The sequence below is a fragment of the Chanos chanos genome, chromosome 9 (genome assembly GCF_902362185.1).
Source record: "Chanos chanos chromosome 9, fChaCha1.1, whole genome shotgun sequence".
NCBI lineage: Eukaryota > Metazoa > Chordata > Actinopteri > Gonorynchiformes > Chanidae > Chanos > Chanos chanos.
The window spans coordinates 35,397,550-35,469,638 of record NC_044503.1 but is presented as its reverse complement, the minus strand read 5'-3'; the positions used below and the strand labels follow the sequence as shown (position 1 = coordinate 35,469,638).

The following is a 72,089-nucleotide window of genomic DNA, read 5'->3' as shown; positions in this document are numbered from 1 at the left end:
CTTGGCAGTTATCAAGAATGACTCGTCTGTGATAAAGTGTCAGTTCAGTGTGTCCTACAGACTTATCACTATCACTTCATTTTGTTCCATTACATACCCGTCATCACATCATTTATATTTATGGTTAATCACCTTTTGATTTTCTGAAACCTTTACCACTCAACAAAACTAATGTCATTGCACCACTTTGCCAGACAAACCCGTAACATAAGCTTTCATTGATGTAAGAAGCATTCTTTTCTTTTTCCGTCCCCGATATTGTCTCGTATTAAGCGTAATACCTGTTTTTAGTAGAGGAGGTCTGGACAAAAAACAGTGAAGTTGTGATGTTTTCCGAGTGGATTAGCGATTCACTTGAACACCAGCGGACAAAACCGAGACGCTACGCTGAGCTACGTTGTGTAGTGACCGGCCTGGGTGCTCCAGTGTCGGATATACTTTGGCGGTCTTCCTCTGGAAAGAACCGAACTGGTCAGATTTTGAAATCAATAAAAACAAACAATGGGTAAGTGGGAAAAAGTTAAAGCTCTGTTTTTCATCGTCATAGCTTATGCTGACTTGTAAAATGACTGGGTGAGTGATTAGTAGAAATTAAAAAAAATCATGCCAAGAAACAACTGAATTTCGAGAGTTTTCGTGGGTAGTTTTTCACACATCTCAAGTGAATATCATTCGATCTTACCGCAAAATAAGGTGATTAAAATTTCTAATGAAGCAGCTCTCGCGAACTGGTTACTCAAGTTACTCAAATTTTGAAGTAGTCAGTTGGTTTTCTAACGTAGTCCAGTGTGCTCGAATGAACTGCACGCTTTTCTAACACATCATGGCGGCAGATAAGGGTAAAGATGCTCCGTTGCTATACTTTTGTCCCATTTTAACATCTATTTAAATCGCAGTTAAGATCTTTCAAATCCAGAGCAACACATTCTCAAGCCACTGCAACCATCTTCTGAATGTTGTGCTTGACTTGTGTGCCAGTCTTTGACCATTTTATTCCTTTCTCAAAAAGGTTCGAAGTGATGAGTCAGCAACAAGTCCCAGTTCCCACCAGTTATCAGTTCTACTACGATAGCTGGGACCCTGATCATGACAGAGACTCCTATTACTACAAATCCAACAACTCTGTCCAACACGAGGAAAGCGATAAAGACCTGCAGGAAGAAGAATGGTGGTGTGAAGTTCGTGCAGGGGACAATAAAATTTATAAAAGTAATACGTTCCCATTAAACAAGAGAAACGAGAAAAAATCAGGTGAAACGCACACACACACGAAAAATTAGTGATTTGTTCATTTACTTGTGTAAACAGTTGTGTGGAAAATGTAATTCCACTTTCTGTGTTCTGTCAGTGTCTTGCATAACTTTCAGTACCTACCCCATACTTATTTTGAAGGATGTTTTATGACATAAAAATTGCTATCCAATCAGAATCAGATTCTGATTCTGGATCTGACGGAAAATATTGCAATCCAACTAACTAAACATTTATAAATAATAAAATATGATAAGACAACAACAACAACAAATAACAACAACAACAACAACAATAATAATAATACATGATGACAAACTTGAAAAAAAAATCTTACAGTTTAAAAACTGGTCACTGACAAAAACTGTTCACAGTGCAAAAATTTCACTTCAAGTTGAATTTATATACCTAAATTCAATTTAAATACATATTTAATCTTTCAATGGATTTATTGAGTACTATATCAAATAGCTTAATAGTGATCTTTTGTCTTATATTATTGTAATGCAGTTCTGTATTTTCTGTAGTTTCAGAGTGGTGTGCTGCACTGTTCTTTGCAGCCTTAGTACTTGGTACAGTGTGTGTGATTTTCCTGTTTATACTCACCTCTCATTGAGTGCGCCAGATCCGCACAGGTGGGTTACTCCGTAAAGACATCTATCTATCTATCTATCTATCTATCTATCTATCTATCTATCTATCTATCTATCTATGTTTGTGTTTGTGTGTGTGTGCTCATACATATGTAATTACAAGTAAAGAAAAAAAGCAAAACAAAACAAAAAACAGCATAATAATAGAAACTTAATCAAAATGTGAGATAGTGCCACTGTAAGATTGGATTCATTCCCTGCAGTCAGATCCTGTTAATCAGAAGTCATGAGAAATCACATTCAGGAGCTTACAATACAGGGCTCAGCACATTTCTCCCTCTATCATGTTAACTAAAAATGTCATCACACGTCAAACAATGACAACCAGACTGTTACTTTTATCTAGATATCAGATAAGGTACTTGAAGTGTATGTATGCATGTGTGTGTGTGTGTGTGTGTGTGTGTGTGTGCGTGTGTTTGTTTCTGTGTGTTTCAGTATATAAAGATTTCAGACTGTGTTTAAATTTGCCTTTCCACAGGAGGATATCTACACAGCTGTAAAATACATTATTCAGGACTTCAAATGACTTGTCAGTTCTGGAGGAAGACAAAGAGACAGTGACACAGACAGACAAGCAGTCTGGTTCTCACCACAGTGACATTCAGTTACAACAGAAAGTAGTCAACTGTCATCACTGTAACACAGTAAGACTGATGAAGCCAGACCGTCTGGTGTGATCATGGCTGTTTGAAAGCTTGGCTCATAGAATTAATTCAGCCTCATTTGAATGATGTGATGATGTGAAAGGCATATGCGAATTTAAACAGTCTCTTCTAGATGTGTGTGAGTGTGTGTGTGTGTGTGTGTGTGTGTGTGTGTGTGTGTGTGTGTGTGTCTGTGTGTGTCTGTGTGTGTGTGTGTGTGTGTTTCAATGCTGTACTTGATACATGAAAAAATACTTCTGTAACTTAAGGTTACCATTGTAACAAGGTTCTAGAAACAATAGCAGAAAAATCAACAATGAAGTATATTGGTAGACTCAACCTCGATGCATTTTAAACCCCCTCTTTCTGACTGACATTTGAAGGATCAATATTCATTCAATAAAAGTGATCAAATGAAATATAGCTTTGTACGTGAGTTCTTTGAACATCAGTGTCATTATGGTATTATTGTGTCATTATTCCCACGTGTCTCCAAACGGACAGCTTTGCTTTAATAAACAGAATTATTGCTCAGGATAATTTATAGAGTCCATAAACTTTCAGATCTCATAAAAGGACTCCATAAACTAAAAAATCGGAAAGGTTACTTTATCTAAATACTTTGTGCAAATGCTTTAGCTGGACTCGATGGCGTGGGTCTGATCGTCACTCAGTAGTGCGTTCTGACCCCTGGTGGTGAAGTCTAAATATTACAGTTCTGAGTGCCAATCTGTTTTCAGCCTCCTCATCATGAACCTTAAGCACTCAGAAAACACTTTGAAATCTCTGGCTATGTATTACACCTGAAGACTTTTCAGTGCAGTCTCTTGCTATGCCTTAAAGTATGATAATATTCTTCAGATCAATTTATCTATCTGGAGAAAATGCAGAAGAGCTTGTGCCCTAGTTCACAATCTGTTCCTCCAGGCCTCTGTCCAGCATATCTGCTTTAAGCTCTGAGACAGAGTGAAATCTATACTGTGGAGAAAAACTGACAGAAACGAGACGTAAGAGGAATTTTTAAGCGCCGTTACGAATGCAGTTTCACCAGCCTCCCCTGTTCACAAAGAAAAATCAATACATTTTGGATTAAAAATGTAAAATGTTCAAACTAAGCAGGTTCAAACAAAGAAAAACAAAGAAATAAACAAACAAACCAAAAAAACAAACAAACAAACAAAAATTTCTAAAGGCAGCGATTAAAGCAACCAAATGCTGAATCAGCGTTGAATACATTGCTGCTAAGCAAATTAGTCATCTGTACACACACACACACACACACACTCATACTCACATGCAGGGCAGGCTTTAGGGGCTCAAGCACCTCCCCGTTTTCCCCCCGATGGCCGTGGTGCCCTCATGGAGAAGCAAGATGTATCCATTCTGTTAATGGTAAATGTCTGCTATTCATGTAATTTAACTAAGCTGCCTGAGCCTGATGTTGATGTGGCACCGTTCACTACCTTACACATAAACTGCACATATCTGTACTTTACTCCCGACACAGTCACACTGCTGTTTTTGCCTTCTCTTATATATTTAGGGGCCAAGCAGAGAAGTTGCTGGAGTCCTATTGTAATTGTCAATATTCTTCACTATTACTATTATACTTTGTGCCATGGTAGTCTAAGGTAGCCCATAGAACCGTACGGTAAAAAGCTCTGAAATCTGGTGTTGATATAGGACAGTCCAAGGTATCCACGCACCAAATTTGGGGTCAATCCATCCATCCCTGGAGTGCCACCAACAGGTCAAATTTCAAGGTACATTTTTGGTTATAATTTTCGAAACCTTTGTCCTAGAGCTGTGTTTTTTCTTCCCCCCACTTAACCCTTGGGTCTTGACGAGTCGAATGTGCTCACTGACATCGAATTCTGCCGTATTGAATTTTGCGCAATTTTGAATTTTTCAAAAGAACTACTTTTGCAAACTAGTTTTACAGCGTTGATCGTATCATCACCAAATTTGGTATGTGTCATCTACAGATGCTTGGATATAGATGCTTTGCTTGGATTGATGCTGAACTTAATACAACTCATTCCCACAGGGAATACTGGGGACCCACCTAGTTGCATGTAATTTGGTCACAAGGGGGGCGCTATACCAGAAAAACACAAAAAAGTATTTAAAAAAAAAAAACAAACACAAAAAAAAATATAAAAAAAACCAAAACAAAACAAAACAAAACAAAAAAAAACAAAAAAAAAACACACAACTTCAGGACAAAAGCAGGTGTTTGAACCAAACCTCTTCTGTGTCAACACAGTAATGAACCCTAACTGGGATGTTATAAACCCTAGTTATTGGCCAATTTTTTTTCCAGCCATATTGTTATTAGCAATATTAAATGGTTCTTGATGGCAGCCCATAGAAGCCCTACATGTATCCGGATGAAACTTGGCACACTCATAGCGCACAACCAAGGGTATCTAGACCAAAAATTTGGTGTCATCCCATGATTACCTCCAGCGCCACCAACAGGCCAAAGTGCAGAGTACATTTTTGCTTATAACTTTTGAACCATTTGCCCTAGAGTTGCAGAATGATATGGCCACTCACATCCAATGAATTTGATGGTGAAGACTCCAAAACAGGAAGTGAGCCAAATCCGAGCAATGTTTAGTTGGATTTATGCCAAACTTGTTACACTTCATTTCCAGTGGGAATACTGGGTATCCACCAAGTTTCAGGAAATTTGGCCACATGGGGGAGCTATACCAGAAATATGCATAAAATTGTTAAAATACCATTGCTTCAAGATGAAAGCACATGTTTCAAACAAACTTTTTATGCATCATCCCAGTAAAAGATCCTTGCCAGAAAATTATGGACCCTCTGTGTCGGGCATTTTGTGGTTCAGCCATCTAGGTATTGTTTTTTTTTTTTCAGTGGCTTTCTATGGCAGGCCATAGAAGTTCTACATAGAATTTCATGGAATCTCAAAAAGCTGTGTGTCAGAGAGGGCGTCAATGTGTCTGTTCACCCTGTGATGGACAAGTGTCTTGTCCAGGACGTTGCTCTGATTGCTTGTCTACCTGCTGGTCCTGAAGTGCTTGGCCCCTTCATTGCTGCTTGCAGCTGTATTTTATACGGTATTTTTAAATTAGTCCAAATATTATATTCTTAATATTCTGTTTACGTTCTGTTTATGATCTGTTTATTCTGTTCATTTATATTCTTTTTTAGCCTTTACCTCTGTCTTGCTCTTTTGTCATTCGGACAGTCAGAATAAACATTTCACCGCACGTCGTCCTGTGTATGGTTGTGTGTGTGACAAATAAAATTTGAATTTTAGTTCAAAGTCGCCAGTAGCCGTGGGTTTGTCACGTTATCTGTTTGCCCCGCCCCTCCCTCTTGGAATGAATGGTCCATTAGCCAATAGAAATTAAGCATACTGCCACCGGCCTGCGTGTATTCATGAGTTTCAAGAAGCAGCAGTCAGTGACACTGGCAAATTGGAAGGCAAGAAATCTCTTGTTCTCCATGAGTGCCAATTTAAATTGAAATCTGAACCATTATAATGTCTCATGTGACACAACAAGTGAGCTACTCGTGCACTTCATACGAAGACTTCTCCTCCGCGACGCTGAGAGATGGCAAGTTTAATCTGTGCTTCAAATCTGTCTGGTCGTCCCTCACCTGTTTGCTTGTTGTCACGTTATATTTTTAGGCCTGTAATACTACACTTCATCAGGAAATCGCGCAGTAGGTTATCGGCATATTCTGAAGGTCACATTTTAGGCTAGTTAGTTCTCTGATCGTTTTGCTAGTTTGGACAGTATGTGTTTAGTGATAAAATGCCATAATGTTGGTTTTGGAATATCTTTCAGCTTTTTTTCCGTATATTTTTGCATTTGAAAGAAATAACTATTTCAAGAAACTAAACACAGAAGTGTTTAAGTGTTTATGTATCATGAGAACCATCTTTTTCTTGTTAATGGAATAAAGCTAGATTGTGTCTTCTTCCATAATTCACCTTGTAAGTTACAGTTTTAACTGTGAAAGTCTTATTGCTTTGTGTATTTTATTTATTTTTGTTAGTTAGTTTGTTTGTTTGTTTGTTTTTAAATTTATCATGATATTAAATATACATCTAGCTAGAAATGATCATTCTTTTGTATTTGCTTCATTATATATTACATATACAGTGCACATTAATAACTGAACTGCCTCACACATTCCCAGCCTTACCTAACTTATGTGGGACTGCTCTGTGAACATCAGACCTTTCTGGTTTACATTCTTGTCTGCCCACAACCCCACCAAACACTGTTTAAAAACGGGTAGGCCTATAGCAGCTGATCATGTCCTCTAATAGCATGACAATAGCCTGCAACTGAGTAATTTTCAAATAGTAATTGCAATAAATAAGCGATAATGTACAGCGAGCCCGTCATTATAGCGAAATACACCGCCTCATCCTGCATCACCCTGAAGGGGTTTATTTCGCTATAATGACCGGGTCGCTGTATATTATCCCGCTTATCAGACGGCTACTTACTAAAGAAATCAATAGTTTGACACAAAATATTGATTTAATAGCAATTCTATTTGTTTTTAAAAATGATTTTATTGCTTTCGCTAAAAAAAAAAGTTACATAGCAACAGACTCTTATATATAGCAGCTGTCTGCTATACAGAAATAACAGACAGTGGAATGCCGTAATTGACCAATTAGATTCGAATATTCAAGAAAGCTGTGCAATTATACATTTTGATGAATGCCAAATTCCTCTAAGGTGTAATCATAAATCATAAAGTATGATGTGGTTAGCTGAAAGATTCCATTTTACATTCCCTTTCAATGTGGCTTGCTATAGTTCGGCAGGTTACGCTGTAGATGGCGTTCTAACATCTTGATCCTGTTTTTTAAATTTGAGCACCTGCCCCTCTAAAGGTCCATACACGGCCCTGCACACACGCACACACACACACAGAGAGAGAGAGAGAGAGAGAGAGAGAGAGAGAGAGAGAGAGAGAGAGAGAGAGAGAGAGAGAGAGAGAGAGAGGACTGCTTTTGTCACAGCGTACTGTTCCCGCCGAAATAGGCCTGTCATGAATGTGATTTTTTTGCTGTCATACTTAGGGAGAAGCATAAAAAAGTCTAACTTTGCTTCACGCTACTGTTTCGTTCTCTTTACCTTTTCCTATTCTTCTTCTTATCATAACTAGGAAATTCATTACAGTAATTCTTAATATTATATTTGATATTGCTATAAACAATACTGTTTTCCAAAACAAAGAAAGATTTCGCATGCAGCCACTGAGAAACACATAGCACAACACAAACACAACATGATCAGACTAATACAGGCCCCATGCACAAACCACCGTTCTGCAAAAGGTATTGAATTCTTCCGCATAAAAAGTCCTATCTTAAGACTGAGGTCTTCGTTTGCTAGTTTGTACACCTGCTTTCTGCTATATTTCGACAGAACGGAGCGAGAGCTCCACTTCACCTGTTTCATTTTCGAAGAAGGTGAAAGCGATATCATTTTCAACAGTTGAGTCAATCAGTAGGCTACTCACGTATTTCTCATATCTGTGCGAGACCGACGAGGAAAAAAATCCAACTCTTTGCACAATCCCCCCCGTCATATGGACAAAAACACTACTGGTCACTACTGTTAAAATTTAAGTTGGCCATGTACCCAACGTTGCCAGTGAGTGAAAGCGGTGAGTCCTGTCCCCTTCTGTATGGCCATTCGAAGATTTTCATAATTTTAGCTGGAAACGGGCTACCAATCACCCAAAAGAATCATACCCCCCCATGTGATACTGAATCATCTCTGTCCCCTTTAATATCGATAAAATGTGCCTCTTCCTCCTCACATTTGTGATGGGCTACAGTTAAACTCAATTGCATTCATTTCTATTGGTCAGTTACAAGCGAGAATCTAAGAATAGCCTCAGTTTGCTGTTGCAAAGTTTTGATGAAGTGGCGGAAACTGAAGAGCTGCAGCAAAACTACAATGCAAAACCCTGCACGTAAGCCCCCCTTGACCCCCCCGCCGCGTCTTCAACCATCTTGTCTGCCCTATCACAAGCCATTTGCGCCTTATATGGGCATAGATGGTTCAATTTATCACACAACTGATTTTAATCATATAAAGACCAGTTTTAATTAGTGTATGTGATGTTTATACTATTCTGTGTAAACATTGCATACATTCGCATTAATTCTTTTCCTGAATGCACTGATGTATTCATTGCTTTAATAATGTAACATGGTCGTTAACTTTTCCGTGTATCCGTGTATCTGTCTATGTATCTATAAATGTGTGTCTGTCGGTCTGTTTGTTTTCTGTCTGTCTGCATCGTTCTGTCTAACCACCTAACCCTTTTTCTTTTTCTGTGTTTAATATGTTTACTTGAATACCTGTATTTGACCACACACACACACACTTAAATCTGACAAGGGCATCATTTTGTGTGTGTGTTTATAAATCCCATCTGTGTATCAATTAAAGTTAAAAAATTGGTTGTTGATGATCCTGGATCTGAAAAACAGAGTCACTGTGTGTAAGATCCTCGTCACTACTGCTGATCTTTTAAGTGAGACATGACAGTTACTCACATTTAAACCGACTGTAAAGTGAGGCGTCTTCCTGTGTTTTTGACATGTTGGTGTCGTCTACCAGACTTATATTTTGATGTCTGTTTGAAATGAAGGTCTCTGTACGTTACTTCTGGCTATATACGTGTGTGTATGTATATATGTTTTTTTTCCCCTGCATGATTCGTAAATATTGCCATGAGTTTAAACAATCCTCAGCATAAGTTTATTTTTATCGATATTTTGCTGTGAAATGTCTGTTAACTCTCTCATTGCACTCAAAGACAGTTTTCTTGGTGAGAAAAACAAGATGGAAAAACCGTCTATCTTTTTCACCTTGAAGATCTCACACCACATCTTTGTTCTTTCACTGTGGTCAGGGGTGAAAGTTTCCACTGATCAAAACAACAGACAACTTTCCACTTCTCAGACCAGGTTAATGCAGTGGTGGTTTGTTGACAGGATATATAATCACATTCTGCTTTGCGTCTGTCACTGCCCATTACTCTCTTCAGAGTGTGACCAGCATAAACATCTTATACATCATATTTTCACCAAGAGGGAACCACAATGCACTACATTACACCTTTCTCCAAATACTCCTCTTTAATACAAATTTAACTGAGGCATGCTTGGCATGGTATTTGCAAGATCATTTAAAATAGCATTACGCTCGAACAAGTGTGGACTGTTAAGCCATGTGAGACTGAACTTTCTTGGAATATCCGAAGCTTTTCATGATTTGAGAAAAGAAGACCAATAACATCAATAAATGTGAATACTGAGTAACGATACATAATTAATCTGACCACAAACATATATAGTGCATGAACGCTGCTTTTGTTTCGTTGAAAAAAAAATCCTGAGACAAAACCCTCTCTGACAAAATCGCTGGCCGAGTCTACTTTGGTTTAGAGAAAAGAAGACAATAAAGACTGAAAGAGGTTGTTGTTTCTTGAAGGACACGTTTTTTTTGTGTTTTTTTTTCTTGTAAACAAGCCTGGTGAGTTTTCTCTTGCCTTGAACACATCTCTAAAAATAGAAAAAAACATGTAGTTAAACAGTTCAAACTGCTTGTCAGGTCAATAGTCTTGTACGTAAAAGGCGAATTGTGAGTTCATGAGAATCTTGTCCAGTCGAAGCATCAGGCACGTTGTTGACTGCGGTTTCTGTACACATCAGAGAATCGTTGGATTTAGTTTTTGTGTTTATGCCAGGTTCCGTTTGAAATTAGCAGCAGAATTTATAGCGCGTGCAGAAGCGCGCCAGAGTAGAGATGAAACTGGGGGATCTTTTCTGCACTTTCTTTTCACAGTTGCTATTTCAGATGAGAGAGAATCTGCTTCTAAATGACATGGCTCGATTTTTAATTCTTTCTCTGTCTATTTTCCACGTGGGTAAGTCCGTCCATTTTCCTGGCCGATTCAGTTAATATATAGATATGAGTTGGTTCTACTTTTAGTTGTATGTTAGATGGGTCGTGTCAGATGTTTAATGTAAGTAAAGCCAATGAGTAAAGCCAATATTTAGTTATTTGTTTGTTTGTTTGTTTATTTATTTGTTCGTTCGTTCGTTTATTTATTTATTTGTTTGTTTGTTCGTTCATTCATTCGTGAGTTTAATTTTGTTTGTTCTCCCCACAGACGCCGGCTCGTTCATTATTTCCAAACCAGGCAGTAATGTCTCCATAATCTGCCCTTGTGTGAAAACAGCTGTCTGTAATGGTGAATATATGGGCTGGGCTCGATTCGACACTAACGGAACAGTGGAGGTGATTAACACAGACTGTCAGAAAGCACCGTGTCGATTTTCCAGTACAAAATTAAATGATTTTGAAATACAGTTAACGATTTTGCTGGTTGAAGAGCAAGACTCTGGGCGCTATTATTGCGGAGAAAAGTTCAGCGTACGCATTGACTTTAAGGCTGGAGGCACACTGCTGCATGTCGGAGGTTAGTGAAAATAGTAACTTTTCTGATGAACTGCTTTCTGAAACATTGCGAGAGGTCAAAATGTGAAAAATAACGAAATACTTTACTCTAATAACAAAAACACCGGAAAGTACATTTCAGCTCTGGAAAGTACATGAAACTCTGATCATATCTGCTTGTAAAAAGAAAATTTATAAAGGAACACTGCTATTTGCTGTTTTGCTGTATGTCCAACACATAAAATTTCTATCATCATCATCATCATCATCATCATCGTCATCAAATAAAAAAAAAAGAAAAAAAGATGATTTTAAAGAGCAACCTGTCCTCAATAACGTGTCCACTCAGAGTGTGATACAGAGATATGGAAAAATGCAATTAAAGAGTTAGACTGAATTAACTTGGAAATAATGTTGATAGGGCAATTAAATTAGAGTCGATATATAGTTGTACATTTACATGTACAGGTGAAAAGGTTGTTCACACAAAGAAATGCATCCTGAACAGAAAAGCGAGAAGAATCGAAACCGGATTTACATTGGTCGGTAAAGAAATTGAATACACTTTGCACTGAATGTCGATGATCAAGGTCAAAAGAATTAAATCCATCATTTAAATGTTCATTTTCAGAATAATGAACAGCAGTGAATGTTGCTTTCCTGTCACAGACTAAAAGTTGGTGCTCAGTTCATGAAGTCTTTTTCACTTCCCATTTGTTCCATTTTATGCCCGTTTTTACATCGTATTTGTGATTTGTTACCATTCGATTTTCTGAAACCTTTGCCAGTCAGCCAACTAATGTCAGTGAGGCACGTTGCCAAACAGACCGGTAACATAAACTGTCCTAAGCGTCAGTAACTTCATCTTTTTTTTCCAGTCCCCTCTGTGGATTTTGTGTTGGATTAATCATAACATATATTTTTAAAGGACAGAAACCCCCCAAACAAACAGTGAATTCGTACTGTCTTTTCGATATTGTCTTGGATTAAATGTAATACCTTTTTTTATTAGAGGAGGTCTGGACAAAAAACAGTGAAGTGGTGATGTTCTCTGAGTGGTTTAACGATTCACATGAACACCAGCGGACAAAACCGAGACGCTACGCTGAGCTACGTTGTGTACTGACCGGCCTGGGCGCTCCAGTGTCGGATATACTTTGGCGGTCTTCCTCTGGACAGAATGGAACCGGTCAGATTTTGGAATCAATAAAGCCAAACAACGGGTAAGTGGATAAGAGTTACAGCTCTGTTTTTCTATGCAATAGATAATTCTGTCTTGTAAAAAAGATTGGATGAGTGAATAGCAGTTAAAAGAAATATGCTGAAATACGGTTTAAGTTCGAGAACTTTCAGGAGTTATTTTTTTCCCACGTCAGGGGAACGTGTGTTTTTCTTACTGCAAGACAAATTGATTAAGACTTCTAATAGCGTAGCTCTCTTAAATTGTCTATTTTTACAGAAGTTTCTCACGCACGGTAGTGGAAAGTTGGTTTTCTAGCGTGGTCCAATGTACTTGACTGAACTGCACGCTTCACAAACACATCATAGGGGCAGATACAATGTCTTGAAAGTGCTCGGTAATGATATAAACAAAGTGAAATTTAAAAGTGCGCCGTCTCAAAATACTTTTCATCGTGTTAAGCACTTCCATTCAAATTAATGTTCAGACGTTTCAAATCCAGAACGTTACATTCGGAAGCTGCTAAAACTACCTTATAAATGTTGTGGACTGCTCTGCTTGTGTTAAAGTCTTTGACTTTTAATGTTTTATTCCTTTTTCCAAAAGGATCCAAGTGATGAGTCAACAACAAGTCTCAATTCCCACCAGTTTTCAGTTCTACTACAATAATTGGGACCCTGTTCATGACAGAGACTCCTATCATTACAACTCCCCAAATGCTCTCCAACATGAGGAAAGTGATAAAGACTTGGGGGAGGAAGAATGGTGGTGTGAAGTTCGTGCTGGAGACAATAACATTTATAAAAGTAATTTGCTCTCATTAAACAAGAGAAACGTGGAAAAATCAGGTGAAATACACACGCGCACGCACACACACACACACACACACACACACACACACACACACACACACACACACACAAACACACACACTCACGCACAATTAATTACATTTTCTTTTGCATGAGTAAGCAGTTGTGTAGGTACTGTGAGTCCATTCTTTGGGGTCAGTCAGCATCTTTTATAACTCTCAGTTCCTACTTCATCCGTATTTTTAAAGTCAAAGAAACTGAACACACAAGAACAAGAACAAGAGCAAGAACAACAAGAACAAGAACAACAGTAATAACAACAACAACAACAACAATAACAACAACAACAACAATAATAATAATTACAATAATAATAATAATAATGATAATATATCTTACCAACCTTGACAAAAATGCCTCACTAATTAATGACCAATCACTCACTGTCATAAACTGCTGACAGTGTGTAAACTTCACTGTAAACTAAGTTTTATTCTGCTTTCAACCAATTCTATACACAAATTAAAATTCTGAAATACCCAATTCCTTAATCAGGAACTAGTCTCGCACTGAAAATGTATGACATCCACTTTGTTCCACTTCATTTTCCCCTCATCTGTTTGTTTATTAATTAATTTATTTTGAAATGGAGTTGCTCCATATTCACTTATTCATTTTCAAAGCAATCTTCTGTCTGATTATAATGCAGTTCTGTATTTCCTGTAGGTTCAGAGTGGTGTGCTGATCTGTCCTATGCAGCCATAGCACTCAGTACAGTGTGTGTGATTCTCCTCCTTATACTCATCTCATTGGCTGTGTTACCTACGCAAAGGTGAGTTCCTCCTGGGACAATATAAGAGAATGAATTTAAAATATTAAACTGAATGAGGCATTACAGATGTATCTCTCAATGAGGTAAACATTTTAATGGAGTAACTTCATATTTCAGGTCCAGTGTTTCAGGCAGAGGTTCAGGTAAGTCTGCATGTTTGGTGTGTGTGTGTGTGTGTGTGTGTGTGTGTGTGCGTGTGTGTGTGTATGTGTGTGTGTGTGTGTGCGTATGTGTCATAACAGTTGTTTATATTCTATCGTTCAACAGGACGATGAGCGGACAGAAGTCACATACACAGACCTTCATTTCAAACAACCATCAAAATCAAAGTCTGGTAGACGACACCAACATGTCAAAACACAGGAAGACGCCTCACTTTACAGTCAGGTTAAATGTGAGTAACTGCTGTGTTTCACATAAGAGAGAGAGAGACAACAGTGATGAGATTTACAAACAGTGACTGTGTGTTTCAGGTTCAGGATCATCAACAACCAATATTTCAACTTTAACTGATACACAGGTAAGATTCATGAACACACACACACAAAATGATGCCCTTGTCAGATTTAAGTGTGTGTGTGTGTGTGTGTGTGTGTGTGTGTGTGTGTGTGTGTGTGTGTGTGTGTACCAAAAATATGTGGCAAAGACAAACTGACAGCAGTTTTCAACAAATCCTGCTGGGTTGTTTGTTTCTGGAAACAGCTAGAGTCTTCTCATGGCAGTGAACTTTTTTTTAATTTATTTTAATTTGTTTCATTTTGCCATAATCAAAATGGAAACAAAAGACCAAAGTATACATTCTGCTTCTTTCCTTTTTAAAAGGAAGATGAGCAGCCAGGGGTAATATACACTCACCTCAATTTTAAACAACCATCAAAGCCAAAGTCTGGTGGAGGACCCAGAAAGGGACGCATCAACACACAGGAAGAGACCTCACTTTATAGTCAAATCAAAAAGGAATAACCACATAATAATAATAATAATAACCAAAACCTCTTACAGAGAGTTTTTCAGTTGATTTTTACGATTTATTAGAGCAATCTCATTAAATGTGTTTTTGTCTGTTGTATTAGCAAAATAAAATCTTGTTGGATCATATTTTAAGTGATCAAAGTTAGTAATGTCCTAATAAGTGTACTTACAAGCCCATAAAAGTCAATAAAGTTTGCTAAAGTAATATTTGGTCTGTTTTATAATTCCTCATAGTGATGCATAGAAACTACTAATTCCGATTGAACACTGAGATCATAAGTGTCTTGATAATAAATTGTAAGCGCTGAATTAGATATGTCAGTTCTGAGATCTGAGCTCTGTGAAAAATGTCTAAACATACGACCTGTGATTAAGTCTAGGGGCCTGTTTCAGTGTCCGTTATAAAAGGAAACCGAGCATCATCCAGTGTAAGTGTATTTCAGTGAAGTGTTCTCCCATAAAGTGTGCTGTTGTTCTAAACTCATTCCATGACAACACAATAGTAAGATGCTGCAAACATTATAAACACGTTATCAACAATATGCATGAGAACAATAAACTCTAATACAACGCTTGTAATGTAATAACTGACAAAGTGCATCACAGTGTTATCTTTGCTGCTGTTGTTGTTGTTTGTTTGTTTGTTTGCAAGGATTAGTAATAGAGTATCGGACATATTAATGTTTGTTTTGATAGCCATGATGTCTGAAAGAGATGGACAGTCAACTCATCGATAACAGCAGCTATCGTCTTTTTGGTCTCATGTACAATCCACCAGTTATGTCCCTTATGACCACAAGAGGGAGTGAGTTCCTGTAAGTGGCTGGTGTTTCTGGGTTCTCTGTGTGGTCTCCTGCTTCTCATCAGTGGAGTCTTTACAGTGTTCTGGGCTCAGAGATTCTACAAGAACAGACAGAACTGAGCGACACAAGCTGAAAACCCCTGATAAAAAATGCTGGAACAAAAACCAGTCTTTTCATTAATCCAATAAAATGTTCCTTTTTTTATTCAGCAAAACATCTTCATGCTTGTGCTTTATTAATGCCGTTTGATTATGCCAGATTTTCTGTGATAAAATTTTAATTCTTCTCTGAAAACTTCTTTACAGTCGAGTGTGTCTGCCTGGACATTATTATTATTATTATTATTATTATTATTATTATTATAAACATTCCAGAAAATGTTTACTGGTACTACAAACACCTCTAGTTGGAGAAGGCTGAATCTATGTACCTTTAAACTGAAATCTTCCGAATCAAATCATTGTTTTCATTGTGGTCAGAGGTCTGACAAACAAACCAACAATAAACTTTCCAACACGACTAATTTTTCATTGTACTTACTGATCAATTTTTCTCTTTGTCAGCTGAAGAGCGATTGCAAAGTAGTGCCTAAACAGCCCTTTTCTGTTGTAAACATTAGAACCAAACTACAGTGAGTTTTTTGTTCTTGAATGGTTTGACGACGCATCTGAGGAACAACAGATCAAATGATGATGTGCTGTCCTGGCGAGTGAGTCATCGATCAACTGTTAGTAAGAACTTAATCTGACCCTGGATAGCTCAGTCTGTTAGATCATCAGACTTTCAATCTGAGGGTCCAAGGTTCAAAATCCCGGTTCATGCGACTGATTCAACTTTAACAGCAGCCACGCCCTGCAACACAAATATGCTCCGTCTTTTGGAGGATGTTCGTCTATTTGGTGCCATGAAGGTTCAGGCCATGTGCCTTAGGCAGAAGTCGCTCCAGTGTTGCATGTGAATTTCGTATCATACTCACTCAAAACTCCTGGCAGTGTAAAGAAGCATCTGAATCATAAATGCAACATTTATTTGAAATTTGCATAATTCACCTCAAGACCACTCTGTAGAACTCACACCACATCGTATATCTTTCACTGTGGTCAGGGGTAAAATTTTCCACTGAACAAAAACAAGATTTTAGCTGGGGTCCCTTGCATTGCAGCCAATTCCACCACCAATCATTCATACACTCACACAGAAAGTGATAAGCTATATTATGGTCTATATCCCCCTCCTGGAATAGCAACCTTATCGTGGTGGAGGGGTTTGTAAGCCCCTGTGATCCTGGGAGCTGTGCTGCCTGGAGCATGTAGCTCCTGGTAGGGTCACACAAGACAGAGAGGTCCCAGGTGAGGGGCCAGACAAAAAGCGAATCTGAAAGCCCTTCTGAGCAGCACCCCCATAGAAACAGGCACCTCGCCCAGAATAGGGAGACCGGGGCCCCCTCCTGGAGCCAGGCCCAGGAGGGGAGCTCGTAGGCGAGCGCCTGGTGGCCGGACACCATGGCGGGCTCATCCAAATGAACCACGTAGGGCCGCCCTCTCATGGGTCCACCACCTGCCAGGGGAGAAATAGGTGCTTGGTGTGATGCCACACGGGTTGCAGGTTGGGGCGAGGGCCCCGGCGGACTGGACTTACGGTACAGAAATTGGCTTTTGGTACGTGGAATGTAAACTCTCAGGGGAGGAAGGAGCGGGAACTTGTGCGGGAGTTGGAGCGATACCAACTAGATATAGTTGGGCTCACTTCTATGCACAGCCTTGGGTCTGGAACCAAACTCCTGGTTTGGGGCTGGACTCTAGCCTTCTCCGGAGTTGCCTGGGATGAGAGGCAACGGGTGGGTGTGGGGCTACTTGTTAGACCCCGACTGAGCGCCACTCTGTTGGACTTGTCCCGGTGAACGAAAGGGTTGCCTCACTGCACCTTTGGGTTGCAGGGGAGAAATCTCCGACTGTCACGACGCCGTATGGGCTGAATGGCAGCTCAGAGTACTCAGCCTTCCTAGATACACTGGAAAGTGTCCTAGTGAAGACACCATCTGGGGACTCTGTAGTTCTGCTGGGAAACTTCAATGCTCACCTTGGCAATGGTGGAGAGACTTGGAGGGGAGTGATTGGGAGGAATGGCCTACCCGATCTGAACTTGAGCGGTGCTTTGTTGTTGGACTTCATTGCAAGTCATGGATTGTCCGTAACGAACACCATGTTCGAGCATAAGGTGGCTCATAAGTGTACCTGGTACCAGAGCTCCTTAGGCCAATGGTCGATGATTGACTTTGTAGTCGTCTCATCAGACCTGCGGCCGTATGTGCTGGACATTTGGGTGAAGAGAGGGGCAGAGCGGTCAACTGATCACCACCTAGTGGTGAGTTGGATCAGATGGTGGGGAGGCTGCTGGACAGACCTGGTAAACCCAAGCGCATAGTGAGGGTGAACTGGGAACAGCTGGCTGAGGACCCTGTCCAGAAGATCTTCGACTCGCACCTCTGGAGGAGCTTCTCCCTGATCCCAAGGGAGGCTGGGGACATGGAGTCCGAATGGACCCTGTTCAGAGCCCCATTGTTGAAGCGGCAGCTTTGAGATGTGGCCAGACGGTCATCAGTGCCTGTCGTGGTGGCAACTCAAGGACCCGGTGATGGATGCCAGTGGTGAGGGAGGCTGTCAGGCTGAAGAAGGAGGCCTTCTGGTCTTGGCTAGCACGGGGGACTCCAGAATTGGCTGAGAGGTACTGGCACGCCAAAAGGGCTGTTGCGATGGCAGTCATGGAAGCAAAAACTCGGGTATGGGAGGAGTTTTGGGAGGCCATGGAAAAGGACTTTCGTTTGGCCTCGAAGAGGTTCTGACAAACCGTCAGGCGACTCAGGAGGGGCAGGCAGGGCCTCGTTCAGGTTGTTCTCAGCAGGGGTGGGGAGGTTCTGACCTCAACTGAGGATGTGGTCGGACGATGGAAGGAACATTTTAAGGAGCTCCTAAACCCGATCGACACGCCCTCCACAGAGGAGGCATGGCCAGAAGATTCAGGAGGGCCATCACCCATGTTTCTGGCAGAGGTCACTGAGGCAGTTAGAGAACTCCGCAGTGGTAAGGCGCCAGGAGTGGGTGAAATCCACCCTGAAATGCTGAAGGCTTTGGATGTTGTTGGGCTGTCATGGCTGACACGCCTCTTCAATGTTGCGTGGGAGTCAGGGTACTGGAAAGGAGACTGCGGCCAATTGTCGAACCTCAGATCCAGGAGGAACAATATGTAGTCCGTCCTGTCCGTGGAACAGCGGACTAGCTGTTCACCTTTGCACAGATACTGGAGGGATCATGGGAGTTTGCCAACCCAGTCTACATGTGTTTTGTGGACCTGGAGATGGCTTATGATCGTGTTCCCCGGGTTGTCTTGTGGGGGGTACTGCGGGAGTATGGGGTGCCAGGTTCGCTGCTGCGAGCCATTCGGTCCCTGTATAACCACAATGAGAGCTGTATCTGTATTCTTGGCACAAATTCAAACTCGTTCCCAGTGAGTGTTGAACTCCATCAGGGCTGTACCTTCTCTCCAATCTTGTGCTTGATTTTCATGAACAGGATCTCAAGGCGCAGTCCGGGTGAGGAGGGTGTCCAGTACAGTGCCCCCAGGAATGCGTCTCTGCTTTTTGCAGATGATGTGGTTCTGTTGGGCTCATCAAACTGTGACCTCCAGCACGCATTGGGGTGGTTTGCAGCCGAGTGTAAAGCAATCGGGATAAGGATCAGCACCTCCAAGTCCGCCACAGGGAAAATGGTAATTAGTAGGCGTGGCATAGCACCCAGTAGGGAAATCTGTCCATCTGCTTTATCTTCTTTGTTCTTGCAGGACGCTCAACAACAAAACACTTCCGCGCCGAGAAGTACTCACGCAGGCATGTTCGAGGCAGGTTGTACTGTAAAACCTCTGGAGAGGCTCCTTCAGGAAAACCATTATTAGAAAAGTTAATTGTCAAAACAGAATCGGGACATACAAACAGCTTCACACATGACAACAACTCCTTGCTGTGTCAATATGTCTAGAATACCATAGGTTCTTCTGTGAAGTCACTTGATTCTCAACGTTAGGCTCACCTTCCTTAACCTTCAGAGCACTATCTAGATTGACAACGAATTGAAGACCATGCAGCTCTAAAGTCAGTGTAAAATCTCGCACCACCCACACAAATGAAGGGTAAGATGGACATGAAATCTTTTGGTTGGTTGTTGTCCTTAGAGTCAAACTTCAACTTGATGTGCTTGGTCAGTTCAGTGACATAGTTACAGAGGGCATTGTTAAGGAAATCAATAACTCTGACAACTGAGAAAGAGAATGGGGTGGAATAGCAAGTGACCAGTAGGACAGGGTTAAGCAAAAATATAATCTTTAAAAAAAAAAAAAAAATCAAAAGTAGAAGTGATCAATTAAACTAGCTAATTTGAGCGCAAACATCATGACGCTATTAGCTAGTGCATTTTATGCATCTTCTGTCTAGATTATCTAATCTGGATATCTAACATAACACAACATTGCTGAATTTACAGTAGAAAGGTGGGAAAAACAAAACAAACTGTTATGTGCGGCGCACTGTGCGTTTTGTTTGTGTGCGTATTGTTTCGTTTGTGTGTCTCTCTCTCCCTCTCCCTCTCGCTCTCTCTCTCTCCACAGGTACCCAGTGGTGGCAGGCTGGCAATACCATCTGGCCTGATGTTGTGCCCCGCCCCTCTCTCTCCCGTTCAACCAACCAGGGAGGGAGTGCCCCTCGTGTTGTAGCCAACCAGACGCGGAGCGCCAACATTTAAACACCACTGGATGTGCTGTGTGGGTAGATTTCGATCTCGTTGTTGCCGTTTGCCTTTCGTGTATTTTTGCTATTGTTACAAACTTGCCATTCTGTGTTCGACCCCGTATTCTCGTGTCTCGTGACTTTGTTTGTGGATTGCGCTCTGGATTTGATGTTTTGGTCATCGCGCGGAGACGGACAGGTAAGAAAGGGAATACCCGCGATAGTGTTAACTTTGTCTAGGGATAGGTTAGAGGCGGGTGCCACTTTTGTATTTTGGTTTCTAGTTAGTGTAGTCAGGTTTCCTTTGGCTCTGCCACTTTTTTGTTTTGAAGCTCAGTGTGTGTTTTCCGGTGTAGCTCAGGGTGGTTTTTGTTATACTAGTTTCTTTTCTTTGGCACCATCTACGTCCTCTCCCACCTTCGTGTGTGTTTGTAAATACTTTGTAAATATCACTTTTGTAAATATTCTAAATATATCGTGCACTATTTTTTCATATCAATTCCCCGTGTCCGTGTTTTTCCTCCCTCATCACATCGTCCCAAAACCAGCACAGGTGATGGGTCCTTTATGCTACGTCCCCCTACATACCCCTAGACGCCACACTCCACCAGGGACATAACACAAACAAAACAAAAACAACAAAGAAGAAAACAGTCCTTGAGTCCTGAAGTTAGCCATATACAATATAATTAGTTAGGCTGTGATTGCTGGTTAAAGTCAGCTATACCTCAAATGGTTTCATCCCAATCTCAGTTCATAACCTCCTGACTTTCGACATTCTCATCTCCTTCAGCAAAAAGTAGCTTCCGCCACGATGAGTTGGTTGCTCCAACCGCTCCAGTATCGTCCGTTAGCTGATTCCTGAAATTCTCGGTCTCTCAGCTGTCGGCCTTGATGTGTCACACGCAGGGTGCACGTTGTTCCACCTTTCATGGTCCTCCAATGCTGCTATTTTCTCCCATAGCACATCCATGTCAGACGTCACAGCACCCAAATCTCTTTTTAGCCCCCTTGTTTCTCACTGAACCCTACTTTATCATCCAGGCCTCCGACTGCTGTCATATGTTCCATCTGATATTTTTATAAAGCATTTGTTGAATCCTTGGCACCTGTCAGAGCTGTGCTAACCATCCTGTCCACCATCGCCTCAAGCCATTCTTGCTGGAGCTCAAGTTCTTGTAGTTAGCGTTGGACATGTCAGCCTCTTTCACAGATTTCAGATGATTTCTAGAGGCAGAAGCAGTCAGAAAACTGTTTTTGCTGAAAACTGTTTTTGCTCTTTCACATCATTTTGATTTTCTTATGACTAAATTTGATCCATTCCGAGCGTAAAGAGCCCATAAAAATGATAACACTGGGGGATTCATGAAGAGCCTAGAATTCCCCCTACCATTGCACTTGCTGGTCCCACAACCCATCCTGGGATAAGGGATAAGGACCCCAAAAATTATTTTGCTTTTAGGAATACCATAATAGTAAATCAATATTCCTCACTTCCCTAATTGGGATTAAAGTTAGGAACCACTGGGTTCCTAATATGCTAATCGAATGAACCATAACCCTGAACCGGACAGCTCACCAGAACAGAGATGATACAAACAGTGATGCCACATTGAGTCCGCTGCAGATAGGCCGCTGCACTCTTGGCATCCCTGTGGTGCTCACCTTATCCACATCGCCCAGTCCCTTGGTGTCCACCAGCACTAGAGTGTGTCCTCCTTTAACGGGATGAGGTACATACCACATCCAAATGCCTTTGGTCTTAGACTTTATGGTGGCTCCCAGGGCAAAGCCTACAGTGGTGATGGAGATAGTCAGCTATCCACTAGATAATTAACCACAGAAGAATTCAACTATCCAAGAGTTCATTATCAAAGAGGATCAAACTCTTTCACAGGAGAGAAAACCATCAAGTCAGCACACCTCTTTTTTTCCTGCTAGTCTGTTCATAAGGTAGGACTTTCCAGTGCTGTACAGACCCACCACAGTACCACCTTCTCTAGAATCTCCACTGCTTCTCTCCTCACATACAAATGTCCATTCTTTTCTGCATCTATCAGGCACATTGGCTCTAGCATCTCTGCTTTGGACCTCACAACACAACACAACATCCAAATGAACGCAGTGTAATTATATCATCAGTCAGATGTAATGGCTGTAGAGTTTTACCTGATGTTCACAGTCTGAAGATGAATTAAAGTTTGTACAGCATTACACCAAAGATGTTGTTCAACAAACAGCTCACAGAAATGACAACAAACAGTTCATCTCTACATAATGAAATAGACTCTGGAGGAGTTCGATTATAACTGAGGCATTTAATACAATTAAGTTGCTTATTAATTACTTTGTCATTGAAATATATTTCTTAAACAGGTTAAGGGAAAAGTAATTTCACTATCTGAAGTACAAGTGGTCAAGTTGATTTATGCGGTCCTGTCATGTCAAAGCAGGGTTCAAAATTGTTGTAACTCAGATTATCAACTTATCACGCAAGATCACGCGAGTATACTGAAAGTCACTTTTGCGCAGAGACTGTTTTACCTTAAAACACTGTTTCACATGGAATGTAATTTGTATAACCTTTGTTTGTGATGTCAGTTATATAAGTTCGTGTTCTTCTTTTGCTCCTGTTTAAACAGGATAACGACAAGTCAGGCAAAGAAGAGGAAGAGCGTCGAAAGGAAACAAACAAGGTTGTGAACAGTATTTCTACGACCAGTGTAGATGGACACAGTAGTCTACTAACAATACTACACACGTATTTAAATGTTACTTCCGATATGAACTGAAGGAATGGCTGTCGGGAGCTACTCCAATTAAACTTGTGCCGGGTTCGCAAGAACTAGCCCACCACAGGTGATCGGTCAGAATCACTGCATCCAAGTCAGGGTTGATTCCTTTATTGTGAGGGTTTCACTACCACACAATTCTCAAATAGGGGAGTATCTACTCCAATGCAAAATATAGCGATAAAAGGTGTGGTTTCCTATAAAAGGGCACAAACACACAAACAGACTAAACATTAGTGAACTAACATGTGGTAATACTCAAGGTAACCACAAGGTGGCACTCCAACATTGCGTATAAATCTTATACAGTAATACACGGACATTTCTACTGGTGCAATCGAATAACGAGTAATACAAGTAAATACCACATCAAATACACTCTCAAACTATTATTTACATAACTTGATATGCTTAGTGGGTAAATGTATACATGAGTATTTTAGTCGTCCAGACCAACCACCTCACATACCCGAGAACCAAAAGTAGATAATTCGTGGTATGAAAGAGAATGAGGTTCGCCAGCATGTTACGATAGTCATAATGAATGCACTAGCGGCTTACATCGCCATTCTTATCATTTAGCCGATAAGGCTTGGGCATGGGGTGATTAGTGAGAACAACCACAAGAGAACGAAAGACTTCACACGTTTGCATAGCGAACAAATGATACGAGGGGTACTTCAGAACAGCATACATAGTAGAATAACTTACTTTAAATGTACGCACACCACAGGGGAACACTGGTATGAACAGGACGACTAGAAAACTGCAAACTCATCCTAACACAACAAGTTTATTAACCTCTGACGTCACCATGACCTATTAGGGGTATGCAAATAGATTGTACCAAACGCTAAATGGGGCATACCATTAACGTATGGGGGTAAAGGCCTTTATAACACGATAGGTCCTTAAAACTGGCCAAGGCACAACTTTCTAATAGCCCCCTTTTGTTGATGATAAGAGCAAGTCGTGCTTTGAAAAAATAAATGTTCCTTCGATGGAACCGTTTCTGTTACATTATATGATCTCATCAGCCGCAGCATTTGTTGTTTTGTTTGTTAAATTGTAAGACATAATTCCTTTGCACTATATGTACACAATGTTATATAGTTTACGACCACGTTTTTGTTGTTCGCATGTATTAGGTACAATACGTCCTTTTGTGACGTTGACTATAAAAGTGGAGTGACCACTGCTAATTGCTTTGTACTGCGTGTAAGTGACATGAGGGAGAGAATAAAATAGACTCTACATTTTCTGCGTGATGTTTTATTGAGATGGAAAACAGAACAGAAAACGCAACAGGTTATGGGCCCAGGCGTGATACAGGAGGAAGATGGCAGAGGTTAGTTTTCGACGGTGATGAAAACAATTACGAACTTTGGGAAGTGAAATTTCTTAGCCACCTGAGGATAATGGGCTTAAAGGACACAATACTCTCCACCGCCGAGCCAGACCCAGAAAAGAACGAAGAATGCTATGCTGAATTAACCCAATTCCTGGATGACAAAAGTTTGTCGTTAGTGATGAGAGAGGCGGCAGATGACGGCAGAAAAGCCCTACAAATACTACGGAGTCATTACGCCAGCCAGGGTAAGCCCAGAATTATAGCCCTCTACACAGAACTAACTTCATTACAGAAAGAGTCTGACGAATCTGTGACCGACTATATTATCCGAGCTGAAAAGGCGGTAACATCCCTAAGAAATGCAAAGGAAGTAATTAGCGACGGGCTTATTATAGCCATGATTCTGAAGGGCCTTCCAGAATCATACAAACCTTTCGCTATACATACATCACAGAACAGTGAGGAATTAACGTTTGCCCAATTCAAAAGTAAACTAAGAAGCTATGAGGAGACGGAGAAGTTCGGCACGAAAACAAAATCGGACAATGTAATGAAAGTTGATATATCATCTGTGATCTGCTACGGATGCGGAAATCGTGGCCATATTGCAAGAGAGTGCCGCCAAAAAGGAGCCACGAAGTGGTGCAGTTACCATAGAAGCTCAACACACAGCGACGAGACATGCAGGAGAAAAACCAAGTATAAAGATGACGCAAAACAAACTGCAGAAACGCAAGAAGACAGTGTTGAAGAAGAAACATTTGTATTCAAGGTTAGACAGAGTTTCCTCCCGAACATTATTAAAAGAAACGGACTAATGGTCGATTGTGGAGCGACATCCCACATCATAACGGAGAAAGAAAAATTCATAAGATTTGATGAGACTTTTAACCCAAAGTTGCACTACATGGAGCTGGCTGATGGAACAAGGATGAACAACGTGGCGTTGAAACGTGGCGACGCGGAGGTGTTTCTACGGGACTTAGAAGGCAGAAGCACAAAGATCATATTGAGAAAAGCTTTATTCATACCGTCGTATCCACAGAGCATAGTCTCTGTAAAAGCGCTCGCTGCTGATGGAGCTAAATTGACCTTCCAGGAGGGACAGAATGAACTCATACACAGAGATGGGACCATTTTCCGCATAGAGGAGCATGAGAGGCTGTATTATGTGAAAATGGTAAATAACAAGGAACAATGTGTTGATGATTCAGTTAATGATATAAGGTCCAGTGACAGAGTAAATTTAACCTGCGATGTCAAAACATGGCACGAAATTCTGGGACACTGTAACATGGCTGATGTGTTAAAATTACCTAGTGTGGTCGAGGGTATGAAGATCACAGGGAACACAAAAGTAGATTGTAATGTCTGCACTGAGGGAAAATTCTCCAACAACAGAAATAGGAGACCTGATGCAAAAGCTACTGAACCTCTGGAATTGGTACATACCGACTTAGCAGGCCCCATTGAGCCAACTGGTCTAGATGGACATAAGTATGCAATTTTATTTACAGATGATTTCTCAGGGGCAGTGTCTGTATACTTCCTTAAAAACAAAAGTGATGCGACATTGGCAACAAAGAAGTTCCTGGCAGATAGCGCACCATACGGTAAAGTTAAGTGCATCAGATCGGACAATGGCACGGAATACACAGGCGATGCTTTTCAGTCACTTTTAAGGGATAGAGGTATAAGACATGAGACATCATCCCCTTTCTCTCCCCATCAAAATGGTACAGCTGAGAGACAGTGGAGGACCCTCTTTGAAATGGGGAGGTGTCTACTGTTAGAGAAGGGATTACCAAAGGTATTGTGGCCTTATGCAGTTCAAAACGCAGCTCATATCCGCAACAGATGTTACAATAACAGGACTGAAAATACCCCATATTTCATGTTAACAGGTAGAAAGCCAGATCTGTCAAAAATGTGGGTGTTTGGATCAGAATGTTATGCATACAAACATAATCATAAGAAGCTAGACCCCAGAGGTGAGAAAGGCACGTTTGTTGGGTACAGTAAGAACAGTCCAGCTTATCTGATCTACAACCCACATACAAAAAGGGTGTCAAAGCACAGGCTGGTGAAATTCATTACAAGAAACAATGTTGAGCAACAGACACAAACTAATGAATGTGATTCAGAAATCCAGAGATACCAAGGTGGAAGGTCTGGTAGTGAGAAGAGTGTTGATGCGCCTCAAAGTGAGGATAGCACAGAGGACCAGGTCCTAGATGGGAGTGAGGAGAATGAGAACGCAGATAATACAGACGTGTCACAACATGATGAAACTATAGAGAGCGTAGTCCTAGATGGGAACAAAAACATTGCAGATCCAAAATCTAGTCATGTTAAGAACAAGTGCTACCCAAGAAGAGATAAAAGAACCCCAAAATACTTAGATGATTATCTACCAGATTTTGAGGATGACGATGTAACGCATGTAAGTGTTGATTATTGTTATAGGGCGGTGTGTGGAATTCCCCAAACCTATAGAGAAGCCCTGATGTCACCCGAGGCGCCCAGATGGGAACGCGCTATGACGGAAGAACTCCGTTCACTTAAAGAGAATGACACATTTGAACTGACTACTTTACCTGAGGGTAGGAAAACAGTGGGGGGTAGATGGGTCTATGTCATTAAAGAAAATGATGAAGGTGGGAAAATCTTTAAAGCTAGATATGTTGCTAAGGGATACAACCAGATAGAAGGCATAGACTACCATGAGACGTTTGCCCCAACAGCAAACATTACTTCAGTACGGGCACTGATGCAGATAGCAGTGCAAAATGATCTCATTGTTCATCAGATGGATGTCAAAACGGCGTACTTGCATGCTCCAATAGATACAGAAATTTTCTTAGAACAACCAGAAGGTTTTGAAGAGACATCAGAGAAAGGGGAGAAACTAGTATGCAAGTTAAAGAAATCCCTTTATGGCCTGAAGCAATCCGGGAGAAATTGGTACAAACTTTTACATGATCACCTAGAGCAGAACGACTTTGTGAGAAATCTGTCTGACCACTGTGTATATAGGAAGCAGATAGGCAATGAGACAATTGTTGTAGTCATCTGGGTAGATGATTTAATCATTGCAGCCAGCAATAATGATTTGCTCAACAGATTCAAAAACACCATGGAGTCTCAATTTAACATGAAGGATTTGGGAAAGATATCATATTTCTTGGGCATTCAGTTTGAACAAAAGGGAGAGGAAATTAAAATGAATCAGAAAAGGTACATTCTAAAGGTACTTGAAAAATTTGGAATGTCAAACTGCAAGCCTAGATCCACCCCTTGTGAGCTAAAATTGGAGGACGACGGAAATGATGTTGTTGATCATAAAGAATATCGTGAGATTGTAGGTAGTCTGATTTATGCCATGACTTGTACCAGACCAGATATTAGTTGGGTTGTTAGCAAATTGTCACAAACACTGGCAAAACCTAAAGCAGGGCACATGGTGGCTGCTAAACATGTCTTGAGATACTTGAAGGGTACTATTGACTACGAGTTGTGCTTCAAGAAAACTGATGAAGACTTGAATTTAATGGCATTCAGTGATTCTGATTGGGCATCGTCTTTGGAAGACAGACGTAGCACTACAGGATATTGTTTTAGCCTGACCAAACAGGGCCCTGTTATTTCCTGGAAGTCAAAGAGGCAACCGACAGTGGCACTATCTACTTGTGAAGCTGAATACATTGGCCTTGCAACCACTACTCAGGAAAGCATGTATCTAACCCAACTGCTAAATGGCATGGATAATAAAGTTTACAACTGCACCAAGATCCATGGAGACAATCAGGGGGCCATTGCACTGAGTAAAAACCCAGTGAACAGACAGAGGTCCAAGCACATTGATGTGAAATATCATTTCATTCGTAATGCACTCAGTGAGGGTAAAATAGACATTGTTTACTGCCCATCAGAAGACATGGTTGCAGACATATTGACAAAACCTGTAGCAAAGATTAAAATGATTAAGTTTAAAAGATTTTTCTTTGGAAACTAAATTGTACTTTCATTGTGAAATTGGCTTAAGATGATGAGAACAAGTGGGGGTGTTACATTATATGATCTCATCAGCCGCAGCATTTGTTGTTTTGTTTGTTAAATTGTAAGACATAATTCCTTTGCACTATATGTACACAATGTTATATAGTTTACGACCACGTTTTTGTTGTTCGCATGTATTAGGTACAATACGTCCTTTTGTGACGTTGACTATAAAAGTGGAGTGACCACTGCTAATTGCTTTGTACTGCGTGTAAGTGACATGAGGGAGAGAATAAAATAGACTCTACATTTTCTGCGTGATGTTTTATTGAGATGGAAAACAGAACAGAAAACGCAACAGTTTCATAGGGCCTTCTGTAAAGATTGTTGCTAGGTCGCGGTAGTCCGTGGAAGCTTTCCAGCAAAAGCATCGTATAAGTGCGCTTGTCTTTATGACAGTACTAAACATAATTATTTTCTTTTACCCGCATAGAACTACACTTTTGACCACGCTTCTGAAGCGTTCGAAATTACAATGACCTGGAGCCCCTCTGAGAAGTCACCTCACGCGCAAAGGTTTAAGTCCCTTACCGCACATCTTTGCTTTACCTCTAAAGTGAAACATTTGTCTTAGTTGACACGTTATGTGTCGCGCAAATGATCATATATGCATCAGATATGCTAACGGATGACCAAAACATACAAGTGTAGAGCAGGTGCTGAATCAATCTGCATGATCACACATCTTCCTTTCTTTTGGAGATAAACTGCAGTTAAAGACATTTGACTGCAGTTTAAGGTGACTACGTGCTCCAATTTGTTTTGTGGCTGCCTCATGAAGCTTAATTTGTCTGCACATTTAAAGCGAACACATTTTCACTTTCACTTTTAGAAGTCTTAAATAGCGACTGAACACCCTTGGACCACTTCTTCAGCGGCGAAAGACAGCGACTATTCGGTATTCAAGCTCTGCAGGTAAGACTACAATAAAAGCGTTGAACAATAGCTCGCTTCAGCTGGACAGTTATTCTCACCAAATGCACGAGGAAAGTTAAGTTTGTCCAAAGGACTGACGCTGCTGTTGGTGACATTGCTGGGCGTTTTTTTAGAAGTGCCAGTGGCACTGTGTTTTGATGAATGCACTTTAATTAACAGCCGGGAGGGAGTAGAAGATGTGATATTTTGTCGACCGAACGTGGATGCGCTGGAGCTTTTGCAGTGGTATTCCATACTGAATTTAAACCCCTGTAACTCCACATATCGTTACTTTCTGTGAATCAACATTTAACCTGTTGTTTTTCAACGAGCATTTTAAAATGAAATCAAGTGAGTGCTTAACATGTGCATCAAATTGTCATTCCGTGGAGTTAGCTGTAGACTAAGTGAAACGCTAGAAACTACAACAAAAGGTTTCAAAATACTTTCAAAGTACCTTGCGCGAAAAGACAATGTTATTGGGCACTGATTTCTGCGCATTTTCCTTCACACCTTTGTCTCGATATGATATAGATAACGTCTCAAGCGAAGTCGCTATACCCAAAACGAGAGAAAACAAATCTAAAAGATAGGGAATTCATAAGCCGTTCAAAGAAGTCGCCAGGAGGCATTGAGTTTTTAACTTAAACTCTTCAGATTACGTACCCTGTACTCCTTCCCTGTAACACAAACCGTTTGTATCCCCAATAACCTCAGTAGCATGTCTTTCCAGGTTTTATTTTTAAGCAATTAGCTATTGGGAAAGTGGGCAATTACGTTAGCAAATAATAGTACAACCAGTAAATTTCAGTAGTAGTGTTCCGTAACAAGAATTCATTCATTTTTGAGTATCGTACACTGTGTAAGGACTGTTTTCTTTAAATATTTATTTATTTATTAGTTAGTTAGTTATTTTTTGTCAGTCAGTGCGCATTACAGTAACAGGATAAATCAGACAGAAGTGTGGAAAAATGGACAGGAATGACATTACAATGAGGAATTCAAAATAAGGAGAAGCTCGCTAGAGCGCTTCATTAAAAGAGAAAAAAAAATCTTTCTGAGAAATCATCTCACGCGCAGAGGTTTAAGTCCTTTACCGCACATCTTTGCTTCATTTCTAAAGTGAAACATTTGTCTCAGCTGACACGTTTATCTGTTTATCTGTCGCGCATATGATCACTTGCATCAGATATGCTAATGGTTGACCAAAACATACAAGTGTAGAGCAGGTGCTGAATCAGTCTGCATGATCACACATCTTCCTTTCTTTTGGAGATAAACTGCAGTTAAAGACATTTGACTGCAGTTTAAGGTGATTACGTGCTCTAATTTGTTTTGTGGCTGCCTCATGAAGCTTAATTTGTCTGCACATTTAAAGCGAACACATTTTCACTTTCACTTTTAGAAATCTTAAATAGCGACTGAACACCCTTGGACCACTTCTTCAGCGGCGAAAGACAGCGACTATTCGGTATACAAGCTCCGCATGTAAGACTATAATAGAAGCGTTGAACAATAGCTCGCTTCAGCTGGACAGTTATTCTCACCAAATGCACGAGGAAAGTTAAGTTTGTCCAAAGGACTGACGCTGCTGTTGGTGACATTGCTTGGCGTTTTTTTAGAAGTGCCAGTGGCACTGTGTTTTGATGAATGCACTTTAATTAACAGTCGGGAGGGAGTAGAAGATGTGATATTTTGTCGACCGAACGTGGGTGCGCTGGAGCTTTTGCAGTGGTATTCGTTACTGATTTTAAACCCCTGTAACACCACATATTGTTACTTTCTGTGAATCAAGATTTAACCTGTTGTTTTTCAACGAGCATTTTAAAATGAAATCAAGTGAGTGCTTAACATGTGCATCAAATTGTCATTCCGTGGACTTAGCTGTAGCCTAAGCGAAACGTTAGAAACTATAACAAAAAGTTTCAAAATACGTTCGAAGTACCTTGCGCGAAAAGACAATGTTATTGGGCATTGATTTCTGTGCATTTTCCTTCACACCTTTGTCTCGATATGATATAGATAACGTCTCAAGCGAAGTCGCTATACCCAAAACGAGAGAAAACAAGTCTAAAGGATAGGGAATTCATAAGCCGTTCAAAGAAGTCGCCAGGAGGCACTGAATTTTTACTTTAAACTCTTCAGATTACCGTACCCTGTACTCCTTCCCTGTAACACAAACCGTTTGTATCCCCAATAACCTCAGTAGCATGTCTTTCCAGGTTTTATTTTTAAGCAATTAGCTATTGGGAAAGTGGGCAATTACGTTAGCAAATAATAGTACAACCAGTAAATTTCAGTAGTAGTGTTCCATAACAAGAATTCAAGAATTCATTCATTTTTGAGTATCGTACACTGTGTAAGGACTGTTTTCTTTAAATATTTATTTATTTATTAGTTAGTTAGTTATTTTTTGTCAGTCAGTGCGCATTACAGTAACAGGATAAATCAGACAGAAGTGTGGAAAAATGGACAGGAATGACATTACAATGAGGAATTTAAAATAAGGAGAAGCTCGCTAGAGCGCTCCATTAAAAGAGAAAGAAAATCTTTCTGAGAAGTCACCTCACGCGCAGTGGTTTAAGTCCTTTACCGCACATCTTTGCTTCATTTCTAAAGTGAAACATTTGTCTCAGCTGACACGTTATGTGTCGCGCATATGATCACATGCATCAGATATGCTAATGACCCAACATGCAAGTGTAAAGCAGGTGCTGAATCAGTCTGCATGATCAGACAACTTGCTTGCTTTTGGAGATAAGCTGCAGTTAAAGACATTTGATTGCAGTTTAAGGTACGTGCTCCAATTTGTTTTGTGGCTTAATTTGTCTGCATATTTAAAGCGAACACACTTTCGCTTTAAATTTTAGAAGTCTTAAATAGCGACTGAACACCCTTGGACCACTTCTTCAGCGGCGAAAGACAGTGACTATTCGGTATACAAGCTCCGCAAGTAAGACTACAATTGAAGCGTTGAACAATAGCTCGCTGTAGTTGGACAGTTATCTTCACCAAATCCACGAGTAAAGTTAAGTTTGTCCAAAGGACTGACGCTGCTGTTGGTGACATTGCTTGGCGTTTTTTTAGAAGTGCCAGTGGCACTGTGTTTTGATGAATGCACTTTAATTAACAGCCGGGAGGGAGTAGAAGATGTGATATTTTGTCGACCGAACGTGGATGCGCTGGACCTTTTGCAGTGGTATTCGTTACTGAATGTAAACCCCTGTAAGTGAAACGTTAGAAACTATAACAAAAAGTTTGAAAATACCTCTAAAGTACCTTGCACGAAAAGACAATATTTCTGGGCACTGATTTCTGCGCATTTTCCTTCACACTTTTGTCTTGATACGATCGAGATAACGTCTCTAGCGAAGTCGCTATACCCAAAACGAGAGAAAACAAATCTAAAAGACAGGGAAATCACACGCCGTTCAAAGAAGTCGCCAGGAGGCACTGAATTTTTACTTTAAACTCTTCAGATTACCGTACCCTGTACTCCTTCCCTGCAACACAAACTGTTTGTATCCCCAATAACCTCAGTAGCATGTCTTTCCAGGTTTTATTTTTAAGCAATTAGCTATTGGGAAAGTGGGCAATTAAGTTAGTAAAAAGTAATACAACCAGTAAATTTCGGTAGTAGTGTTCGATACTCAAAAATTCAATAATTCATTCATTCTTGAGTATCGTACACTGTGTATGCACTCGTTTATTATTCAATGTTTATTTATTTATTAGCTATTTTTGTCAGTCAGCGTGCATTACAGTAACATGATAAATCAGACAGCAGTGTTGAAAAATTCACAGGAATAACAATGAGGAATTAAGAAGAACGGGAAGCTAGCTAGGGCGCTTCATTAAAAAAGAAAAAAAAAATCCTCTTGACAACATGCGGTGGTGGGCAGCTAATGAGAGACGCTGTAACCTGAGGCAGAGCGGTTGGTAAACCAGGCTAGTTATAACCATGTCTCAGGAGAAGTCTGTTTGTGTGTGTGTTATAATTGTTGTACTGGTATGCATTATATACATCTGGTTTACTACATTAATTTATCAAGAGAGACTAGTGGATTCTGCACTTGTAAACTGGAAGGCCTCTGTCTCTAGATTCTACTCTCTGGTGACTGACTGGCATATTTTACTGGCGAAGTTCACACACTGACAACATACACTCTTGTATGTTTTGGTTTCACTTTTAGGTCATCATGAATAACCACTCAAACCCCATGGAGTCGCCTCTGTGTCTAATTGAGAATGATCACGGAGAACTCCGCACTGGGGAACAGGCCTTGGAATATCTGAGGGGAATCTCAGAGCCAGTGGTTGTGGTGGCAGTAGTAGGGTTGTACCGCACAGGGAAATCCTACCTCATGAACCGCCTGGCTGGGAAGCAAACAGGTGAGGCTGGAGTTTCAGAATAAGCATGACGACTCGAAGAGTTTAACAAAAGGCCATAAGATGAACACGTATGAGGTGCTTGAATGGAATGCATGTAGAAAGTTGAACATGAATTTTTTTCTCCTAGAATCCTTAATATATTGCTCTGTTACGCGTAAATTTGGGGTGTATGGTTGTTTTTAAGCCTAAAGAGGCTAAACTGGTACAGTGCCTGTGGGAAAAGAAAAGGACAAAGGCTGTAAGCTTGTGATGAAAACATTAAATTGCACTCATCAAAAGTTTTAAATGGCTGTTTCAAATTGTTGAATCTGTGTTTCAATAATGAATGATTAAGAGCTCTATATTGTGATTGCTTTCCAAAATGTTATTGTTTCCAATTGAGCATTTGATTGTTCTGCTAATTTTAAAGGTTTTGCCCTGGGCAGCACCATAGAGTCGAAGACAAAGGGCATCTGGATGTGGTGTGTACCTCACCCAATTAAAACTGGACACACTCTAGTGCTGCTGGACACTGAGGGACTGGGAGATGTGGACAAGGTGAGGACAGTAGGTTTGCTGTAGCTGAAACATGCAAAGAGTTTTGCCCTGACAATACTGCATTTAAGTTTATGAGACTTATGTTTAGTGCACCAGGATCACTTCAGAAACATAGAGTTTTTTTCATAAGTAAACAACATCTTGTAACATCACACACTGAAATGGTTAATGTGTTTAATCTGTGTGCATGTGATTTAGGGAGATTCGAAGAACGATACCTGGATCTTCTGTCTGGCTGTTCTGTTGAGCAGCACTCTGGTGTATAACAGCAGAGGGACTATCGATAACCAGGCATTGGAGAAACTCCAGTATCCTTTTGTCTCTCTCATTCCTCTCTTCAGAAGAAGATACACTGGCCTGTGTTTCAGTGATGGTATACTCTGTGGAGACACAGAGGGCTACTAGGTGTATTTGACTCTGTGTGTGTGTGTGTGTGTGTGTGTGTGTGTGTGTGTGTGTGTGTGTGTGTGTGTGTGTGCGGGTGGGTGGGTGGGTGGTGGTGGGGGCGGGGAGGTAATATTTAACCAATGCTTAACCATGCATAAATATTATCTCAGATTTGTTTGGTGTTTATGGCTTCTCGAAACAAGCACACACACACACACGCACATGCACACGCACACGCACACACACACCTACCTGTTTGCTGACAATTACACACACACACACACACACACACACACAAACACACACACACACACACCATTCTATTTCAGAATCATCAAATGCAGAATTTAAATATGAAATAAATTTAAACATAGAGTAAAAGTAATATGTTCTCAATAGACATGAGAAACGGTAAACAATCAGGTAACACACACACACACACACACACACACACACACATTACATAAAGAATGTTATTCTATTTTAGAATAATCAATTATTGAGTTTGTCTGTGATTTCATGATTTTACACATAGCTTCAGAATAAATCTTTTGTTGATTCTTTGATCATCTGCTGTAACACAGGAGTTAAGGGGTCACATCTGTCTGATAATGTATGATCATCTCCTGGGTGATTTGTCAGTCATTTTTCCTCAGCTTGCTGTAGCTACGTTACGGAATTGACGGAGCAGATCAGGGTAAAATCACCAGATGCTTCATCAGCAGAAGATGAGGAAGAGGCAGAGGATTCTCAATTTGTGATGTTCTTCCCTAACTTTGTCTGGGCCGTCCGAGACTTCACCCTGGAACGGAAAATCGATGGTAGAGATGCCACAGATGATGAATACCTGGATTTTGCCCTAAAGCTGAAGAAAGGTGAGATTTAAATGGCAAAGCCCTCCACAGGGTAGGCTGAAATGATAGTGTAGTGACACAAGCGGGTTAGGAAAAGAGCTGGTTTTAAATGAAACAGAATGATTGACATTTAAGTCACTGAGGCGTGTAAGTAATATCAGTCGTGACATAGTGGTTATAAACCAATGGGAGCCATGTTATCTCTGAGCCCGTAAAAGTTGTGCAAGTAGAGAAGTTACAGATGAAGATATAGGTGGACTTTGCTACTTAATCTTTAACAACTATCTAAAATATGCCTAATGGTTTACCAAGGACAGTACAATGAAATATTTTACTGTTCTGTAGACAATAATATCAGGGAAAGCAAACAAACAAACAAACAAATAAATAAATAAATTTCAACTTATGGAGCATGTTGGATTATGATGTGATTGTTTGTTTGTTTGTTTGGTGGGTTGGTTGGGTTCATTTATGAGTTACTGATCTTAAGTTGGTTTGCGAGGGAAAAATGGTTAAAAATACTAATTATTTTTGTCTCTCTTTGAAAAACCATTGCGCTTTTTGGCCAAAGGTCAGAGCACGTTTTGGTCTCTGGTCTTTCTCTTTCATTAATCTGATGACAAGATCCTCTGTTCTGCAGGTATGGGAAAGACCGTGAACAACTACAACCTGCCGAGGCAGTGTATTCGCAACTACTTCCCATCTCGGAAGTGCTTTACCTTCCCGTTCCCAACTACTCCACAGAACATGAGCAATCTGGAGAGTATGGATGTGAATGACCTTTTTCCTGAATTTCGGGAGACTGCCGATTGTTTCTGCGAATACGTCTTCGCAGAGAGTCGAGTGAAAACGGTGAAGGGAGGACAGGTTGTCAACGGAAGAAGTGAGTCCACTGTTTGAGTGAGATGGTGGTCTAATATTAAACCAAGCAGCAGGGTTATCAAGTCTCTTTCGTAGTGGTGTCATAAAGTGAAAGCAGAATTGTGGTCAGTAAGCGAAAATGCATCTCTTTTGATATTTTTCCCCTGTGGAATTTGGGTAAAAAACACAATGACAACCTTGTGCCTCTCTGACTGCCTTCACAGATAAGATTGAGGTATACCATAGCAGGGGCAGACTATTTAGGTGGTAGCAATGTCAGTGCATGGCAATGCTTTATTTGCATTAACTGCTAAACTTCCAAAGCTATACTTGCACCTTATCTTTTGTTCAGAACCAAAGAAGAATTCCGCAATAATGCAAGAATTTCAAATATCAATGTTCCATGCTTGGTTCATGTTTTTTAAGCATTTTTCCTCCTCAAAATGTAGTTCTCTATAAATATGCTGTGTTCTGTTAGCTGTGGCACTAGTCACTTATGTAAATGCAAACAATGCATACTTTTCTAATGTGAGGGCCAATCAATGAATAAGCTCATGAGTGCTATATGTTAGAGGGACTACAGCAATGCAATCTAGTGACCATACATAGCTGTATAAGGACTACATGAAATAACACTTACTTAGTCTATAAACAAATGAAAGTCTCTCTTACAAAGAACTTGACTGATGCAAAAACTTCATTTACTGATCTCTCAGATGCAAAAAAGATCTCTTCTCTTTATTTATGTGTTTCATCTCAGTTTTGTAACACTGAAAACTTCATCATTCAGAGGATTTATTGCCTTGCTTCCTCTCCTGGCAGTGCTGAGTCATTTGGTGCACACCTACGTGAAAACGATCGCCATTGGCAACGTGCCCTGTCTGGAGAACGCGGTGGTTGCCATGGCACAGATTGAGAACCAGGCCGCGGTGCAGGAGGCGTTTCGTTTCTATGAGTCTGAGATGGAACAAGTGAAGAACACCTTGCCCCTGGAGCTGAATGAGATCCTCTCTCAACACCAGAAGATCAACACCATGGCCACAGAAGTGTTCATGAAGCACTCCTTTAAGGATGAGAATGGGGAATATTTGAAACAACTGGCTGTGAGTTGAACATTTATCTGTTTAAATGCAGTTCTTTCTCAGAGGTTCAGAATCATATCACACAGGTTCTGTGGTTGGTCCAGCGTAAAGATGATATCAGACTTAAGCATTTCTTGTCTCAGTGAAGCCAGATAAAACATGTAGCTATGCCCTTACGTAACAACAAAATATCACAAATATCATTAAATATTATCCATCAGGGTCATGCCCTCAGGAACCCCACCTCCTGGGAACCCAGGAATGACTAGAAATGTTGCCGAAAATACCATACAAAACCTACGTTGATGCGTGGTGTGTGTATTTTTAACTCTTTCAGGAGACCATTGATAAGCACTATGCTGACATCTTGCACCAGAATGAGCAGGCCTCAGAGAAAAAATGTCGGAAGCTCCTCATGGACTTCTACGCACCAGTGGCTCAGAAGCTCCAGGAGGGATGTTACGCCCAGCCTGGTGGATATGAGGTGTACTGCAGAGACTGTGATAACATTCTGGCCCAATATCGTAACCAGGGCAACAAAGGAGTCAGGGTAGGTGCGCTGTGAGTAAGGAGAAAGTAGGTCTGTAGTGATATGTTTGTATTGTAACATTATATATATGAAAATGCATTCTGAGCATATGTATACTGAATATACAGTTTGCACTCTGCCTGTCTTGCAAATTGTTTGGAATAAAAGCATATGCTAAATGAATAAATGTAGATATAATGTTAACATAGATTTATACACTTGAATATGAAAAATACATAGTAAAATACATACATATTGAACACATATTGAGCATAATAATGTATTAATAAAGAGTTAAGTAAAGAATGACGTTGTTTCAGCAGAGCTGGCAGTGTGATAGTAGGCCTATCCACTGGATCCCAACAAATGAATACAAATGTCAAATCTGAAAAAAGTTGCAATAATAAATAGACAAAGGTCCTTTTTAACCTGTGGTTGTGCGATGACTGTGGCCTTTTTTTTCTTTTTCTTTTTCTTTTTCTTTTTTTACATTAAAAGTATGAGCCTGAATATATACCATTTGATTGCAGCTGGTTTGATACATAAATATGAAAAATGACAGAACTGTGTTGTGTTGTGTTGATTGTGCATCCTCCTCTCTGCAGGCAGAGGACGTGTTGGAGGAGTTTATGAAGGAGAGGAGTGCAGAGTCAAACTCCATCCTGCAGGCCGATCAGAAACTGACTGAAAACGAGAAAAGGATGCAAGGTAAGATGCCTGTGACTTCCCAGTTCACTGAGTCAGAGGAATCAGGAGACGTCCTGGATTTCTCCTGCTCCTGCAGTAAACCCATTTTAACTATTTTCACTCTAACTGTATCATAATTACAGTTTGACAATTAGTCATCGATTACATGCAGTGACAATGTTTAAAATGCATCTCCAACTCTCTGTGGAGTGGTGCAGCTTTGCTCTGTTGTGTCTCTGTTGATCTGGTGGTGGTCAGACAAGCCACAAACACAACTTATATTCAGTATACTTCTCTCTCTCTCTCTCTCTCTTTCTCTCTCTCTCTTTTCAAATTAGTTTTGAAAAATTTTCTTTCACACTTCCTGAAATGTTACAGTTCCTGTGAGAACATTTGGTAATATACTCTTATTGTTTCTTTGTTAGGGGCACTGACAAAGTGATTCTTTAGTTTTGTGTTGTTTTGTTTTGTTTTCAGTCCAAGGGCAAAGATTTGTATCTGTCTCCTTTACTATGTTTCTAATGGTCAGGTTTTCTTATCAGTCTTGCATTGGTCAGGACATGACTCAGTGGTGGGATAATGTTCCTAGATTGCTGCTTGAGCTCCTTTTGAAAGCCTTTTCAGGCCTAGCTGTGTTCAGGTAACCAGAGATTAATACTCTGGAGAGATAATTCCTGCTCCTGTCTCATCTCCCTGTTCCCTCTCTCTTTTTTGGCATCTGCCCTCCTGGAACCCAACCCCTCTTTTCTGGGATATGGGGAAACACACAGAGGAGAGGGAAAGAACTGCCTTGATGGAGCAGAGGGTAAAAGCAGAGGAGGAAAGGAGGAAGGAGATGGAGAAAAAATTAGAGGAGATGCGTCGGAGCCATGAGCAGAGGATAAAGCAGATGGAGGAGAAGATGAAGAGGGAGAGCTGTCAACAGAAGAAAGAATTGGAGTTGGCCATAGAGAGCAAAGTGAAAGAGCAGAGAGCTCTATTAGAGAAGGGTTTCAAGGAGAAGGCTGATCTGCTGAACAATCAGATCCAGCAGCTGAGAGAACAAATAGCTGAGAGTTCTAGAGGTTTATTAGAAATTATCCGGAATTTTGTTCAAAAAGTATTTTAAGGAGTTCTCCCATTCTAAAAGCTCACAGTTTTTAAATGACCTACCAAAGATCATCTAAAGACCATGGACCTAAAACAAAGACATTCAACCCTCTAGCTTCGTCCTAAAGTGGCTCATCAATGCTCTCTTTGCCCTTTGGAATGTTTTTGTTCTGTCTGACATGTACTTGATTTTACATGCAAGTAGAGAATTATTCAGATACACACAGCGTCTTCAATAAAAGCAGATTTATATGTGCATTTATGTTTCAACCCCTTCTTTACTATCGGATTTTTTCATTTGAATTATACTTCACAGTGTGCAAGGCAAGCCAAGTATTAGAATCATGATAGATAGACAGTACACTGGTCTATACACTCTTTTATCCTGAGTTTCACGTGACTGAGTTCGCATGAGTGCCAGTATAAACCATGAAGTTTGCGAGTCTAAAAAAATCTCAAGCTTTTATCTCTGTAAATTACTGATCAACCAATATTAAAAATTCAATTACAGAAACTGCTGCAACCAACGGTAAGACGAAAACATGCTGTATGTTGGATGTGCTGAAAAGCCCAATTCATGGATCATTATTCCTCTTTGTATTTCTCTCTGTTTGCATGTGGTCACCCTGGGGTCAGTCTGGGCACCAGAGTCCTTGTCTGTACATTATGTTTGTCTGTTGATGGTTCAGTAAACACACAGTAGTCACTGGGTTCACACATAGTAAAGGATATGTATGCTAGTCTTCACCGTGCAGGGTATTAGGGTACTGGTAACATGTCTGATAGTATGAGTGACTAAGAATAGATAGTGAGGAAAAGAGGAAAAAAAAAACACAGAAATGAAAGAAATTGTACTGTTCCTACAAGCATTGACTATGTGTCCGTTCTTCCCCGTAAAGTATAACGTTAAAAGACAAGTTCCTAATACAATGTTTCCAAATCACTCTGTGAAAGGATCGCCAGAATGACATGCATTAGGACTGCTTCAAATTTTTTTTTTTTTCTGAACTTCAAAATCTAAAACATTCTGAATCTAAAGCTAAGGGGAATATAAGGGACCGTGGGTGAGTTATACATGTCATGGATGTCCGCTTTTTGACATGGTAGTCGGTATTGAAAGAATATTCACTGAAAATGTCTAAAATCAACTTTACACCTCTTCAACGTTCTACTGACACCAGAATATAGCAATTGACTTCCAACGACGCATATTTAGAAGAAATTCCCTATTTCAGGAGGTTTCTTAGAGAAACATTCACCAAAAAATATATAAAATGACCTTTCTCATTCTAATGGCTGTAACCAGCTCGACATTAGAGTGTATCACTTACTACAGGTGAGAATTTGTTAAAAAGTCAAGTTAAATGGAACTAAAGAAGATATATTTCTGAAATATGTTCACCTAAAACTCAACAAACAGACCATATCTCATTATGATTTCTGCAGTAGTTTCCACTTACAGTGTGTTGTTTACTGCAGGTGAGATTTTTGAGAAAGGTCAACTTATATGAACGCAGGAGTCATTTATTCCTGAAAAATATTCGCTAAAAATCAACAACATGACTTTTTCTAATTCTGAGTGCAAGGCACTTACAGCAAATACACCCTAGGTGCAAGGAATATTGCTCCTGTGTCTGTGTGTACAACTGTTATCGTAAATTACTGACCATTTTACTCTTATTTAAGAATTTTGTCAGGAAGGATACTTTAACTCTACCTACAGTAGTTTTTTCCCCTACTAACAGAACTTCTACTTGTACTTTTTTCCACCCTTGCTGTAGGTTTGAAGGGAATTTCATAAAAGGTCCTGCTTTTCACTCCTTTTCATCTATCTATCTAGCTAGCTAGCTAGCTGTCTGTCTGTCTGTTTCTCTGTCTGTCTGTCTGCCTGTCTCTCTGTCTAGCTAACTGTCTGTCTATCTATCTATCTATCTATCTATCTATCTATCTATCTATCTATCTATCTATCTATCTATGTTTGTGATTGTGTGTGTGTGCTCCTACATATGTAATTATGTGTGAAGAAAAACAAACAAACAAACAAACAAACAAAGAAAAACAGGTTAATATGTGCATATGTACATGCGAGCGTGTTTCTGTGTGTGTTTGTTTCTGTGTGTTTCAGTATATAAAGATTTCAGACTGTGTTTAAATTTGCCTTTTCACAGGAGGATATGTATACAACACAATACATTATTCAGGGCTTCAAATGACTTGTCAGTTCTAGAGGAAGACAAAAAGACAGTGGCATAGACAGACAAACAGTCTGGTTTTCACCACAGTGAGATTCAGTTGCAACAGAAACTGTTCAGCTGACATCACTGTAACACAGTAAGACTGATGAACCCAGATATCTGTGCAGCCAGTCCATGTCAGACTGCCTGGTGTGATCATGGCTGTTTGGTAATGTATTCATTGGTTGGTTCATAGAATTAAAAATCAGCCTCATTTGAACAATGTGAGAGGCATATGTAAATTTAAACTGTCTCTTCTAGATGTGTGTGTGTGTGTGTGTGTGTGTGTGTGTGTGTGTGTGTGTGTGTGCGCGCGTGTGTGTGTGTGTGCGCGCGTGTGTGTGTGTGTGTGTGTGTGTGTGTGTGTTTGTGTGTGTACCAAAAATACGTGGTAAAGACAAACTGCAGTTTTCAAGAAATCCTGCTGGGTTGTTTGTTTCTGGAAAAATCATAATCAAAATGGAAACAAAAGACCAGAGTGGATACTTGGCTTCTTTTTTTCTGTTTTTTTTTTTTTCTTTTCTTTTTTTTTTTTATAGGAACAGCCAGGCATAACACACACTCACCTCAATTTCAAACATCCCTCAAAGTCGAAGTCCGGTGGACGACCCAGAAGGGGAAGCATCAACACACAGGAAGAGACCTTGCTTTATAGTCGATTCAAAAAGGAATAACCAGATGATAATAATAAGCAAAACCTCATACAGAGACTCTTCTGGTTGATTTTTACAGTTTATAAGAACAATCTGGTTAAATGAGTTTTTGTCTGTTGTATTGGCAAAATAAAATCTCGTTGGAACATGTTTCAAATTATCAAAGTTAGTAATGTCCTTGTACTTACAAGCCCATAAAAGTCAATAAAATTTACCAAAGTAAAATTTTGTCTTTTTTATAATTTCTCATAGTGATGCATAGATGCTACTAATTCCGATTGAAGTATGCACTGAATTAGATATGTCAGTTCTGAGTTTTGAGCTCTGTGGAAAACGACTAAACATACAGCCTGTGGTTAAGTCGAGGGGCCTGTTTCAGTGTCCGTTATAGAAGGAAACCGAGCATCATCCAGTGTAAATGTATTTCAGTGAAGTGTTCTCCCGTAAAGTGTGCTATTGTTCTACGACATTCAATGACAACACAATAATAAGATGCTGCAAACATTATAAACACGTTAACAACTATATGTATGAGATCAATAAACTCTAATACAATGAATGTAATAACTGACAAAGCGCATCACAGTGTTATCTTTGCTGTTGTTGTTGTTGTTTGTTTGTTTGTTTGCAAGGATTAGTAATAGAGTATCGGACATGTTAATGTATAATTTTGTGTGCCTCTGTTTTGATAGCTATGATGTCTGACAGAGATGGACAGTCAATTCATCGATAAGCAGCAATAGTCTGTTTGGTCTCATGTACAATCCACCAGTTATGTCCCTTATGACCACAAGAGGGAGTGAGTTCCTGTAAGTGGCTGATGTTTCTGGGTTCTCTATGTGGTTTCCTGCTTCTCATCACCGGAGTCTTTACAGTGTTCTGGGCTCAGAGGTTCTACAAGAACAGACAGAACTGAGCAACACAAGCTGAAAACCCCTGATAAAAATGCTGCAACGAAAACCAGTCTTTTCATTAACCCAATAAAATGTTCCTTCTTTTGTCTTCATGCTTGTGCTTTATTAATGCCTTTGATTATGCCAGATTTTCTGTGATAAAATTTTAATTCTTCTCTGAAAACTTTTTACAGTCAATTTTACAATTATTATTATTATTATTATTATTATTATTATTAATATTATTATTATTATTAATATTATTTTAAACATTCCAGAATATGTTTATTGGTACCACAAACACCGCTAGTTGGAGAAGGCTGGGTCTAGTTACCTTTAAAATGAAAATTAAGTAAACTGAAATCTTCAGAATTAAATCATTGTTTTCACTGTGGTCAGAGGTCAGATTGTCTGACAAACAAATCAACAGTGAACTTTCCAACACGACTAATTTTTCATCGTACTCGCCGATCAATTTTTCTCCTCGTCAGCTGAAGAGCGATTCCCTAAACAGCCTTTTTGTGTGTTAAACAACAACCAAACTACAGTGAGTTTTTTGTTTTTGATGGGTTTGACGACGCATCTGAGCAACAACAGATCAAACGATGTTGTGTCGTCCTGGCCAGTGAGTCATCGATCAACTGTTAGTAAGAATTTAATCTGACCCTGGATAGCTCAGTCGGTTAGAGCATCAGACTTTCAATCTGAGGGTCCAAGGTTCAAAATCCCTGTTCATGTGAGTGATTCAACTTTAACAGCAGCCACACCCTGTGGCACAAACATGCTCCGTCTTTTGGAGGATGTTCGTCTATTCGGTGCCATGAAGGCTCAGGCCACGTGCCTGAGGCAGAGCTCACTCCAGTGTTGCATGTGAATTTCTTATCATACTCACTCAAACCTCCTGGCAGTGTGAAGACAATCATAAATGCAACATTTATTTGAAATTTGCATAATCCACCTCAAGACCACTCTGTAGAACTCACACCACATCATACATCTTTCACTGTGGTAAGGGGTAAAAGTTTCCACCGAACAAAAACAGAGCCGGCCCTGACCAATCTGGTGCCGTAGGTAAGATGTTAGCTGATGTCCCTTGCATTGCAGCCAATTCCACCACCAATCATTGATTTCATACACTCACACAGAAAGTAATAAGCTATATTATAGTCTATATCCCCCTCCTGGAATTGCAACCTTATCGTGGTGGAGGGGTTTGTGAGCCCCTGTGATCCTGGGAGCTGTGCTGCCTGGAGCATGTAGCTCCTGGTAGGGTCACCCAAGACAGAGAGGTCCCAGATGAGGGGCCAGACAAAAAGTGATTCTGAAAGCCCTTATGATCAGCACCCCCATAGAAACAGGCATCTCACCCAGAATAGGGAAACCGGGGGCCTCTCCTGGAGCCAGGCCTGGGAGGGGAGCTCGTAGGAGAGTACTTCTGTGTGTGGCTGGACACTGTGGCGGGCTCACCCAGAAGAACCACGTAGGGCTGCACTCTCACGGGCCCACCACCTGCGAGGGGAGAAATAGGGGCAGGATGCGATACCACACACGTGGTGGGTTGGGGTGAGGGCCCCGGCAGACTGGACTTACGGTGGAGCGATACCAACAAGATATAGTTGGGCTCACTTCTACACACAGCCTTGGCTCTGGAACCAAACTCCTGGATGGGGGCTGGACTCTAGCCTTCTCTGGAGTTGCCTGGGATGAGAAGTGACGGGTAGGTGTGGGGTTACTTGTTAGCCCCCGACTGAGCGCCGGTGTGTTGGAGTTTGTCCTGGTGAATGAAAGGGTCGCCTCACTGCGCCTTCGGGGTGCAGGGAAGAAATCTCTGATTGTCGTGACAGCGTATGGGCCGAACAGCAGCTCAGAGTACCCTGCCTTCCTAGAGACACTGGAAAGTGTCCTAGTCAAGACACCATCTGGGGACTCTGTAGTTCTACTGGGAGACTTCAATGCTCAGGTTGGCAATGATGGAGAGATTTGGAGGGGAGTGATTGGGAGGAACGGCCTACCCGATCTAAACCTGAGTGGTGCTTTGTTGTTGGACTTCAGACCTGGTAAACCCAAGCGCATAGTGAGGGTGAGCTGGGAACAGATGGCTGAGGACCCTGTCCAGACAATCTTCAACTCACACCTCCAGAGGAGCTTCTACTTGATCCCAAGGGAGGCTGGGGACATGGAGTCCAAATGGACCATGTTCAGAGCCTCCATTGTTGAAACAGCAGCTTTGAGATGTGGTGAGACGGTCATCGGTGCCTGTCGTGGTGGCAACCCAAGGATCCGGTGGAGGACGCCACCAGTGAGGGAAGCCGTCAGGCTGAAGAAGGAGGCCTTCTGGGCTTGGCTAGCACGCGGGACTCCAGAATTGGCTGAGAAATACCGACACGCCAAAAGGGCTGTTGCGATGGCAGTCATGGAGGCAAAAACTCGGGTATGGAAGGAATTTTGGGAGGCCATGGAAAAGGACTTTTGGTTGATCTCAAAGAAGTTCTGGCAAACCATCAGGCGACTCAGGAGGGGCACGCAGGTCCTCGTCTAGGTTGTGCTCAGCAGGGGTGGGGAGGTTCTGACCTCAACTGAGGATGTGGTCGGACGATGGAAGGAACACTTTGAGGAGCTCCTAAACCTGATCGACACGTCCTCCACAGAGGAGGCAAGGCCAGAAGATTCAGGAGGGTCGTCACCCACTTTTCTGGCAGAGGTCACTGAGGCAGTTAGAGAACTCCACAGTGGCAAGGCGCCAGGAGTGGATGAGATCCGCCCTGAAATGAAGGCCTTGGATGTTCTTGGACTGTCATGGCTGACACACCTCTTCAATGTTGCGTGGGAGTCAGGGTACTGGAAAGGAGACTGCGGCCAATTGTCGAACCTCAGATCCAGGAGGAACAATATGGATTCCTTCCTGGCTGTGGAACAGCGGACCAGGTGTTCACCCTTGCACAGATACTGGAGGGATCATGGGAGTTTGCCAATCCAGTCTACATGTGTTTTGTGGACCTGGAGATGGCTTACGATCATGCTCCCCGGGTTGTCCTATGGGGGGTACTGCGGGAGTATGGAGTGCCAGGTTCGCTGCTGCGAGCCATTCGGTCCCTGTATAACCACAGTGAGAGCTGTGTCCGTATTCTCGGAACAAAGTCAAACTGGTTCCCAATGAGTGTTGAACTCCATCTGGGCTGTACCTTATCTCCAATCTTGTGCTTGATTTTCATGGACAGGATCTCAAGGCGCAGTCCGGGTGAGGAGGGTGTCCAGTACAGTGCCCTCAGGAATGCGTCTCTGCTTTTTGCAGATGATGTGGTTCTGTTGGCCTCATCAAACTGTGACCTCCAGCACGTATCGGGGCGGTTTGCAGCCGAGTGTGAAGCAGTCGGGATGAGGATCAGCACCTCCAAGTCCGAGGCCATGGTCCTATGCCGGAAATAGGTGGCTTGCCCCCTCCGAGTTGGGACTGAGTTTCTTCCTCAAGTGGAGGAGTTCAAGTATCGCGGGGTCTTGTTCACGAGTGAGGGTAAAATGGAGCGGGAGATTGACAGGCGGATCGGGGCGGCGGCGGCAGTCATGCGGTCGTTGTACCGGACCATCGTGGTGAAGAAGAAGTTGAGTCAGAAGGCAAGACTCTCAATTTACCAGTCGATCTTTGTTCCAACCCTCACCTGTGGTCACGAGCTCTGGGTAGTGACTGAAAGAATTAGACCGTCGATACAAGCGGCGGAAATGAGCTTCCTCTGCAGGGTGCCTGGGCGCACTCTTAGGGATAGGGTGGAGCTCAGACACCCGAGAGGAGCTTGGAGTAGAGCCGCTGCCCCTCTGCATTGAAAGGAGCCAGTTGAGGTGGTTCGGGCACCTAGTCAGGATGCCACCTGGGCGCCTCCCTGTGGACGTGTTCTGGGCAAGATCTGCAGAAAACCGATAGCATCCCCTCCTTCTCAGGTTGGTGCTAAATTCACTAGCTGCACATTGTTCCACTGTTTCCATTGTTTCATGCTCCTCCAATGCTGCTGTTTTCTCCCGTAGCACGTCCACATCAGACGTCACAACACCCCAATCTCTTTTTAGCCCCCTTGTTTCTGACTGAACCCTACTTTATCGTCCGGGCCTCCGACTGCTGTCATATGTTCCATCTGATATTTTTATAAAGTTGTACTGTCTTTCCCTCCTTGAGCACGTGAGAAGGGGAACTGACAGCAAGTGTCAACACCTTTCTTCCATTAACACTCTGAAGACAGCTGTTTTGTCGTCCACAGGTTTATTAATGTAGAAAGTGTGAAACTACAATAAAGATAAAACTCAATATTAATGGTCTGAAGAACTTTCGCTAATCACTTGGTACATTTGCTAGTTATCTGCTGCAACATTACACAAACTTCACAAGTGTTAAAAAATATGAACAAAAATGCATAGGTAAGTATGACATAAACAATATACATACAGACAATGCCACGAAAGACGGAGGATGAGAGCAGATATGAGTGGATCTGTCAGAACATTCATCAACATGTCACACTGTAGTGATTGAACAAACTTCCTGGTCATCCTTACTTCCTGGATCTGACTTCCTGTGACATCACTATGCATTTATTTCTAAGTGTTACCAAACTACACCACTAGGAGGTGCTAAAGAGACAAAAAAAGAGACCTTGTTACAACTGTAACAGCACAAAAGCATTTGCTGAATACTTGGCACCTGTCAGAGCTGCGCTAACCACCCTGTCCACCATCGTCTCAAGCCGTTCTTGCTGGAGCTCAAGTGCTTGTAGAATAGCGTTGGACATGTTAGCTGCAGATTTCAAATGATTTCTAGAGGGAGAGGCAGTCTGAGATGAAAACTGTTTTTTGCTCTTTCACATCATTTTGATTTTCTTATGACTAAATTTGATCTATTCTGAGCGTTAAGTGCTCGTAAGAATGACAATATTGGAGTATTCATGAAGAGCCTAGAATTCCCCCTACCATTGCATTTGCTGGTCCCACAACCCATCCTGGGATAAGGCAAAAGACAGACAAGGGTAGCAGGTACAGGACCCCAAAAATTATTCTGCTTTTAGGAACACCATACTACACAGAGATGCACTCATGGCATCTCTGTGGTGCTCACCTTATTCACATCACCCAGTCCCTCGGTGTCCACCAGAACTAGAATGTCTCCTTCTTTAGTGGGGTGAGGTACACAGTACCTCTCTACACTAAACTTTTTTTCCAAGCTAGTTAGCAACCTGAAGCATTGGTAAATTCAATTAAGTTGCTTATCAATTACTTTGTCATTGAAATCTATTTCTTAAACAGGCTGAAGGAAAAGTAATTTCACTATCTGACATACAAGTGGTTTTATTGATTTATGTGGTCCTATCATGTCAAAACAGGGTTCAATATTGTTGTAACTCAGACTATCAGCTTATCACACAAGGTCATGCTAGTATATACATACCGAAAGTCACCTTTGCTCAGAGACTGTTTTACCTTAAAACACTGTTTCACATGGAATATAATTTGTATAACCTTTGTTTGTGATGTCAATTATCTAAGTTCATGTTCTTCTTTTGCTTCTGTTTAAGTTGCAGTAACGACAAGCCAGGCAAAGAGGAGGAAGGGCGCTGAAAAGAAACATACAAGATTGTGAACAATATTTCTACGACCAGTGTAGATGGACACAGTAGCCTACTAACAATACTACACACGTATTTAAATGTTACTTCTGATAGGTCCTTAAAACTGGCCGAGGCACAAATTTCTAATAGCCTCCTTTTGTTGATGATAAGAGTAAGTCGGGCTTTGAAAAAATAAATGTTCCTTAGATGATTCGTTTCCTAGGGCCTTCTGTAAAGATTGTTGCTAGGTCGCGTTAGTTCTTGAAAGCTTTCCAGCAAACGCATCTATAAGTGCACCTGTCTTTATGACAGTACAAATCAAAATTATTTTATATTAAAATTACACGCCTCTGAAGCATTCGAAATTACAATAACCTGGTGCCTTTCTGAGAAGTCCCTTACCGCACATCTTTGCATTATTTCTAAGTGAAACATTTGTCTTAGCTGACACGTTTATCTGTAGCGCAAATGATCACTTGCATCAGATATGCTAATGGATGACCCAGACATACAAGTGTATAGCAGGTGCTGAATCAGTCTGCATGATCACTCATCTTGCTTGCTTTTGAAGGTAAACTGCAGTTAAAGACATCGGTGACTACGTGCTCCAATTTGTTTTGTGGCTGCCTCATGAAGCTTAATTTGTTTGAAAATTTAAAGCAAACACACTTTCACTTTCACTTTTAGAAGTCTTAAATAGCGACTGAACACCCTCGAGCAATTTCTTCAGAGGCGAAAGACAGCTATTCGACTGTTCGGTGTTCAAGCTCTGCAGGTAAGACTACAATAGAAGCGATGAACAATAGCTCGCTGCAGTTGGACAATTATTCTCACCAAATGCACGAGGAAAGTTAAGTTTGTCCAAAGGACTGACGCTGCTGTTGGGGACGTTGCTAAGCGTTTTTTTAGAAGTGCCAGTGGCACTGTGTTTTGATGAATGCACTTTAATAAGCAGCCGGGAGGGAGTAGAAGATTGGATATTTTGTCGACTGAACTTGGATGCGCTGGAGCTTTTGCATTGGTATTCGATACTGAATTTAAAACTCATGTAACGCCACATATTGTTACTTTCTGTGAATCAAGATTTAACCTGTTGTTTTCCAACGAGCATTTTAAAATTAAATCAAATGAGTGGTTAACATGTCCATCAGATTGTCATTCCGTGGAGTTAGCTGTAGCCGAAATGAAACGTTAGAAACTATAACAAAAAGTTTCAAAATACTCTCAAAGTACCTTGCGCGAAAAAAAATGCTTTTGAACATTGATTTCAGCACCTTTTTCTGTGCGATTTAGTCTCTATATGGTCTGGATAAAGTCTTTAGCGGCGTTGCTATACCCAAAAGCAGAGAAAACAAATTTGGAAGAGAGGAAATACATACGGCGTTCAAAAAAAGTCGCCAGGAGGCAATGACTTTTTAATTTGAACTGTTCAGATTACGGTATCCTACTCTCCTTCCCTGCACCACAAACCGTTTGTATCCCCAATAACCTCAGTAGCGTGTCTTTCCAGATTTTATTTTTTAAGTAATTAGCTATTGGGAAAGTGGGCAATTAATTTAATAATAATACAACCAGTAAATTTCAATAGTAGTGTTCGATAGCAAGAATTCAAGAATTCATTCATTCTTGAGTATCGTGCACTGTTTAAGCAGTATTTTCTTCTTTAAATCTTTATTTATTTATTAATTAGGGTGTTTTTTTGTCAGTCAGTGTGCATTGCAGAAACACGATAAATCAGACAGAAGTGTAGAAAAATGGACAGGAATAACATTACAATGAGGAATTAAAAATAAGGGGAAGCTAGCTAGCGCGCTTTATTAAAACAAACAAACAAAAAAAAATCCACGTGACAACATGCTCTAGTGGGCAGCTCATGAGAGAGGCTGAAACCTGAGGTGGAGTTGGTAAACTAGGCTAGTTATAACCATGTCTGTGTGTGTGTTTATCAAGATTACTTTATCAAGAGAGACTAGTGGATTCTACACTTGTAAACTGGAAGGCTTCTGTTTCTAGCTTCTACTCTCTGGAGACTGACTGGCATATTTTACTGGCTAAGTTCACACATTGATAACTGACACTCTTGTATGTTTTGGCCTCAGTTTTGGATCAAATTAAAGATCAGAAGCATCATGAATAACCACCCAAACCCCATGACGTCACCTCTGTGTCTAATTGAGAATGATCACGGAGAGCTCCGCACTGGGGAACAGGCCTTGGAATATCTGAGGGGAATCTCAGAGCCAGTGGTTGTGGTGGCAGTAGTGGGCTTGTACCGCACAGGGAAATCCTACCTCATGAACCGCCTGGCCGGGAAGCAAGCAGGTGAGGCCGGAGTTTTGGAATGAATAGGACAGCTCAAAGAGATTGACAAAAGGCTATGAGACGACAATCTGTAAGGTGCTTGAATGGAATGCATGTGGAAAGTTAACATGAATTTTTTTCTCCTAGAATCCTTAATATATTGCTCTGTTATGAGTATATGGTTGTTTTTAAGCCTAAAGAAGCTAAAGTGGTACCTGTGGGAAGCAAAGGACAGCTTGTGATGAGAACATTAAATTGTACCAATCAAAACTTTAAATGGCTGTTTGAAATTGTTGAATCTGTGTTTCTATAATGAATGAATCAGAGCTTTATATTGTGATTGCCTCTCCCAATTGTTATTACTTGGAACAGAGCATTTGATTGTTGCGCTAATTTTAAAGGTTTTACCCTGGGCAGCACCATAGAGTCTAAGACAAAGGGCATCTGGATGTGGTGTGTACCTCACCCAGTTAAAACTGGACACACTCTAGTGCTGCTGGACACTGAGGGACTGGGAGATGTGGACAAGGTGAGGACAGTAGATTTGCTGTAACTGAAACATGCAAAGAGTTTTGCCCTGAAAGCACTACATTTAAGTTCATGAGACTTAAGTTTAGAGCGACAGGATCACTTCAGAAACATAGAGTTTATTTTTAAAGGAAAAACAATCAACATCTTGTAACATCATATATTTAAAATGTTAATTTGATAATCAGTGTGCATGTGATTTAGGGAGATTCGAAGAATGATGCCTGGATCTTCTGTCTGGCTGTTCTGTTGAGCAGCACTCTGGTGTATAACAGCAGAGGGACTATCGATAACCAGGCATTGGAGAAACTCCAGTATCCTTTTGTCTCTCTCATTCCTCTCTTCAGAAGAAGATACACTGGCCTGTGTTTCGTTGTGTGTCAAAATACTGCAAAATACAAAATCAGAGATGGTCTACTCTGTGGAGACATAGTGGGCTACTTGGTGAATTAGACTCTGTGTGTGTGTGTGCATGTGTGTGTATGTGCAGGTGGGGGGGGGGGGGGGGCAGGTAATATTTAACCAATGCTTAACCATGCATAAATATTATCTCAAATTTGTTTGGTGTTTATGGCTTCTCGAAACAAGCACACACACGCACACACACACACACACCTACCTGTTCGCTGACAATTACACACACACACACACACACACACACATTACATAAAGAACGTTATTCTATTTTAGAATAATCAATTATTGAGTTTGTCTGTGATTTCATGATTTTACACATAGCTTCAGAATAAATCTTTTGTTGATTCTTTGATCATCTGCTGTAACACAGGAGTTAAGGGGTCACATCTGTCTGATAATGTATGATCATCTCCTGGGTGATTTGTCAGTCATTTTTCCTCAGTTTGCTGTAGCTACGTTACGGAATTGACGGAGCAGATCAGGGTAAAATCACCAGATGCTTCATCAGCAGAAGATGAGGAAGAGGCAGAGGATTCTCAGTTCGTGATGTTCTTCCCTAACTTTGTCTGGGCCGTCCGAGACTTCACCCTGGAACGGAAAATTGATGGCAGAGATTCCACAGAAGATGAGTACCTGGATTTTGCCCTAAAGCTGAAGAAAGGTGAGATTTAAGTGACAAAGCCCTCCACAGGGTAGGCTGAAATGATAGTGTAGTGATGCAAGTGGGTTAGGAAAAAAGCAGACGAGTGTCTGGTTTTAAATGAAACAGAATGATTGACATTTAAGTCACTGAGGCGTGTAAGTAATATCAGTCGTGACATAGTGGTTATAAACCAATGGGAGCCATGTTATCTCTGAGCCCGTAAAAGTTGTGCAAGTAGAGAAGTTACAGATGAAGATATAGGTGGACTTTGCTACTTAATCTTTAACAACTATCAAGATATGCCTAATGGTTTACCAAGGACAGTACAATGAAGTATTTTACCGTTCTGTACACAATAATATTGGGGAAAGCAAACAAGCAAATAAATAAATCACAACTTATGGAGCATGTTGGATTATGATGTGATTGTTTGTTTGTTTGTTTGGTTGGTTGGTTTTTTTATGAGTTACTGATCTTAAGTTGGTTTGCTAGGGAAAATGGTTAAAAATACTAATTATCTTTGTCTCTCTTTGAAAAAGCATTGTGCTTTTTGGCCAAAGGTCAGAGCACGTTTTGGTCTCTGGTCTCTCTCTTTCATTAATCTGATGACTAGATCCTCTACTCTGCAGGTGTGGGAAAGAATGTGAACAACTACAACCTGCCGAGAGAGTGTATTCGCAACTACTTCCCATCTCGGAAGTGCTTTACCTTCCCGTTCCCAACTACTCCACAGAACATGAGCAATCTGGAGAGTATGGATGTGAATGACCTTTTTCCTGAATTTCGGGAGACCGCCGATCGTTTCTGCGAATACGTCTTCGCAGAGAGTCGAGTGAAAACGGTGAAGGGAGGACAGGTTGTCAACGGAAGAAGTGAGTCCACTGTTTGAGTGAGACGGTGGTCTAATATTAAACCAAGCAGCAGGGTTATCAAGTCTCTGTCGTAGTGGTGTCATGAAGTGAAAGCAGAATTGTGGTTAGTAAGTGAAAATGCATCACTTTTGATATTTTTCCCCTGTGGAATTCAGGTAAAAAACACAATGACAACCTTGTGCCTCTCTGACTGCCCTCACAGATAAGATTGAGGTATACCATTGCAGGGGCAGACTATTTAGGTGGAAGCCATGCTAATGTATGGCAATGCTTTATTTGCATTAACTGCTAAACTTCCAAAGCTATACTTGCACCTTATCTTTTGTTCAGAACCAAAGAAAAATTCCACAATAGTGCAAGAATTTCAAATATCAATGTTCCACACTTAGTTAAGGCTGTTTAAGCTATTTTCATTTTCAAAATATAGTTCTCTATGAATTGGCTGTGTTCTGTTAGCTGTGGCACTGCTCACTTATGTAAATGCAAACAATGCACATTATTTAGGCAGCACAGGGCCCTTAAGTAAATAAGCCCATGAGTACTATATGTTAGAGGGACTACAGCAATGTAATCTAGTGACCATACATAGCTGTATAAGGACTACATGAAATAACACTTACTTAGTCTATAAACAAATGAAAGTCTCTCTTACAAAGCGCTTGACTAATGCAAAAACCTCATTTACTCATCTCTCAGATGCAAAAAAAAAGATCTCTTCTCTTTATTTATGTGTTTCATCTCAGTTTTTGTAACACTGAAAACTTCATCGTTCAGAGGATTTATTGCCTTGCTTTCTCTCCTGGCAGTGCTGAATCATTTGGTGCGCATCTACGTGAAAACGATCACCCGTGGCGATGTGCCCTGTCTGGAGAACGCGGTGGTTGCCATGGCGCAGATTGAGAACCAGGCCGCGGTGCAGGAGGCGTTTCGTTTCTATGAGTCTGGAATGGAACAAGTGAAGAACAGCTTTCCCCTGGAGCTGGATGAGATCCTCTCTCAACACAAGAAGATCAACACCATGGCCACAGAGATGTTCATAGAACGCTCCTTTAAGGATGAGAATGGGGAATATTTGAAACAACTGGCTGTGAGTTTGAACATTTATCTGCTTAAATGCAGTTCTTTCTCAGAGGTTCACAATCTTGCCACATATGTTCTGTGGTTGGTCCAGTGTAAAGATGATATCAAACTTTAACATTTCTTGACTCAGTAAAGCCAGATAAAACATGTTATTATGCCCTTACGTAACAACAAAATATCACAAACATCATCAAATATTATCCATCAGGGTCATTCCCTCAGAAACCCCACCTCCTGTACACCCAGGAATGACTAGAAATGTTGCCAAAAATACTGTGCAAAACCTGCTTTGATGCATGGGGTGTGTTTTTTTAACTCTTTCAGGAGACCATTGATAAGCACTATGCTGACATCTTGCACCTGAATGAGCAGGCCTCAGAGAAAAAATGCCGGAAGCTCCTCATGGACTTCTACGCACCAGTGGCTCAGAAGCTCCAGGAGGGATGTTACGCCCAGCCTGGTGGATATGAGGTGTACTGCAGAGACCGTGATAACATTCTGGCCCAATATCTTAACCAGGGCAACAAAGGAGTCAGGGTAGGTGTACTGTGAGTAAGGAGAAAGTAGGCCTGTAGTGATGTGTTTGTACTGTAACGTTATATATATGAAAATGTATTCTGAATATACAGTTTGCACTCTGCCTGTCTTGCAAATTGTTCTGAATAAAAGCATCTCCTAAATGAATAAATGTAGATATAATGTTAACATAGATTTATACACTTGAATATGAAACATACACAGTAAAATACATATGTATTGAACACATATTGAGCATAATAATGTATTAATAAAGAGTCAAGTAAAGAATGACGTTGTTTCAGCAGAGCTGGCAGTGTGATAGTAAACCTATCCACTGGATCCCAAGAAATGAATACAAATGTTGAATCTGAAAAAAGGTGCAATAATAAATAGACAAAGGTCCTTTTTAAGACCATCAGTTCAGCAAAGTCTTGTGCGATGACTGTGGAATGTTTTTTTCTTTTTGTTTTTTTACATTAAAAGTATGAGTCTGAAAATATACCATTTGATTGAAGCTAGTCTGGTACATAAATATGAAAAATGATAGAACTGTGTTGCGTTGTGTTGATTATGCAGGCAGAGGACGTGTTGGAGGAGTTTATGAAGGAAAGGAGTGCAGAATCCAACTTAATCCTGCAGGCCGATCAGAAACTGACTGAAAACGAGAAGAGGATGCAAGGTAAGATGGCTGTGATCTCCCAGTTCTCTGAGTCAGAGGAATCAGGAGACGTCCTGGATTTCTCTTGCTCCTGGAGTAAACGCATCTTGACTCTTTTCACTCTATCAGTACCATAAATATAGTTTGACAATTAGTAAACGATTACATGCAGTGACAATGTTTAGAATGCGTCTCCAACTTTCTGTGGAGTTGTGCAGCTTTGCTCTGTTGTGTCTCTGTTGATCTGGTGGTGGTCAACAGACAAGCCACAAACACAACTTATATTCAGTGAACTTCTCTCTCTTTTTCTCTCTCTCTCTCTCTCTCTCTCTCTCTCTCTCTCTCTCTCTCTCTCTCTCTCTCTCTCACTTTTCAAATTAGTATTGAAAAATTTTCTTTCATACGTCCTAAAATGATACAGTTCCTGTGAAAGCATTTAGCAACATACTCCTACTGTTCCTTTGTTAAGAGCACTGAAAGAGTGATTCTTTTGTTTCATATTGTATTGTTTTGTGTCGTTTTGTTTTGTGTTCAGTCCAAGGGCAAAGATTTGATCAGGTCTCCTTTACTATGTTTCTAATGGTCAGGTTTTCTCATCAGTCTTGCATCGGTCAGGAAATGATTCAATGATGGGACAATGTTACTTCATTGTTACTTGAGCTCCTTGAATGCTATCTTTTTAAAACCTTTACAGGCCTTGTTGTGTTCAGATAACCAGAGATCAATACTCTGGAGAGATAATTCCTGCTCCTGTCTCATCTCCCTGTTCCCTCTCTCTTTTTTGGCATCTGCCCTCCTGGAACCCAACCCCTCTTTTCTGGGATATGGGGAAACACACAGAGGAGAGGGAAAGAACTGCCTTGATGGAGCAGAGGGTAAAAGCAGAGGAGGAAAAGAGGAAGGAGATGGAGAAAAAATTAGAGGAGATGAGTCGGAGCCATGAGCAGAGGGTGAAGCAGATGGAGGAGAAGATGAAGAGGGAGAGCTGTCAGCAGAGGAAAGAAATGGAGTTGGCCATAGAGAGCAAGCTGAAAGAGCAGAGAGCTCTATTAGAGAAGGGTTTCAATGAGAAGGCTGATCTGATGAACAAGGAGATCGAGCACCTAAGAAGACATCAACCTAGAGGTTTCTTTAGAAAAGTAATGAGAAAATGGTTTTAAGGAGTTCTCCCCATTCTAATAGCTCAGAGTTTTAAAATGATCTACCACAGATCATCTAAAGACCACGGACCTAACACAGAGACATTCAACCCTCTGGCTTCGTCCTAAAGTGGCTCATCAATGCTCCCCTTGCTCTTTGGAAAGTTTTTGTCCCATTTGACATGTACTAGATCTTACATACAAGTAGAGAATTATCCAGATACACACAGTGTCTTAAATAAAAGCAGATTTATATGAGCATTTATGTTTCAACCCCTTCTTTACTATCGGCTTTTAATTTGAATTAGACTTCACAGCGTGCAAGGCAAGCCCAATATCAGAATCATGATAGATAGACAGTGCACTGGTCTGTACACTGTTTTGTCCTGAGTTTCATGTGACTGAGTTCGCATGAGTGCCAGTATAAAAACATCTACAGTTTTTATCTCTGTAAATTACTGATCAACCGATATTAAAAATTCAATTACAGAAACTGCTGCAACCAGCGGCAAGATGAAAACATGCTGTATGTTGAATATATTTGAAAAGCCCAATTCAAAGATCATTATTCCTCTTTGTATTTCTCTCTGTTTACATGTGGTCACCCTGGAGTCAGTCTGGGCTCCACAATCATTGTCTGGACATTATGTTTTTCTGTTGATGGTTCAGTAAACACACAGTAGTCACTGGGTTCACACATAGTAAAGGAGATGTATGCTAGTCTTCACCCTGCAGAGTATTAGGGTACTGGTAACATGTCTGATAGTATGAGTGACTAAGAATAGATAGTGAGGAACAGAGAAAAAAAAACACAGAAATGAAAGAAATTGTACTGTTCCTACAAGCATTGACTATGTGTTCGTTCTTTCCCATAAAGTATAACGTTAAAAGACAAGTTCCTCATACAATGTTTCCAAATCACTCTGTGAAAGGATCGCCAGAATGACATGCATTAGGACTGCTTCAATTTTTTTTTTTCTGAACTTCAAAATCTAAAACATTCTGAATCTAAAGCTAAGGGGGGAAATAAGGGACTGTGGTTGAGTTATACATGTGATGGATCTCCGCTTTTTGACATGCTAGTCGGTATTGAAAGAATATTCACTGAAAATGTCTAAAATCAACTTTACACCTCTTCAATGTTCTAGTGACTCCAGAATGAAGTAACTGACTTCCCACGACGCATATTTAGAAGAAATTCCCTATTTCAGGAGGTTTCTTAGAGAAATATTCACCAAAAAATATATAAAATGACCTTTCTCATTCTAATGGCTGTAAGTAGCTTGACATTAGAGTGCATCACTTACTACAGGTGAGAATTTGTTAAGTCAAATTAAATGGAACTAAAGAAGATATATTTCTGAAAGATATTCACCTAAAACTCAACTAATAGACCTTATCTCATTATGATTTCTGCAGTAGTTTCCACTTACAGTGTGTTTACTGCAGGTGAGATTTTTGAGAAAGGTCAACTTATATGGATGCAGGAGTCATTTATTCCTGAAAAATATTCACTAAAAATCAATGACATGACTTTTTTCTAATTCTGATTGCTGTAGTACCTCCCAACTACAATGCGTAACTTAATAGAGCTGAATTTTTTTGTGAAATGTCATCTTATTTAGAAGCAAGGGTCAATTATTTCTGAAAAATATTCATTAAAAACCAACTACATGACTTTTTCTCATTCTGTTTGCTGTAGTAAGTCCCAATAACAGTGTGTAACTTACTACAGGTGAGCTTTTTGAGAAAGTACATCTTACATGGTAACAGGTGTCATTTAAATCTGAAAAGTATTTACTAAAACTCAACTAAATGACTTTTTCTCATTATTATTGCTGTAGTAGTTTCTAATTATAATGTGTAACTTACTACAAGTGAAATTTTTGTGGATGGTCAACTTATATGGAAGCAGGAGTCATTTAGGAGTCAGGTTAGAGCAGGGGTGTTCTATTGACAGGATATATGCATTCATACATACTTTATATATGTCACTGCTGGTCTCTCTGTTCAGCAGAAATATTTTATGTATTATATTTTCACCAAGAAAGAATTGTAATACACTTTATTAAAATTCTCTCTGATTCTTCTTTCTCAGTTCATGAAACAAGTTTAACATGCTACTGTGTGTTCAAATATTCTAACACTCAAAAAAGAGCGAATTTAATGTTTTTGAGTTTTAGGGACTTCAGAGGTAAGATTTTTTTTTTTCCTAAATGATGACTTTATTGGATGGAAAACCAATTGGTGTGAGCTCTTGGTATGTGAGCGTAATAAACCTGACCAACTTCTTTGATGTATGAATGCAGAGATTCTCTCAGACAGCACATCATGAAATAAAGCTGTTCAACGGACTGACTCTCGTTTAAATTAGTGAACATTACGGAAGTAAAACAAGAACGGTTCATATGTTGAAGGACAAAGTTTTATGAGGAGTTTTTTTTCGGTTACCATTAAATGTTTACCCCGAAAGTGTGCGTGTGCACACAAGCACATACCAGTAAAAAAGAAAAAAGAAAAACTATTGTGGTTAAAGTGCTTGTCCGGAACTGATGCTCCTTGTGCGTAAAAGGAGGTTGTTAGAGTTGGTGAAAGTGCCGTATGATTGGGAATATGTGTTTGTGTGAGTGTGTTTCTTTTTTTTTATTGGGCATGTTGTTGACTGTGGTTTTCCTACAAAGAAGGAAGACATTTTATCTCGCTGTTTTGGTGATATCAGTTCCTTTCTAAAGTTAAAGAGCACACACTGTGCTCAAAAGCGCACCAGGGCGGAAGGGCCATGCAAGCTTTTCATCTTGTGAATGCTCTTAAACTTGAGAGTGCATCTTTTGCTGCGAGACATGGCTCTTCTTCTTCTTCCTCTTCTTCTTCTTCTTCTTGTTCTTCTACTACTACTACTACTACTACTACTACTACTACTTTCTGTTTTCCACGTGGACTTGCAAGTTCCTGTTACCCCCAACTAATGTACTCTGGTAGGAATTAGTTTTACTGTCCGTGCGGTGCAGCACGGAGCGGGTCACTTGTATATCACAAATTCTAATGGATGAAAAGGATAATTTGTTTGCTTGTTTGGCCAGTGATTTTTATTTGCATGGCTGTATTTCTATTTTATTTTCAAAAATTCAATTTGAAATCATATCAGCTTTTTCCCCACAGGTGCAGTCCAGTTAATTATTTCCAAACCAAGCAGTGATGTCTCCATAAATCGCCCTTGTGTGAAATACATGCGTTGCACTCGATTCCGCACCAACTGAACAGTGGAGGTGATTGACACCGACTATCAGAAATCACTGTGTTGATTTTCCATTAAAAAACTGAATGATTTTGAAGTACAGCTGACGGTTGTGCGGGCTGAAATGTGCAGTTCAGGCCGTTACTACTGCGGAGACAAGTCGAGCACACTCATTGACTTTGGGGATGGAGGCACACGACTGCATGTAGGGTATGAGTAAAAACTGTGACTTTGTTCATAATCTCATTTTGATGCATTGACATCAATCAAAGCAAAGTCTCTGACGAATGAATCAGAATGAAATATATTAATATTACAAATAAAAAGTGCTCCCATCAGTTATAATATTTGGTATATTGTCTGTTAGATTGTAAGGTATAATTTGTTAAATTTAAATGTTCCCAGTATTAAATGGTTTATGACCATGCTTTTTGTTATACGCATGTATAATACCCTCTATTTGTGACGTCGATTATGAAAGTGGAACGGCTACTGATAATTGTTCAGTGCTGCATGTGAGTAGGGGAGAGAGAGAGAGTAAGATCGACTGCATCCAAAGCTAGAGGAGGACGCCATCTTGGATGGAAGGCCAGCGTGGGTCCTCCCGCCTAGCACAGAGTTGTCTGCGCTGTGTGGGGTGCTACAGAATAGACTGGACAGAGACTAAAATATGTTGTGAATCACCACGCACGAGTTGGTGCAGATAGATTCACAATGGAGACCGCGGAAGCTGAGTTGTTCTTGGGAATGCTCAACATTTAGAGTTTCATTTATGTTCCCCAAAAGCATTTATATTATATACTATGATATTACAGTATATTCCGTTCTAATGTATTCTATTCCGTTATATGTTGTGTAATTTGTGTAATTCATTTTTGTTTGCCATACTAGCTATACAATCTACCTATGAACGTAAAACAACACCACAAATAATAGTAATAATAACAATAATAATATTAATAATGTAGGTGCAATTGCAATCCTAACACAGGGACACCAAAAGAGGTAGGTGTGGTAGGATTTATAAATCAGTCTCATAAATCAGTTTCATATAATTTATTAACCATTAATTTGGGTGTTCAATATTCTATTAATTAAACAACTAAGATTAATGGGATACACTAGCTGTAACATTGTGCTACAGTCTTAGAGAGTATTGCAGTACTAATGTATTACAATTACACTACTAAACCCATAACACTCATGAACAACCAGGTTGATGAAGGTAATTGGGAGTGCTTTGATGGCAGAGGTTGGCATTCAGTGAATACTGTGGCAGAAACAGACAGGACAACAGTTTATTTCAATGATACTATTTATTAACATAATCAATACTACTTGGCAAACTAATACTGATATAGTACAATCAATAATCAGCGGCAAATAGAATGATCAAAGTGTAAATGGTAACAAAATGGTGATAAGTCTATGTACAGGTATTCAGTGTAGGACTGAATGAGTGTTAGACCAGAGATGAGTGAGTGTGTGTGTGTGTGTCTGTGTGTGTGTGTGTGTGTGTGTGTGTGTGTGAGAGAGAGAGAGAGAGCGCGAGCGTGCATGTGGGCGTGTGCCCAGCTGCGCACTGAAGAGAGAGGGAGGAGTTCTTTGGAGAGAGGCTGTGCACAGGCGCACAGAAAAGAGAAGGAGGAGCGAGGGAGAGAGGCTGTGCGCATGTGCACAGCAAGAGGTATGCGTGGTATGAGGATTTAGTGCGCAAGCGTGTGTGCTAGGCACCAACTAGAGTGGGGGTGGCGACGAGAATCGCATGTGTGCGAGAGACCAAAGAATGTCTAACTTGAGAGCTAGTCTCAAGTAAGTAGGCCCTAAACTCAACAACTCTACCCAACCCTTAAGTCACGCTGCAATCCCAATGTTGGAGGTGTGCAATCAGAAAAAGGGAATTAGAGAGAGAGAACGCATGCCAGATCTATCCTTCATAAGAAAATAGTAAACGGCTGAAAACGCATCGTACATGAAATACAGTGTGTACATTAAAATCATAAAAGAATTCAAATGATAACACTTTCTTCACGTTAACTGCGTATGATCTTAATACTAAAGTATGCCCAGATGCCAGTCTTACTTGGAATAGGTTGCGTGGCGACCGAAGGTGTGTCTTTGGTGGCCTGATAAGCAGTGCGATTCGCAGGTCCAGGGAGAAGTTCCTCTCCTTGTCACTTGAAGATCTTCGGGGCTCCGTTACTCGTCCGATGATCTTTAAGGGTTCTCGATTTGGTTCGTCGACATTTAAAGAAGTAAAAAGGGATCCAGTCGCCTTTTCTTCCGTCGAATACTGCGTGCGTTACAGTGTAACTAGCCGGTAGAAGTTAAGTTGCAACTGCGCGAGAGTAAGTAAATTAAACTTTGGTTGTACAAATATCTCGCTTCGTTGTTACTTTGTCCTTTTCTTCGGCAGAGAAAAGAGACACCCGCTGCAAGCGAGCTCCTGCTAGAGCGAGCCGCTGCTAGGCAGTTGCAGAATTGCGGAGCTGGAAAGAGCACTGGAAAGAAAAAAGAGTTTGGAATTTTCCGTGGTTTTATGGCGAAAATTGCGTCATCACTGTATTCGGTACCTGCTCCAATACCGTTACAGTGAAACCTGAGAAGATGGGTACAGATTACCCATGCGGTCAAGCGGGGAATTATGGGTAATATGTTCTACGGCCTGACGACCCCTACAATAATATAAACCATATACAATCATGTCTTGGGATACACAATGGACAAATGGGGAAGGGTTTTAGAGGAGGGGCAAGACATTGCTCCACCAATCCAAAGTAAGACTTTTGACCAATTGCAGGAAATTTTGAGTGCCTTTGTTTTGATAGTTATGATGTCTGACAGAGATGGACAGTCAACTCGCCGAAAACAGCAGCAATCGTTTGTTTGGTCTCATGTACAATCCACCAGTTATGTCTCTTATGACCACAAGAGGGAGTGAGTTCCTGTAAGTGTTTCTGGGTTCTCCTGTAAGTGTTTCTGGGTTCTCTATGTGGTCTCCTGCTTCTCATCACCGGAGTCTTTACAGTGTTCTGGACTCAGAGGTTCTACAAGAGCAGACAGAACTGAGCAACACAAGCTGAAAACCCCTGATAAAATATGCTGGAACGAAAACCAGTCTTTTCATTAATCCAATAAAATGTTCCTTCGTTTATTCAGTAAAACATCTTCATGCTTGTGCTTTATTAATGCCGTTTGATTATGCCAGACTTTCTGTGATAAAATTTTAATCATTCTCTGAAAACTTCTTTACAGTCGAGTTTGTCTGTCTAGACCTTGTTGTTATTATTATTATTATTATTATTATTATTATTATTATTATTATTATTTTAAACATTCATTGTTTTCATTGTGGTTAGAGGTCTGACAAACAAACCAACAGTGAACACAAATCATATTTCATTGTACTCATCAATCAGTTTTTCTCTTTGTCAGCTGAAGAGCGATTGTAAAGTAGTCCCTAAACAGCCCGTTTGTGTGTTAAACATTACAACCAAACTACAGCGAGTTTTTTTTTGTTTTTGAATGGTTTGACGATGCATCTGAGCAACAACAAATCAAATGAAGAGCTATGATGCTGTGTCGTCCTGGGCAGTGAGTTGTTGGTCAACTGTTAGTAAGATTTTAATATGATTCTGGATAGTTCAGTCGGTTACAGCATCAGACTTTCAATCTGAGGGCCCAAGGTTCAAAATCCCTGTTTGTGCGAGAGATTCAACTTTAACAGCAGCCTCGCCCTGCGACACAAATATACTCTGTCTTTTGGAGGATGTTTGTCTATTCGGTGCCATGAAGGCTCAGGAACCAAACTCCTGGGTGGGGGCTGGACTCTATCCTCCTCCGGAGATGCCTGGGGTGAGAGACGACGGGCAGGTGTGGGGTTACTTGTCAGCCCCCGCCTGAGCACCGCTGTGTTGCAGTTTGTCCCGGTGAACGGACGGGTTGCCCCACTGCGCCTTCAGGTTGCAGGGGAGAAATCTCCGACTGTCGTGACGGCGTACGGGCCGAATGGCAGCTCAGAGTACCCAGCCTTCCTAGATACACTGGAAAGTGTCCTAGTCAAGACACCATCTGGGGACTCTGTAGTTCTACTGGGAGACTTCAATGCTCACCTTGGCAATGATGGAGAGACTTGGAAGGGAGTGATTGGGAGGAACAGCCTACCCGATCTGAACACGAGTGGTGCTTTGTTGTTGGACTTCAGTGTGAGTCATGGATTGTCCATAACGAACACCATGTTCAAGCATAAGGCAGCTCATAAGTGTACCGGGTACCAGAGCTCCTTAGGCCAGTGGTCGATGATTGACTTTGTAATCGTCTCATCAGACCTGCGGCCGTATGTGCTGCACACTCGGGTGAAGAGAGGGGCAGAGCTGACAACTGATCACCACCTGGTGGTGAATTGGATCAGATGGTGGGGGAGGCTGCAGGACAGACCTGGTAAACCCAAGCGCATAGTGAGGGTGAACTGGGAACAGCTGGCTGAGGTCCCTGTCCGGACAATCTTCAACTCACACCTCCAGAGGAGCTTCTTCCTGATCCTGAGGGAGGCTGGGGACATGGAGTCCGAATGGACCCTGTTCAGAGCCTCCATTGTTGAAGCGGCAGCTTTGAGCTGTGGCCAGACGGTCGTCGGTGCCTGTTGTGGCGGCAACCCAAGGCCCCAGTGATGGATGCCACCGGTGAGGTAAGCTGTCAGGCTGAAGGAGGCCTTCGGGGCTTGGCTAGCACACGGGACTCCAGAATTGGCTGAGATACCGACACGCCAAAAGGGCTGGTGCGATGGCAGTCATGGAGGCAAAAACCATGGAAAAGGACTTTCGGTTGGCCTCAAAAAGGTTCTGGCAAACCGTCAGGCGACTTCAGGCTGTGCTTGAGTTCCTAAACCCGATTGACACGCCCTCCACAGAGGTGGCAGGGCCAGAAGATTCAGGAGGGTCATCATCCACTTTTCTGGCAGAGGTCACTGAGGCAGTTAGAGAACTCCGCAGTGGCAAGGCGCCAGGAGTGGATGAGATCCGCCCTGAAATGCTGACGGCTTTGGATGTTGTTGGGCTGTCATGGCTGACACACCTCTTCAATGTTGCGTGGGAGTCAGGGACAGTGCCTGTGAAGTGGCAGACGGGGGTGGTGGTCCCCATTTTTAAAAAGGGGACCGGAGAGTGTGCTCCAATTATTGGGGTATCACGCCGCTCAGCCTCCCTGGGAAAGCCCACTGCAGGGTACTGGAAAGGAGACTGCGGCTGATTGTCAAACCTCAGATCCAGGAGGAACAATGTGGATTCTGTCCTGGCTGTGGAACAGCAGACCAGCTGTTCACCCTTGCACAGATACTGGAGGGATAATGGGAGTTTGCCAATCCGGTCTACATGTGTTTTGTGGACCTGAAGAAGTCTTACGATCGTGTTCCCCGGGTTGTCCTGTGGGGGGTACTGCGGGAGTATGGGGTGCCATTTGGTCCCTGTATAACTGCAGTGAGTGCTGTGTTCGTATTCTCGGAACAAAGTCAAACTCGTTCCCAGTGAGTGTTGGACTCCGTGAGGGCTGTACCTTCTCTCCAATCTTGTGCTTGATTTTCATGAACAGGATCTCAAGGTGCAGTCCAGGTGAAGAGGGTGTCCAGTGCGGTGGCCTTAGGATTGCATCTCTGCTTTTTGCAGATGATGTGGTTCTGTTGGCCTCATCAAACTGTGACCGCCAGCACGCATTGGGGTGGTTTGCAGCCGAGTGTGAAGCAGTCGGGATAAGGATCAGCACCTCCAAGTCCAAGGCCATGGTCCTATGCCAGAAAAAGGTGGCTTGCCAACTCCAAGTTGGGACTGAGTTTCTTCCTCAAGTGGAGGAGTTCAAGTATCTCAGGGTCTTGTTCACGAGTGAGGGCAGAATGGAGCGGGAGATCGACAGGTCGATCGGGGCACCAGTCGATCTTTGTTCCAACCCTCACCTATGGTCACTAGCTCTGGGTAGTGACCGAAAGAATGAGATCGCGGATACAGGCGGCGGAAATGAGCTTCCTCCACAGGGTGGCTGAGGGCACCATTTGGGATAGAGGGAGGAGCTTGGAGTAGAGCCGCTGCCCCTCCGCATTGAAAGGAGCCAGCTGAGGTGGTTCGGGCACCTCGTCAGGATGCCTCCTGGGCACCTCCCTGTGGAGGAGTTCTGGGCACGACCAGCTGGGAGGAGACCCTGGGGAATACCCAGGACACATTGGGAGAACTATATATCTCGGCTTGCCTGGGAATGCCTTAGGATACCCCAGGAGGAGCTGGTTGATGTAGCTGGGGAAAGGGATGTCTGGCCTACCCTCCTCAGCCTGCTGCCACCGCGACCCGTTCCCGGATAAGTGGCAGAAAATGGATGGATGGATAGTCTATATCATTCTAAACACAAACAGCAAGGGTAATTACACCTAGCATTCATGCACAAAGCATGTATTGAATGAGCACCTCTCTCACATGATGCTTTCTGTTTGCTACACACATACTACTAATCAATAAAGAAAATGCAAAGGCTTACAATTATTCACTACAAAAGCGGATGGAAAAGGAAAAGCATTTTCCAACACACACAAACACAGTTGTAAGTCTAAGTGAGCTGCATTTCTGATCATTGAGGGATCTGTAGTGTTCCCCACCAGACTCGCCAAAAACCTTGGCGTGACTCTTGATAACCAGCTGACCTACTCCAATCACATCGCAGCAGTCACTCGATCCTGCAGATTCTCCCTCTACAACATCAGGAGAATCCGCCACTTCCTCATGCAGCAGGCAACCCAGCTCCTTGTCCAAGCGCTTGTCATCTCCGGCCTGGACTACTGTTACGTATTACTGGCTGGCTTGCCGACCTGCGCCATCAGGCCGCTCCAACTTGTTCAGAATGCTGCTGCACACCTGGTATTCAACTTCCCAAAGCACTCTCATGTCACTCCGCTCCTTACTGCACTCCACTGGCTTCCGGTAGCAGCCTGCATACCAGGCCACAAGAGGTTCCGCCCCATTATACCTTCGGTCCCTGATAACTCCTTATACCCCTGCTAGAACCCTCTGCTCTACCACCTCTGGTCAACTGACGGTCTCCTCACTTCGGGAACCCGGCAGTCGTTCTTCCCGACCACACCTCTTCTCCGCCATTGCTCTGCGGTGGTGGAATGACCTCCCTCACTCAGTCAGGACTGCGGAATCTCTTGCCATCTTCCACAGGAAACTGAAAACCCATCTCCTCAGAACCCACCTGTCCCCCACTGCCTAACCTCCCTTTCTTTCTATATATATATATAAAGATTTCATGTATATATATATATAAAACATAACCTTGTCTTCTTTGCGTTTGTCATTCACTGTCAAAGAATTCCAGGAGCGCAATACAAAGGGTAAATCAATGTACAGCCTTATTGTGATCTCTGTTTATGAGGTAATAGGATCTGACTGATGCTCTTATTGTAAGTCACTTTAGCTACAAGCATCTGCTAAATACCAAAATTGTAAATTGTAATTGTAAATTGATCACCTTCCTTTCCACAGTATATGTCCAGATATTGGTCCACAGTGATTGGAAGACCATCCAGCTCTAAAGTCAGTTTAAAAACTCGCACCACCTACACAAATGAAGGGAAGATGGACATGAAATCTTTTGCCTAGTTGTTGTCTTTAGAGTCAAACTTCAACTTGATGTGCTTGGTCAGTTCAATGACATAGCCACAGAGGGCATTGTTAAGGAAATTCTGACACATGCGAAAGAGAATGGGGTGGAATAGCAAATGACCAGTGGGACAGGGTCAAGCAAAAATACAAACTTTCAAAAAAAAAGTTTTTAAAAGTAGAAATGATCAATTACACTAGCAAATTTGAGCGCAAACGTGACGACGCTATTAGTTAGTGCATTTTATGCATCTTCTGTCAAGGCTATGTAACCTGGATATCTAACATAACTGAGCATAACACAACATCACTGAACTTACAGTAAAAGGTGGGAAAAACAAAACAAACAAACAAAAACAAAACAGAAGAAAACAATTCTTGAGTCCTGAAGTTAGCCATACACAATAAAATTAGTTAGGCAGTGATAGCCAGTTATACCTCAAATGGCTTCATCCCAATCTCAGTCCATAACCTCCCAAATTTCGACAACCTCATCTCCTGCAGCAAAAAGTAGCCTCCTCCTCAATGACTTGGTCACCCCAATCGCTCCAGTATCGTCCGTTAGTTAATTCCTGAAATTCTCGGCTTCTTGTACATTTTCAAACGACAGCAGGGTGGGAGGGTAAATCCTGAACCTAGAAATCCCTTTTGCCCACAGATCTTTAAGCACATCTTATATGCCTACCTCTTTTGGTTGGTGTGTGTGCTGTAGTCAGCAAAGAACTTGCAAAGAAACTTCTGTTTTCCAGCTAAGATGGGAGTGTTGATTTTCTTAGCAGCCCTAGCCCCTTGCAGACTGGGTTGATGATCTTGATAACTGATAATAATTGATAATAACAGCTTTAAATATCAGAGTTTGCGAACTGTTGGTCTTCTTTGATGTGGGTCGGTAAATTCTATGTGCTCTTTCAAGTGGTATTGGTTCAGGGAAAGAATCCATTCGGGCAGGATCTTCTGCAGACAACCGATGGCATCCCCTCCTTGTCAGGTTGGTGCTAAATTCACGAGCTGCACGTTGTTCCACCTTTCATGCTCCTCCAATGCTGCTATTTTCTCCCGTAGCACGTCCACATCAGACGTCACAACACCCAAATCTCTTTTTAGGCCCCTTGCTTCTAATTGAACCCTACTTTATCATCCAGGCCTCCGACTGCTGTCATATGTTCCATCTGATATTTTTATAAAGCATTTGCTGAATACTTGGCACCTGTCAGAGCTGCGCTAACCACCCTGTCCACCATCGCCCCTAGCTGTTCTTGCTGGAGTTCAAGTTCTTGTAGTTAGCGTTGGACATGTTAGCCTGTGTCACAGAGATGAAAACTGTTTTTGCTCTTTCACATCGTTTTGATTTTCTTATGACTAAATTTGATCTATTCCGAGCGTTAAGTGCTCGTAAGAATGACAGTATTGGAGGATTCATGAAGAGCCTAGAATTCCCTTACCATTGCACTTGCTAGTCCCAAAACCCATCCTGGGATAAGGCAAATGACAGACAAGGGTAGCAGGTACAGGCCCCCGAAAATTATTCTGCTTTTAGGAATACCATAATAGTAAATCAATATCCCTCACTTCCCTAACTGGGATTAAAGATAGGAACCATTTGGTTCCTAATTTGCTAACCGAGTGAACCATAACCGTGAACTGGACAGATCACCAAAACAGAGATAATACAAACAGTGATGCCACATTGAGTCTGCTGCAGACAGAGCACTCATGGCATGTCTGTAGTGCTCACCTTATTCACATCACCCAGTCCCTCGGTGTCCACCAGCACTAGAATGTCTCCTTCTTTAGTGGGGTGAGGTACACAGTGTACCTCTGTACACTAAACATTTTTTTCCAAGCTAGTTAGCAACCTGAGGCATTGGTAAATTCAATTAAGTTGCTTATCAATTACTTTGTCATTGAAATCTATTTTTTAAACAGGCTGATGGAAAAGTAATTTCATTATCTGACATGCAAGTGGTTCAATTGATTTATGCGGTCCTGCAATGTCAAAACAGGGTTGACTATCGTTGTAACTCAGACTATCAGCTTATCACACAAGGTCATGCTAGTATATACATACTGAAAGTCACCTTTGATCAGACACTGTTTCACTTTAAAACATTGTTTCACGTGGAATATAATTTGTGTTACCTGTACGGAAACGTGTGGCCTTTGTTTGCTGTGTCCATTATCTAAGTTTGTGTTCTTCTTTTGCTCCTGTTTAAGTTGCAATAACGACAAGCCGGGTAAAGGGCGTCGAAAAGAAACATACAAGGTTATGAACAATATTTCTACGACCAGTGTAGATGGACACAGTAGCCTACTAACAATACTACACACGTATTTAAATGTTACTTCCGAAAGGTCCTTAAAACTGGCCGAGGCACAGATTTCTAATAGCCTCCTTTTGTTGATGATAAGAGTAAGTCGTGCTTTGAAAAAATAAATGTTCCTTAGATGATTCGTTTCCTAGGGCCTTCTGTAAAGATTGTTGCTAGGTCGCGGTAGTTCTTGGAAGCTTTCCAGCAAAAGCGTTGTATAAGTGCACTTGTCTTTATGACAGTACTAAAATTAATTATGTTATATTACCCGGATGAAATTACACTTTTGACCACGCCTCTGAAGCGTTCGAAATTACAATAACCTGGAGGCTTTCTGAGAAGTCACCTCACGCGCAGAGGTTTAAGTCCTTTACCGCACACCTTTGCTTCATTTCTAAAGTGAAACATTTGTCTCAGCTGACACGTTATGTGTCGCGCATATGATCACTTGCATCAGATATGCTAATGGTTGGCCAAAACATACAAGTGTAGAGCAGGTGCTGAATCAGTCTGCATGATCACACATCTTCCTTTCTTTTGGAGATAAACTGCAGTTAAAGACATTTGACTGCAGTTTAAGGCGACTACGTGCTCCAATTTGTTTTGTGGCTGCCTCATAAAGCTTAATTTGTCTGCATATTTAAAGAGAACACACTTTCACTTTCACTTTTAGAAATCTTAAATAGCGACTGAACACCCTTGGACCACTTCTTCAGCGGCGAAAGACAGCGACTATCCAGTATACGTCTCCGCAGGTAAGATAGCAGCGATGAACAATAGCTCGCTTCAGTTGGACAGTTATCTTCGCCAAATGCTAGAGGAAAGTTAAGTTTGTCCAAAGAACTGACGCTGCTGTTGGTGACATTGCTAGGCGTTTTTTTAGAAGTGCCAGTGGCACTGTGTTTTGATGAATGCACTGTAATTAACAGCCGGGAGGGAGTAGAGGATGGGGCATTTTGTCTACTGAACGTGGGTGCGCTGGAGCTTTTGCAGTGGTATTCGATACTGAATTTAAAACTCATGTAACGCCACATATTGTTACTTTCTGTGAATGAAGATTTAACCTGTTGTTTTTCAACGAACATTTTAAAATTAAATCAAACGAGTGGTTAACATGTCTATCAGATTGTCATTCCGTGGAGTTACCTGTAGACTAAGTGAAACGTTAGAAACTATAACAAAAGGTTTCAAAATACTTTCAAAGTACCTTGTGCGAAAAGACAATGTTATTGGGCATTGATTTCTGCGCATTTTCCTGCACACTTTTGTCTCGATATGCTCCAGATAACGTCCCTTGCGACGTCGCTATACCCAAAACGAGAGAAAACAAATCTAAAACATAGGAAATACATACTGCGTTCAAAAAAGTCGGCAGGAGGCATTGAGTTTTTAATGTGAACTCTTCAGATTACCATACCCTACTCTCCTTCCTTGCACC

General features: G+C 41.2%; 2 protein-coding genes and 1 non-coding gene across 3 annotated transcripts; all 3 read left to right on the top strand.

The window, feature by feature from the left end:
• The first annotated feature begins 33,726 nt into the window (after nt 1-33,726).
• On the top strand, nt 33,727-39,964 carry LOC115821700 (guanylate-binding protein 1-like). The gene is made up of 9 exons (XM_030785504.1): nt 33,727-33,919; nt 34,329-34,456; nt 34,655-34,764; nt 35,510-35,718; nt 36,338-36,580; nt 37,381-37,661; nt 37,978-38,190; nt 38,775-38,877; nt 39,627-39,964. Exons 1-9 carry the CDS (start codon nt 33,727-33,729, stop codon nt 39,962-39,964), a joined length of 1,818 nt encoding a protein of 605 aa, XP_030641364.1.
• Nucleotides 39,965-44,389: 4,425 nt separating this feature from the next.
• trnae-uuc (transfer RNA glutamic acid (anticodon UUC)) lies at nt 44,390-44,464 on the top strand. Its single transcript has one exon. It is a non-coding gene; the product is annotated as a tRNA-Glu (tRNA).
• Nucleotides 44,465-51,442: 6,978 nt separating this feature from the next.
• Nucleotides 51,443-68,342, top strand: LOC115821699 (guanylate-binding protein 1-like). The gene is made up of 12 exons (XM_030785503.1): nt 51,443-51,635; nt 52,016-52,143; nt 52,347-52,456; nt 53,012-53,220; nt 53,832-54,074; nt 54,881-55,161; nt 55,479-55,691; nt 56,250-56,352; nt 57,172-57,456; nt 64,501-64,726; nt 67,445-67,526; nt 68,226-68,342. Exons 1-12 carry the CDS (start codon nt 51,443-51,445, stop codon nt 68,340-68,342), a joined length of 2,190 nt encoding a protein of 729 aa, XP_030641363.1.
• The last annotated feature ends 3,747 nt before the right edge of the window (nt 68,343-72,089 follow it).

Bases quoted from the DNA above. Each gene is read 5' to 3' on its own strand.
- LOC115821700 (XM_030785504.1), top strand. From the start codon at position 33,727: ATGAATAACCACTCAAACCCCATGGAGTCGCCTCTGTGTCTAATTGAG. The intron at 33,920-34,328 runs GTGAGGCTGGAG...CTAATTTTAAAG, and splicing joins CCTGGCTGGGAAGCAAACAG to GTTTTGCCCTGGGCAGCACC. The intron at 35,719-36,337 runs GTGAGATTTAAA...TCTGTTCTGCAG, and splicing joins TGCCCTAAAGCTGAAGAAAG to GTATGGGAAAGACCGTGAAC.
- LOC115821699 (XM_030785503.1), top strand. From the start codon at position 51,443: ATGAATAACCACCCAAACCCCATGACGTCACCTCTGTGTCTAATTGAG. The intron at 55,162-55,478 runs GTGAGTTTGAAC...TAACTCTTTCAG, and splicing joins AATATTTGAAACAACTGGCT to GAGACCATTGATAAGCACTA. The intron at 56,353-57,171 runs GTAAGATGGCTG...GGAAACACACAG, and splicing joins AAACGAGAAGAGGATGCAAG to AGGAGAGGGAAAGAACTGCC.